Source organism: Panthera onca, chromosome B2, assembly GCF_046562875.1.
Source record: "Panthera onca isolate mPanOnc1 chromosome B2, mPanOnc1 haplotype 2, whole genome shotgun sequence".
Taxonomy (NCBI): Eukaryota; Metazoa; Chordata; class Mammalia; order Carnivora; family Felidae; genus Panthera; species Panthera onca.
Genome location: NC_138343.1, coordinates 110,013,084 through 110,085,172, shown reverse-complemented (window position 1 = coordinate 110,085,172; position 72,089 = coordinate 110,013,084). Strand labels below are relative to the sequence as shown.

The window sequence follows — 72,089 nt, the reverse complement described above, 5'->3', positions numbered from 1 at the left end:
ACTGGCTCTTGATTTTGGCTCAGGTCATGATCTCTAGGTTCCGTTCATGAGATCAAGGCCCACTTTAGACTCTGCGCTGACAGCACAAAGCCTGCTTGGGATTCTCGCTCTCTCACTGTCTCACTCTCTCTCTCTCTCTCTCTCTCTCAAAATAAATAAATAAACATGAAAACAAATTTAAAAAAGAAAAAAAAAAGCCTATGGAATAAGCCCAGCCTTGCTGTGCATGTCTCTTTAAAAAAGACTTCGTCAAGACTATCCATTCTCAAATGAAGGAAGCCTTGTCAAGTAGCAGATTGCTTAAACACACTCCCTCCCTTCCAGGCTGCTTCATTGGGATTGTCAAGGGCACAAAGCGTAGTGGGTGCTTGGTATTTCTGAATCTATCACAATTAGAGCTGCTAAAGGGCTTTATAATTTTTTACCACATTTACATGTCTTATCTCAGTTGAGCAGTTTTATCCTAATTTTAAAGATGGGAAAGCTAGTGTTCAGATTGGTTATGAGCCTAGTCTTAGAACTAGAAAATGGCAGAGTTTGGCCTCAAACATTCTGATTCCTAATCTTTTTTTTTTTTTTCTTTTTCCTGATATGATCAAGGCACTCTTATTCTTTTTATTTATAGCCTGGTCTTTGCTTTATTTGAAATAAGCTTTAAGATCAATATTTTTAACCAGTACCAAAGAATTGTTCTGGATTCACAATCTCATTACTCTTTAGCCCAGTAAATGGGCTATTAATTGTTTCCATAGGTTAAATTAGGATACTCTGGGTTTTACTTTTCACATGCAAAATAATATTCGTGGATTCTAAACAAGAAGCACTCTCCACAAAGAGATATCCAGTGCATTCTCTGTAGGATTCAGCAACAAACTATCAGATTTATTGACCCCCCTGGGTTTTTTTCTCTTTAGCTTCTAGAAATTTATAAAATATAATCAATAGGTTTATTTCAGGGACACTATTCTCTACCATATTATTAAGAAATAAATTGCTTTCTGAGGAAAGTTAATAAAAATTTCTCCAGGTGTTTATTTTCACCCAAGAATTTTTAGAAAGGAGATTATAGAGGAGATAGAAGGCAGACTTAATATGAACTCTAATTGTGACATTTAGAAATTTCATTCTCAACAAATAAAGAAATGTTATGTTAACATAATGTTTTCATATGTATATTTTGGCTGCTTGGTTTTCATATTTGGAATTGTGGAAAGGTTTATATTAGCATTATAATCATAATGAATGCATGCCTAAGTGCCTTCCATGCAAACAGACACACTCATTTGCAGAAATCCAATCTAGATCTATAGATGTCATTTACTATCAGGTGGTTTTATTAATTTTATGGGCTGAATCATTCCATCATTTGTCCATCTGGAAGGCCTGGGCATGTGGAGTAGCCAAGCATGCATATTGGGAAGGAGTTGTTATTGGCACTCAGACATCAGTGCTGACCAAGCACCTGCATGAGCCAACTCCAGTGTCCATCTTCACCCCTCTGCCCTGCTCCCTTTCCCAATCTGTAGGAACTCCTTGTGAGGGGATTACCAAAATGCAGTCACAGACAGCCAGTATCAGGTTTTGTGGTACTCAGTTAAAATGTGAAGCATGCCCCCACCCAAATACAAAATGACCCCACCCACACTGGACTTTTCTATCTTCAGCTCAAACAACCTATTATGTAACTTCTGTAGTGAACTGCCATCAGCTGACTGTGAGATCATAGGACAGGATCTGATAAACTCTTACACAGAAATGTCAATAGATAATACTTGTTATCCTTCCCAGGCCTATATTATGGAATGAAAATACTATGTGTGTGTGTGTGTGTATACATATATATATACACTATACACACACATATATACATATACATATATATACATACATATACATATATATATATATATCCTAGTATGGAATGAAAATATATAATATATACATATATATATGTAATGTTTTGTTCCTAAAGTGTTTTTTCAAGTAACAGAAGTAAGCTGGAGGAATAGATATGATCAGCATCTTTCCAGGGTCATGCCTAAGAACTTTCAAATTGTAATACATTTTATAAAAGGGGGGAAATAAAAGCTCTTGCTGCATTTTCAGGGACAGCTGTCCTAACTGAACATAACACAATAAAAGTAATATCAGCAGCAAGGGGGAATGTTCAAGTCCCAGAGGCAATAACTAGAAGAAGGTATGTCCAGGCACCAAAAAAAAAAAAAAAAAAAAATCATGTTCTTCAGGCAATACAAACAAAAGTTTCAGCATATTTTCTAAATTCAAAGATAGCTTTTACACATGAAAATTTAACTATAAATAAAGCATAACTGCTTTTCCGAGTCACCCTAATTTATTATACTTTTCCTTATTTAATAAACAGTTTTATTAAAGTTTAACACAAATCAAGGACCAAGATGATAAGTCTATGGCTTGATGAATTTTCATAAGATAAATACATTCATGAAACAGGCCCTGAGACTGAGAAACAGAATATTGACAGTACCTCAGAAGACCCCTCATACCCTTTTCAAGTGACTAACTCCCTTCCAGGTACAACTAGAGTGGCCATTCTACCTTCTAACACCACAGAATAGCTTTGTCAGTGCACTTGAAGCAGAAACAACTCTGCTATTTTACACTAGTCATATTATTCCTATTTAGTATTAAGTCAAAAACACAATAATTAGAGATATTTGGTGTTCCTAAGGTATTCTTCAGGGTATCTGTTTTTCTGAAAGTGTATCATCTTGAATTATCAAGATCTGAAAGTGCCAAGTTTGAAAAGATGACTTTTTACTACCAGGACCTAAGACAGAAAAGTAATGATACTGAAGGAAGTCACTATATCAAGTGAGCAAGAGCATCATTACTGCACCATGAAATACAGCAGGGCTTAGGCCATAAATTCAGAGTAAACTTCCTTTATGTGTAACACTTTATTATTTTATTATTATCAAGGAGAAATATAACTTTGCCTTTAGCCATGTTCAAATCTTCTGGGGGAGAAATATTAAATATATAAACAAGTGAGGAATGAACTTCAGCATTGTAATACATTATGAATATATTTGAGGCATAAAATCTATAATAAATGGATGGAACCAGTACTGGTACATTTCATATTTAAGAAGTGGCTGGTAATACTTCATTCTGGCGGAGCAATTTATAGATTGGGTCGTTGTTTTCCTTACTCTTCACTCAAACGGTCCATCAATTTTCATGTTTTTAAAAACTTGGATGATGACTTAATCAGGGCCTGAGTTTCAGGTTTTTAGAAAGTTGGATGATGAGTTCATAGATTTCCTTACTACCAATTTTACTTTTTTTCAAGGCAGAAAGAAAGTAGGAGAAATAAACTGATTTATAAACTCTCATTATCCCTTGGTACTTTATCCCACACACCATGGACCTTGCTAAGCATAGTATGAGAAAAGGGGGAATAGAAATATTGTTGCATGTTTATTAAGCAATTGGGTGGATATAGTTCTTTATTGGTAGCTGGTCATGTAATAAAATATAGCCCTACTTCCTATGAGCTTAAAGTTAAAAATTAAATTATACCAAGCTTTTCTTCGTAGGCAGTCTGTATACACTTCTATAAGAATGAAAGGAAACAGCCACATGGATAGTTCTGAATGGTGGATATTACAAAAGCTTTTATCATTGAACTTATTCTAGTTATAAGTCACAGAACTTCTAACAAAATAATGAAACAATTTTGTAAAGGCCCAACTCATCAAGATGGAGAAAGTAACCCATGTCTATTGGATCCAATCTCAACTTCTCCCTAAATCTCACTTTAAGATGATATATGTAATCACATCTCTGATTGATAAAAAACAAGAACAAAAACAAAAATGTTTCCCTGTCTTTTGCAGCTGTTACTCAAATAAGGAAGACAAAAGTTGTGGCTTCAAATTATTTATTTGATATGGTACAGGAATAGGGTAAATAGATACAGGAGTAAAGCAAAAGGGAAAAAAATATTGATTAAAATAGTTACTAATTCTTAAAAAGAGCTAGATGCCAAAATGTTAACATATTTCATCTCAGGACAATAAGAAGACTGTCAGGTTTATTTTTTTTTTAAGTTTATTTATTTATTTATTTTTGTAATCTCTACACTCAATGTAGCTTGAACTCATGACCCCAAGATCGAGACTCACATGCTTTTCCAACTGAGCCACCCAAGTACCCTGGATTTATTTGAATTAATTAATTAATTAATTAATTTACTATCTCAAAGCCCTGGGAAAAGAGGGAAAACAGAAAAAGAAAGCTCATAGGATGAAAATGGAGTTTCATAAGAGTGATAGTCCAAGCTGAGGTAGAGCCAGAAGCTGAAACAATCCCTTGAACTTGTAGCTAAGGTAGTTTGTTGCTTTGATCTAAGCATGGGTGTCCCGATGGCTTAAATTTACTACAGAAATCAGTAGTTCTCAAAGTGTTGTCCCCAGATCAGCAGCATCAGCATCACCTGGAAACTTGTAAGAAATGCAAATTTCCAGGCTATATCCCCAAATCTACTGAATTAGAAACTCTGGAGGGTACAGCCCTCTGCTTCCAAAGCCTTCCTGGGGCCTCTGATGCAAGGTGAGCTTTGAGAACTACTGGTCTAAAGCAGAAGTCAGCAAACTTTTTCTGTAAAGGGCCAGAGAGTTTTAGATTTTGCAGTTTGTACTCTGCTTGTCACAGATCCGCAATTCTGCTCAGTAGTGAAAAAGCAGCCACAGACAACGTGTAGACTGATGGGCATGGTAGCGTTCCAATAGAATTTTGTTCACAAAAACTGGTCATGGGCCAAATTTGGGCCCCATGGTCATTGATGACTCTTGTATAGAAACCTTTTGGGAGGAGAGGAAGCAGGCAAGTTTGCTCACCACTTCTCCCTTCCCGCCTTTACCCTTTCGTTGTTCCTGACACCTAGTGATGAGTGAAGATGGTACCAAAGTACATTCCAATGTGTGTGCACATCCCTGCTTCTACTTGAGAATAGTGTGTAGGAAGTTCTTTAGCCATTTAGTAATTATGGAAGACATAGTAATTATGAAAAGACAGCAGTAGAAAGGTATGAACATAAATCCACTAATTAGTCAGTAGAACTCCAGAGGTAAGAAAGAAGAGTAGCCTTAAGACTGAAATATAAACTAAAAATAGAACAACCTTATCATCCAGCAATTGCACTATTAGGTATTTACCCAAAGGATACAAAAATACAGATTCAAAGGGGTACGATGGAGTAACACTCAACTGTCAAAAAGAATGAAATCTTGCCATTTGCAATGACGTGGATAGAGCTAGAGTGTATTAGGCTAAACAAAATAAGTCAATCAGAGAAAGACAAATGCCATATGATTTCACTCATATGTGGAATTTAAGAAAACAGATGAACATATGGGAAGGGAGGGGGACAAAAAAGAGAAGAGAGGGAAACAAATCACAAGAAACTCAACAATAGACAATAAACTAAGGGTTAATGGAGGGAAGTGGGAGGGAGATGGGCTAGATGGATGATTATTATTAAGGAGGGTACTTGTTGTAATGAGCACTAGGTATTTTATGTAAGTGATGAATCACTGAATTCTACTCCTGAAACCAATATTGCACTGTATGTTAACTAAAATTTAAATTAAAAAAAAAGAGTGAAATATAAACTCCATAACCATCACTTATTCATGTTTTTCTGTCATTTTCTTTTTTTTTATTTTTTTTAACATTTATTCATTTGTTGATAGAGACAGAGTGTGAGTGGGGGAGGGGCAGAGAGAGAGGGAGATGCAGAATCCAGAGCAAGCTCCAGGCCCTGAACTTACAGCACAGAGCCCGATGCAGGGATCGAACTCACGGACCGTGAGATCATGACCTGATCTGAAGTCGGACGCCCAACCGACTAAGCCACCCAGGTACCCCTTGTGTAATTTTCTTAAAGGAAATGTTCCCTATGACCTATCTTCTCTCCTGAGGAAAGAGAGAGGGGAAAAAAGGCATCCTGACATCTTCATTCACCATTCCCCCCTCCTCCCCCCCAAATACATGCATATGGCTGACCACAGTGAGATTGATAGTAGACTTGCCACTTGGCATGTATCCACATGAACGTCCTTCTGGAACACTCAACAAATCTGAGATGGAAATGATTACCTTATCTCAGAGGCTCTCAAACTCTATCAAACATCACAATCACCTGGATATCTTATTAAAACACATTGCTGTGCCCTACCCCCAGAGTCCCTGATTCAATAGGTTGGGTTAGGGTATCAGAACTTATAGCTCTAACAAGTTTCCAGGTGATGCTGATGATGCCAATCTGGAAAACACACGGTGAGAACCACTACCCACACTGTTCCTTTGCTGTTTCCAGTCTTAATTGGCAAAATCGCCATTTTATATGAGTAACCAAATACATGAGTCATTCTTGACCCATCACTGTCTCTTACCACCACGTTAAGTAACCATCCAGTAAAATCAAGCTTGCCCTTCAGTGTTTTGAAAATCCAGCCCATCTGTACTGTCCTTATTGTCAATGAATTAGTTTAGGTCAGTGTTCCCATATGTTTCTTATAAAAAATAAGTATATCCATAGACTATAGAGGTAAACACATCTAATTGTTATTGGGGACAACAGGCTGGGGATTCCTCTAAACATCCTCAGGGATGAGGGGATCAATCTCCCTGCACAGCTCTTCCCCATTCATTTCATGGAGAAACCTTATTTGAGGTATTTTTAATCACATATCTTGAATATTTTTGTAGCTGTCTAAACATTCTACCTAATTCCAGATTTAGCACTTCAAATACACATTCTACTAGGCAAAGGGATTTTTTTAAGTTATAAGTTAACCAAATACTATAAGACCAAATACTTATCTCTCCTTGTACCTTACACAATGAACATTGAGTTCATTTAGCTTTGCACACACTGTGCATCAGCCATAATTCTAACAGGATACAGATGTCATACTTAAAATAGAATCATTCAAGGAAGGTTTATTTACAAAGGTGAGAGCGTAGAGCAACAATTCTCAAGCATGCAAACATATCAAAGCAGTGATTTTACTCCTGGGGGCATTGGACAATGTCTGCAAACATTATCAAGACTGATGGGATGGTTTGGGTGTGCAGAGGCCCAGGATGCTGCTAAACACCCTACAATGCACAGGATGGTGTTGTGCAACAAAGAAATAGACAATCCAAATGTCAATAGTGCCAAGGTTAAGAAACCATGCCACAGAGTAAGTTCTTTTTTTTTTTTAGTTTAAGCTTATTTATTCATTTTGAGACACAGAAAGAGAGCAGTGGAAGGGCAGAGAGAATCCCAAGCAGGCTCTTTGCTGTCAACACAGAACCAAATGTGGGGCTCAAACCCAGGAACCATGAGATCATAACCTGAGCCGAAACCAAAAGTTGGACACTCAATTACTGAGCCACCCAGGCTCCTCCAGAGTAAGTTCTAATTAAAAATGTTTGTCAAGCTGAGCTAAGCCTGATGTGCAAACACAATTCCCTCGTGCAACTAATTCTGCTTGAGTTAACTGAAAAGGAATTATGAGAGGTGATCTGTGCAGAATGATGGACCCTCCATGTTATATTGGCTCTGATATCTAGTTTAAGTTTACCTTTTTGAAGATAACTGACCTGCTCCATGTAGTAGCTTTTATGTGGCTGAGGGGTTTCCAACTTTCCTGAGAAGAGCCCAGTGTGTCAACATTTTGCTCCAATGAAAATAGGCTGCTGAAGTATCCCATTAATGGAAATAGGCTGTGAAAAAGTCGCATTAATGCATTCATGAAATACTCATTGAGAGCTTACTATATCCAAACACTATTCAAAACAAGCTTGAATGTATAACTTAGGGTAATCTAAAGAAGGTTTGGCTCTAATGTTACAGGTAAATCTTTTTAAAAAAATTTTTTTAATGTCTATTTATTTCTGAGAGAAAGAGAGAGAGAGAGGCAGACTGCAAGCAGGGGAGGGGCAGAGAGACAGAATCTGAAACAGGCTCCAAGCTCTGAGTTATCCTCACAGAGCCCCAGATGCATGGCTGAAACCCACGAACCATGAGGTCATGACCCGAGCTGAAGTCAGATGCTTAACTGACCAAACCACCCAGGCACCCCGCTACAGGTAAATCTTAACTCATAGGTTACAGAATGACATTTGTCCTTATAGACTGCCCCTGCTGAAGGAAAGACAGTGAGGTCTCCATGATGAGTCCAACAAGATAGAAGGGAGTCAGAAGAGGTTTCCTTAGCCTGTTGGCACCACTCTGCATGATACCAAATGAAACCACCTATGGTCTGAATAAGAAAATGTTCTATTTCCAACCACTAGAGAAAATAAAACCAGCATTTGTGTTCTTGATGAATATGGGGGTGGGGGTATATATTTATGAGTTACACCTCAGAAATAATTAATTAATATCTCTCTCATTGAAAGCAGAAGAGTATATATTGTGTCATTTGTGTGTCACATGCCCCAAACACATCCATTTATTATTTTATGCTCAGACAGGTGAAGTAAACACATGGTATAGTTCCCTCTATTCTCTCTCCTTCTGCCACAACAGAAATTAGTAATCAATCATGGCACTCTCTCCTCCTGAGCCTGGGCATGGCCTCAGATTCCTTCTGTATATAACACTTCAGGAGGCTACTATTAATACACAGGAATTGGCACTTCAGGTAAAATCTACCTGCGCTTTCTTGGCAAAGATATTGACCCTGAGTGGGCCTCAGTAACATATAAATATGTACCAGGAAAGAGTAACTCAATGACATTATATCATCTTATTTTGTTTAGTTTGTCTCTTCCTTGGTTCAGAACTGATAAGAGAGAATGTGGAATAATTTAGTTCTGATAAGGGGGCTGGAGCCAAAGTTTGGAGGAAACTATCCAAGGCAATAGGTGATGAATTTATATTATAAACGTTTATCTCCACTCTGGATCTCCTAAATTCCAAATTCATATATCTAACCACCTACTTGACATCTTGTCTTGCATGTTCAACAGACATATCTAAAAATTAAAACACCCTAGGGACTTCTGCTTTGTGCCAGATGAAACAATAGGGATTGGATTTAACCTCCACCAGCAACAGCCCAACGTAATACAACTAGCAAACCAGACATAATATATGACACAGTTTTTAGACATTGGGCAACAGGGAGTGTGGACAGTGATTCCCCAAGAAAAGAGCAACGAACAAGGTGAGCCCCACACTTGCCCCTATTAACTGCCTGAAGAGAGTTTCCAGGCTGTAGAACAATGAGAAGGAACCTAGACAGAGCCCAATAGAGATGAAAAGACAAGAGATTTGAGTTCAGAGAGTCTAAGGCAGCTAAAATTTGTGAAACAGATCCCAGAGAAGAGGGAGCTACATGGAGAGAATTTAAGTCTTATTGGAGCACTGGTGTGAGCATGGATGAAAGGAAACTAAAACTGGAGAAAGAATCTCACGAAAGCAATAGGCAGAACAATTCTAATAGAAAAGGACATGCTGAGTTGAGAATAATTAATACTTCTACCAGCCAAAGGAGAAAGATCTTGTAATATATGGAGCATTGGGTAATATCCTCAGAAGAGTATCACCTTAATGTTGGGACAAATTAGACCCGGACTAAAGGATGCTCTGGACTCATCCTAACAAAGCTTAAGGCAGACCTCGAAACATATCCTATGTAACCTAACTGCATGCCAAAACAATGTCCAGCACTATTTATGAGTTACAACAAAATCTAGCACCCCACAACATAAAATTCAAAATGTTTGCCTTCAGTTTTTTTTAAATAAGCATCAAAGAAGCAGGGTATATGATCTATCACCAGAAGGAAAGTCCATCAGGAGCAACAGATCCATAATTTTCAGAGATGGTGAAATTAGCAAACAATAAATTCCAAACACTGTTACACTTCATATACTCTAGAAGGTGGAAGAAAACATGAATATTATAAGGGAAGAATCAAATGTAATTTGTAGAGCTAGAAGTGTACGTCAGAAATGAAAAATGTGGAAGAAATTAACCACAGGTTATACCTTACAAAAGAAAAGATCAGTCAACTTAAAGGTGTTGAAGTGAACTTAAGGCAATAGGAAATACCCACAATGAAGCACAGAGATAAAGTCTTCAAAAAAAAAAAAAAAAAGAACAACGCATCAATGACCTGTGAGGCAATATAAAACAATCTAACACAGTTTAATTGGAGACCCTGAAAGGAGAAGTGATAGAAAAAGTACTTGAAGAAATTATAACCAAAAATGTTCTAAATTTGATGAAAAATATAGCTCCAAGAAGCTCAAAGAACTCCAAAGAAAAAGAAACATAAAGGAAACCACACATCAAAACAACACAAACTGCACATCAAAAACAAATTGCTGCAAACTGGCAATAAAGAAGATTTAAAAGAAGGTGGGCAAAAAAAAAAAGGTATAATAAATTCAGAGGACAAAGACCAGGATGACAACAGAATTGTCAGAAACTGTGAAACCCAGGGGACAATGGAGTGACTGACTATATTGGAAGGAAAGGTGAGGACTGTCAACCTAGAATTCTATATCCAGTGAAAATAACTTTCAAAAATGAAAGTGAAATAAAGATTGTTTCAGACCAAAAAAAAAAAAAAGGTGAGGGCATTAATCACCAACAGGAGTGCACTAAAAGAAATTTTAAAGGAAGTTTTTCTGATAGAAGGAAAAGTACACCAGAAAGATGCTAACTTGGCTCTATATAAGGGAATGAAGACCATAAGTGGTAGAAATGTAGATAAATATAAAAGTTAAAATATCCCAAACTGAGCTCCTGAATTCTTCCTCAAAATCTGCTTCTTGCTCAGCCTTTCCTTACCACATTTGAATGACAACTCCATCCTTCCAACCTCAGGTCAAAATTTTATAATCAACATCTACTTGTCTTTTTTTGTATTCATGACTTGTATCAAATCATGGCTCTAACTTCAGAACATGTCCAGAATCTTCCCTCCGTAGCTATCTCCTTGGTGCTTACCTCCATCACTTTGCCTCAGCCTTCTAATTGGTTCCTCTACTTCGAGCACTACAATGTATTCACAACTCAGAGGTCACAGGAATCCTGTAAAAACATAAGACACTTCATGTCACACAAAGTTCAAGTGGTTTCCCATCTCATCCAGAGACAAGCCAAACTCTTGCTACAGTCCACAAGCCCCATCGGGCCTTCCCTTCTCCATCTTTTTATGGTTCTGCCCTGTTCCCTATGCCCTCCCTGTCACTCAGCTCAGGGTGCACTGGCCTTCTCAGACCCAGGAAGTACTCTCTCCTCTTGACATTTTTGCATTTCCTCTTCCTAGGTCATTTTTCCCCAGACGCTGTCATGGTCTATTCCCTCGTTTCCTTCAAATCTTTTCTCAGATGTCATATTCACTGAGGCCTTCCCTGAATCTCTATTTAAAGTTGCAACTTTCTGCCCACACACTCCTACCTGCTTCCCTGATTTATTGATCTTCACAGTCCTGTTTTATATATTGTGTCTACTGTCTTTCTCTCCATACTAGGACATAAGTTCCATGAGGGAAGGAATATTGTATTTTATTTTTACTTCTGAAACTCCAGTGTCTAGAGCAATGGCAGGCAGTTAGTAGTAGCCTTCAATACATGTTTGTTGAATGAAAGAATAGAGAAATGTGCTTGGCCTCGTCCTGCAGCTGTAGTACATGCTGTTTGTCAGCAGAGGGCAGCACAAGAGCATTAAGGTTTTAATGACTGAAGCCGGAGGAAACCAAAACCCAGCTCCATACACAGGAGATGAGGAGAGGTTTTACCAAATCTTTTACCAAAGAGTAATCAGGGGAGTTGAATCCACTTCTGTTTTTCAGTGTGTGACTTGGAGCTTCACCTCACTTTCTGGGCCTCAGTTTCCTCATATTTTAATTCAAGACCTATACTGGATTTAACTCTGTTTTGCTTTTGGCCCTAATATCCTAAGATTCTAAATTAAACTGGACCCCTGCTCAACCAATCTACCGTTTTAAATTCATATGCAGGTTAGAAAATAGAGCAATGCATTTCTCATAAAGTTGTATTCAAGCTACTGGGATTTCATTAACTATCCACAAGTTCTATAGAAAGGCCCTTTTGTATGAAGACTGTATGAAGGAGTGAGCTTGATTCAATTTATTTATTCCCTCCTCTATTCTTTTAATGAGACAGAGCAATACTTCTGGAAAGGGAAGAAAGTAGTGCCAATTTGGAGATCCCAGAGCTGTGAAATAGTGTTAATTAAATGCTGTCATTTCTTTCCTTGTTATTAATTTTGGGAAGAAGTTGATATGTACAGCCTCCCAGAAAAAGAGGCCTCCCAGAAAAGAGGCTATTTAAATTTATCCATCAGAGGAAATGACTAAATTATTTTCCTCATGATGGAAGAGTTTGATTTTCTCTGAAAGAAGCAACATTTCTAAAATTGATCAGGGGAGGGCAGTAAAGAGTTACATACAGTTACTAGTTAATAAAGTATCCATACAAGAGAGAATTCTATTTTAAGCTAATTCATTATTGTATGTTTCCCTGCCCCCTAATAAAATTCACTCACCATTTTGTTGGTTTGAAGAAATTAAAGTGTCATCAAAGGGCTTGTACGTATTAGTTCAGTCATTGAGTTAGCATAGCACTTCAGAATAAAAACTCCTGAATTTCATGTTACCATTGAAAACTGAAGCCTGCTACCATAGGCAAGAGAAATCATTTTTTCATGATCAGATATTTAAGTGACTTTAATAAAATCCCCTTTACGGAACTAAATGCATTAATTTCTATTTTACAGTATTTTGTTCTTAGTCCTGGCATTTGACTTATTTCAGAATGTCTAACTCACATTCATATCTCAGAATTTTATTTTCTCATTGGAAAAGGGGGACATGAATAGACACACAGGTTGGCTTCTTAGTCCTGGCTATTATCTTAAAACAAAATCAACCTAGAAGCTGAGGGTTTTTGCCTACCTCCATTGATGTATGTGGGTGTCTTTGGTTGAAAATATATGGGGCTGCTTACGAAACAAGGAAGAAAAAAGTGTTGATGCCATTTATCCAAAGAGCACTAAATACACACGTCTGATTTTGAGTATCAGGTAAGGGTACCTGGAATGAATCAAATCATCCAAGCTCAATCCTGCTATGTTCTCATAATACCTGATTATTTCCTTTGTACCACTTACCAAGCTGTAGTTATCTAATGACTTATATTTTTTATTCTCTATCTTCATCACCTAGAACCGTACTACCTACTACTCTTGCCAAATCTCTCCTCATTCAGGGTTGTATCCCCGGCAATGTGCACAATGCCTGTTCATCTATCAGGGGCTCAACAAATATTTGTGATGGGATAAATAAATTCTTCTCGTTTATCAGCCCCAAGGATAAGAATGGTCTCACAGTCGTCTTCAAATTCCTAGTATTTAGCACATAACAGGGTAGAGCATGCAAATCCAATAAATGTTACTCAGATAAAGCATTGTCTAACTTATCTATTCTCTCTACAGGATGCCACAGTGAACAAAACGAGTTTCAGGTTCTCATAAAAACATTCTAGTAAAAGCTGGAAGAATAGAGGTAACAGACACATATGTGTGAATAATTAAATAAAATACCCAACAGTGATAAATGTACGTAAACTCATATAGCATATCAAGAAAGCCTGCTTTGGGTAACTGGCAATCAAGCTCACAGCTGACGGCACCATCCTCTCAGGAGCACAGAAGGGTCTCTCAGGCAAAGGAATAGTTTGTGCAAAGGCCCTGTGCAGGAGTTTGGCAGATTTGCAAAATCAGTGAGGCCAGAAGGATTTGCTGAATCAAGGCCTGGCCATCCATCCATACTATTCTTGGCAATGGAGACCAGAGAAAAGCATTTCAAAAGGAATGACACAAGGAATGTGGTAACAGGACAATCATCTAATAACAAAGACAAAGGAATCCTGTACTAAGCACTCCAAATCATAATGTTCAATACCCTTAGCATTGGATTTCACAGCATTATATAAAGAATACCCCATGAAAACTTAGGTAAATATTATGTTTATAATGCTGTTTTAAACACCAGGATGCAAAGTTGCCTAGACAGGTAAATTCAACGAGGCAAAGACTATTCAAGGAAATAAAACAATATTCATGCTCATTTATTAAAGTATTACTCAACTTAGTGAGTGCCTTCTAATATCAGACATCATTCTTGGTTCTAGGAATACAACAATGAACAAAACAGAAGAAGCACCTATCCTCATGGAGCTTATACATGTGAGTGAGGGAGAGATAGTCCCTCCCCCAAAAAATTACTCAAAAGAATGAAATTATTTCATCTGTGACAAGCGCTACAAAGGAAACGTGCCAGGATCAACTTGGAAGGTTGGATGCCTTCCCAGGTCTGCTTCACAAATAATCTATCAACCAACCAGTAAGGCAATCAGTAAGAGAGGTTTCCTTTAAGTAGTGGAATGATGGGATAGTTTTCTCCTTTACATTTTCTGCATTTTCTGAAGTTTTTGCAATGAGAATGTTATTTGACTTATGTGATCAAATTAACAGAATGTATTAAATAATACATAGCAATATTCTCATTAACATTTCAGATGTTAACCATAAAGATAGGAGTCTCCCCTGCCCAGGGAGAGGAGACACACATAAAGGAATATTATAAATGAGCTGTATTAAAAGTGACAAAAAGATTTGAGCTCCGTGATTTGGTGCCTCTGCTTTATAACTGTAACAAGTGTTCTCTGAAAAAGTAATCTCTCTCCTCAGAAGTATAAGAAAGCATACTTTATTATTTTTAACACAGATGTTTTCTTCTTTAATTTATGAAGAGTATTATCAGCAGGAACACCATGGTTAGCCTCATGTGATCAAAAAGAGATTTCTGCAATTCTGTCTTAGTTAAGCAGTAAGAAGTACTTTCAGGAGATTGGTGTACAGGTTATGGAGATGTCAGTGGACCTTGGCAGAACAAAACTCCTTATTTTAAAAACCTTCTTAATCAAATGTTCAAACCCAGAGTCAAAATACTGTTGATTGCCACAAAACCAACTGTGGAAATGGGTCATCAGTATCGACTATAATTGTTTCAGTAGGACATGGAGCATATTATTGTTCCATGTATCTGGGAAAGAACTTCAGTGTGATAGTCCTCAAGGGGCAGCATCGGGAAAACCAGTGTGTCACATACATCACACCTCCCTGCACCAGTTTGCGCTATTGATGAGGAATGACACGGGTGCAGGAACAGGACAAGCTCACCTTTTACTTAAATCAGGCAATCTACTGTAAGCAATGTAATATGAGATCTGAAGAGAGATTATACAGAACGTTAAGTAAAGAGGAAGAAACATTCTACTTCATTTGATCAAAACCAAAGCAAACAGAAGTATTATTTTCTTTGTCTCTGCCCTGCTAATGCACAAACACATTTCTAGATAAAAGTTAATATAACCACCAGAACAATGGGGAGGGAGTCATATGGGGGAGGGGTCAATAAAGTACCAAATCAGACAAAGCTGATATAATGGACCCATATTTCACTAGACCGTAAATTGTGTTTTTTCTTAATCTTCTGTCTCCCTTTACTTCCCCCTCCCATTTTAGAACCTCTATGAAAAATATGCATCTATATTGTCACTGTTATAGCGACTAGTATTCAGTGATTCTCAAGGAAAGGCAGGCAAGTCTTGCTCTTTTTCCCAGCCTTTCTTGTATTTCCTTGAAAGACAAAGAAAGAAAGAAAGAAAGAAAGAAGGCAAAGCAACAAGGAGAGACTGTTTGGTGCTGCCCAGTTCCCCATCATGCGATGCTGATGTAACGGGCTGGGGGCGCACTGACTGGCTGCCTGCGAACTGGTCATGCTCTTTTCACACATGGGGAGCAGCAATCAGCTTACAACTAAATCGCATCTGAGCACAAGCTGTCTCCACAAAGGCAACCAAAAAGGCAGCATTCAAAACCTGACAAAGCATCTCAAAAGCAGGAAAGAAAAGGAGACCCTAAAGCTACTGAAGGGAAAGGCTTCCAACACTAATACCCACTCGGTTTGGGCATTGTGCAGACTACAGAGAGGGAATGACGGATGGAATACCATCTGAAGTTCACACATGGAAAACCCTGCGTGTTTAACACCAGGAGTTAGAGGAAAGTGCCAAGATACAGAAGAAACAAATAAATAAGAAGAGGAAAAAGAATAAGAAGGGAAATGCAATGCCGCGTGGTGACACCGGAACTGATGGTGTTTGTTATATCTTGGGCTCCCAGTGAACTCAGTTCATTATTCACAAGCAGGAATTTTGTAAATTGCATATACTTTGCATGTCATTTATTTTCTAATGTAAGCATTAGGAAGAGAGTCTTTTCCTGAAAGTTCAAATGCTTTTTGTTGGAAACACTTTAAGAAATTATACACTGACCAAAGATTATCAAATGATACCTAAAATATCATATCTGCTCCTCCTGGGCAGGGATTGTTAGTTCATGCCCTATAAATTAATTACAGTCAGATCATTAGCCATCTCAGAAATGGGTTATACCAGAAGAAATGTACCAGCTCTGACTTAATCTGGCCCTGAGATCGGAACCAATTCTCCTCACAGGATAGTGCAGGATATCTTACAAGATATCTATCTGCCTTTGTTATCTGCACACTTGTCTGCCTATTCCTACCTATGCATCCCTCTATGCGTCCAACACTCACCAAATGGCTCACATATTGCTTGGCTGTACTTACCTCTTTGTCACCACCTTCCTCTTTTGAAAGTCTTCAGCATTACAAAGTTACATGCTTTTATCATAGACTCTCTCTATTTCTTTTATTTCCTTTTATTTATTTATTTATTTATTTATTTATTTGAGAGTGAGAGAGAGAGAGCAAGAGCACGCACCCACAGTAATTAGAGGAGGGGTAGAGGAAGAGGGAGAGAGAAAGAGAATCCCAGGCAGGCTCCACACTGTCAGTGCAGATCTCAATGCAGGGCTGGAACTCTCCAACCTCAAGATCATGACCTAAACCAAAGTGGGACACTTAACCAACTGAGCTACCCAGGTACCCCCAATCAGACTCTTTCAAAGAGACATTTGGTAAGATCCATATACAGAAACTTGCTTAATTCCAGGTTGATAACATGCAAATGTCAATTTCTTTCTAATTGAGCTAAACAGAATAATCAAGACAAAACACTGAGCCTACTAAAAGAATATGAAAAAAATTGGATGTGTGATATATAAAGTTTTGGAATTAGATGTGGAGCAAAAGAGGAAACTAAGAGATTAGTTTATATGTATGCATAAATTACCTCATATATTTAATAATACTAACTTGCAAAAAATAATGACACTAACTTATAGTTATGTAGTGCTTACCTTTTGTTAAGTGTTTTTCCCAACACTCAATAAATATTATTCCTTTGATACATACAGAAATTTTGTGATATAAATTCTATGGCTAATCATATTTTATTATTAGCTAGCATGAAAAACCAAAGCTCAGAAATTTACTAAGGTCATACAGCTAATAAGTAGCAGAGATGAGATTGGAACCCCAGCAGTTCAGATCTAGAAGCTGAACTCTTAAATTCTCTGCCGCACATCCTTTGTGTTAAAGAATGTATAAGATTTTTTTAATCAGCCCTTTCAAGGAACTTTGACACCTATTTTTTTTAAATTAAAAGTAAATGTAATTTGATTAACTTGCAAAAATAAACGTGGGCATTAAGCAGATCAAACTAGTTATCTGCTTAGCCAGCATGAATTCCAGCTACCTGGGAAGTCAAACCATAAGAAGCATACTGGATAAGAAAGGATTAGAACAAGAGGAATTTGCTATGTGTCTTAGTTCAGACTGCCATAACAACAACAAAAAACATAGACTGTGTGGTTTAAACAACAATTCATTTCCCATAGTTCTGGAGGCTAAGAACTCCAAGATCAAAGTGCCAGCAGATCCAGGGTGAGGGGAAATCTCTCTTCTTGGTTTGCAGATGGCAATCTTCTCATTGTATCCTCACATAGGGAATGAGAGAGAAAACTCTCCTGTCTCTTCCTATAAAGGCACTAATCCCATTCGAGAGGGCTCTACCCTCATGACCTAATTATCTCCCACAGTACCTACCTCCTAATACCATCACGTCGGGAGTTAGGATTCCAACATAGGAATTTTGAGGAGACACAAACATTCAATCCATAATGCTAGTGATTTAAATTTAGAACGGTATCAGATCCTATCAGATCTCCACCAAACATGGGATCAAGCCTTGTATTGAACTGATTTCAGAGCTTTCTAAAAGTTGGCCATGAAGAGTCAAAATTATCCTTTGGTTTGGGATTGGGATATTTCACATACCACCCTTTTTGAAAATATGCACACATCTTCACATGTGCCACATTCTCAGTTGAAGGCCATGATACAACCAAGAAGGCAGGATACACATTTAGGTCTGAGCATGTCAAAAATGAAGATTTTGAGGGGAAAAAAATTAAGAACATACCAGAGTACAGTTTCAAGCAATATGGACTAGAATTTTAAATGTGGTGAAAGTGTAAGAGTAATTTCAACATTGATTCTGTATTAATTGAGACTAGGTTAAGTTATTTTAAAAGACTGTGGTTTTTATTGAAACACCAAGAAAAGTAACAATAGTCAAAATAATGTTACTCCTGATACATAGAAGCTGAAGTTACATGATGATCAACCCTGTGGCAGAGAGTGCCTGCAGTTCTGCATTTGGACTGAATGTGTAACCATGAGGACTGCATTTGAGGAATGGGGAGTGGAGGAAGAGGGTGGCTCAGGATTTAGAATCTACAATCCTTTTATCCATAATCATCAGGTGTGGCCAGTTTTTTAGGTTGTGTATGTAACTGAGATTGAGAGACACTTTGAAAAACATATTCTAGTTCAATCCAGACGAATCCTGCTTAATTTTTTTTCAGAAGTTACTACTCAATATCGAAAGTGATTCATTCAAAGAAATGCATAATAAAATAACACTGTTGGGGCGCCTGGGTGGCTCGGTCGGTTAAGCGTCCAACTCTTGATTTCAGCTCAGGTCATGACCTCACAATCATGAGATGAAGCCCCGTGGGGCTCTGCACTATGAGTGCTTGGGATTCTCTCTCTCCCTCTCTCTCTGCCCCTCCTCAGCTCATGGGCATATGCTCTTTCTCCCTCCCTGTCTCTCTCTCTTTCTCAAATGAACATTAAAAAAAAAAATAACAGTGTCATCACATAGTTGAAAGTCTTTTGAAATGATAATAATCATTCTTTCATAAAGTGTACACTCTGCTTTACTAGTGAGGGTATAAATTAGAATATAAAATCTTATATGGAGAGAAATTGATATCAACAAAATTTTTCATATCATTTGATCCAGTAATTCCATTTCTAGAAACTGATGCTAGGAAAATAATAAAAAATCTACTTGAAGATTGACGTAGAAGAATATCCCCTATTGCATTATTTGTTATGACAAAACATTGGAAACAAGCTAGATCTCTAATATTAAGTAAATGGTTATATTATTGGTTGTGTTATTTGTTTTAACTGCTGTGTCAACAATTACCCATGTTTTAAAGAGCATTAACTACTCTTAAAAACTGAGAACAAACTGAGGGTTGATGAGGGGTGGGAGGGAGGGGGGGGAGGGTGATGGGTATTGAGGAGGGCACCTGTTGGGATGAGCACTGGGTGTTGAATGGAAACCAGTTTGACAATAAATTTCATATATTGAAAAATAAATAAATTAAATAAAGAGCATTAACTACCAAACTCCCTCAAGAGACTGTGGCAAGAGGTTATGTCCCCCGGTTCCATGATAAGTGGGCTGCTCTTAGCTTTGTGATCTGGCTTCATACCCTGTGTGCTGTCTCAGGCCGCTGCCTGTTATCTCCCTTTCCGATTTTCCACAGTCACTCAGCTTTCATCTGTCTCCTCAAAATGTCATGCTATAAAGTCTGGTTCCAATCCCTAAACTCTCAGCTGCTTTCCCCTCCTCCAAACACCTCAAGAGAAAGCAAGGAAGCAAATTTTTCAGTCCTGAATCAGAAAGTTATTGCTACCTGGGAACCCAATTAAGGAGGAAGGCCATGCCATTAGGAATCTATGCCGTATTTGGCTACCCAGAGTCAGACACACCACAGCGGCTGACTTTCTGGGAAATCTCTTTGCTTGGGGCAGAACCCACACTAAGGAACTGAGGAGAAAGGCTGGTTCCAGAGGGATTCAAAGCAGCTGCTTAGAGCTCTGTTTACTTTAGTAATCTGTGTTATTTTTAATAATCTATCAGTATATAGAAAGCAACCACCTGACTTACAAAAGGATTTTTTATCCAGTCGTTAAAGGTATTCACTTTTTAAACATTGTAATATTTCTAAGTGATCTTTTATTTTGGATCTGGAAATTTTTGACACAGTGGTGTCATGAACCATAGAAAGATCCTGGATAGATGAGAACAATACCTTTCTTTGTAAAATGGGAGGAAAGAGGTTCTAAACAAGGCAATGGAAAAGTGCTGGCTTGCTGCTATCATCATAGGTGCTTCCTTAAGTAGATAAATTTTAGAAAGAGTGACCCTGGAAAATGCTTGTCAGCATTATCTGGTATTAACTGTACTCTCTTCAAGCTCTAATGTTGCTATGATCACATAATTCTAGACATAGAATAGGTACTGGGAATTTCAAGTCCTTCCATCTATATTCAGACAAACGAAATGTAATGCTAAACATACAAAAAAAAAAAAAAAAAGTAGAACCATTTCTTGGGCTTTTGGGCAAAGCCCCAACTTCTTATTAGAAATACAAAGAGATCTGTTCATAATTAGCCCCATAGCTAAAGCTTCTTCATTTGCAACAAAAGCCAGATTTTCAAACCTTTCCTCCTGCAAATATAATAGTGCAAACCACTATTTAAGTATAAATTCAAGATGCTTCAAAGAGAAATATAATGAAGGGAAATATGTTTGCAGCTACTTTGATAGTAAAAAAAGACACAGTAAGGCTGATTAAGTCTGTCTTAAAACTCTGCACTGGAAAACAGGTACAACAAAAATCCCCCATTGCTAAATCCCTGTTGTTCTGTCAGTGATAATGACTTAATAGCAGCAGGAAGTATCAAGAAATAAGGAAGATCCCAGGTCACCAATATTATGAAAATACTCTTTACCATAGGGCTGGATAAGTTCTTTCACTATAACCTGCCAGTTTTTATCACTAAAAACTTACAGGTTTGAAAATATAAATTAGTGTATTTGATTGATTTTGCATAAGGCATTAGGTAATCACAGCCCCATACACAGAAGAAAGTCTTATATTTTCCTTCTCTAAGCTTCAAAGGAAAGCATGAGAGAAGCAGTCCCTTTCCCCAGGAAACTGTAGCTCAAGGGCTTATAGCTTCTGGCTACTCATTGCTGAATTAATATATGAGAGAATAATTTTTTCAGGATCATTTTTTAAAAAAATTTTTTAATGTTTATTTTATATTTGAGAGAAAGAGCACAAGTGGAGGACAGGCAGAGAGCAAGGGAGAGACAGAATCTGAAGAAGCTCCAGGCTCCAAGCTGTCAGCACAGAGCCCAACAGGGGCCTGGAACTCATGAACCTCAAGATCATGACCTGTGCCAAGGTCAGACACTTAACCCTTAACTGACTGAGCCACCCAGGCACCCCTCAGGATCATTTAAATAGGGGGATGAAAATGCCTTAAAGAGATGTTGAAAATGGAAAGAAGACACACCAGGAAGGTGATCCATTTTAAAGGCTCAGAAAGAAGCTAAAAATGGCTGTGGGAAAGTAAGAAGCATGGTTTCTACAGATCTTGAACTTGGCCTTTTGGGAAAACAGATAGATTCCACCCTGTGCTTACAGCGTCTAATCCCCATCAACTCCCAGAGAAGAAAGCCTATAATGAAAGCCGATTACCTCACAACATGCCCCTGGAAAGAATGATCCATCTACTTTCTATCGCTTACTGAGTTACAGGGGTTACCATGGTTCAGGCAGCCTCATTACAAGCAATGCTAAACATGCAGTGTGTGAATGGAGATGACATAAAGGCACTGGGAATGCTGCTGTGTGAAATCCAATGGTTCCTTGTTTTGTATCAACAAAGCCATGGGCCTGAATGGTGAGTATAGCAAGAGAGAAAGAAGTTCAAAACAACACAATTAGGTTGCATTCTATGCAAAATTTCATAAGCTACCTAAAGCTGAATAGTTTATGACAGTGAAAAAAAATGAACATTTTAGAGAGTAAGAATGTAAGTAAAACAAACCTCACAATTTTGTCCCTAATCTTTATCACCTGGTTAAAGCATTCTATAATTTCAGTAAGTTTCACTTTTGTTTTGCTTTGGTTTTCAGCTTGGAAGTCTTTCTTGGATTAACGTTTTCATATTTTATTTTACTTTTTAACATTTTATTCTATGCATACATACTTTAGTGTGTGCTAGTATTTTTTTCCCTGACTTATTTGACATTTAGTGCAAACATCATGCCCTTTAAAATACTTCAATGTGCGTTCCAAGAACAAGGACATTTTCTTACATAACTACACATAAATTATCATATTCTGGAGGCTTTACATTAATGCAATATTATACAAAATGCATCTTATTTTCAGTATTCACCAATGATCCCAAAAATATTCTTTTTGGAATTTTTGGTCCCAATCCAAGACTTTACGTTGCATTTACTTATCAGATCTCTTTAGTCTCTTTTCATCTAAAATAATACCTTAGTCTTTTGTTTTCTTTCATGTTTTTTGAAAACTACAGACCAGCTGTTTCATAGAATGTCTGTCCAGTGTGGATTCATCTGATGTTTCCTTGTGTGTACATGCATCTTTGTGTCTCAGTTGGGAGTATTGTGTCATTAGCGCATCGCAACAGGAGACTCAGCTGTTTATTCGTGACTTTAGCTGTGAAGACTTAGTTAAGGTGACATCTGCCAGGTTTCTATACTAGAATGTTACTTTTTTAATTTTTATAATTAACCTGTAATCTGTCAGGAGACACTTTGAGATAATGTGATATACATTCAAACTTTCACCTGATAGTTTTAGCATTTTAGCATCCATCAATGATGTTTGCTGGAAATAATTATTATGTGATGGCTAAAAAACAATTTTATCACCTTTTGAAAAAAACTGTATTAGTAGAAACTAAACAAAAAAAGAGATTTGGATTTTGTCATTTCTTTATGTCTTTAGATGTACAAAGAGATGCCTGTGCAATTTAATCAAACATGCAACTCAACCGACTTCCTAAAACAAATAGAAATATTTCTTTCCTGCTCACATTACCTTTGAGTGGAAAGCCTTTTCTCTCACGAAGGTACCTTAATGTGTGCATAAGTGCATGTGTGTGTGGCAGTTATATTATTTATTGCTTCCTAAGAAAGTCCCGTGGCATAATATATATTGATCTATATCTATATCTATAGACATATATGTTTTCCAATACAATTCCAATTTTTTTCATGTAGTTGTAGGACTTTCCCCCTATGAACAAAGGTATTGGTGGATGGATGTCCAAATGATAAATCTTTTTTTAATACCAGATGCTCTGGGGGGCCCAGAAGCAGGGCAGAAACTTGAAAATCATTCCATAAACTGGAATAATCAGGTATATAGAAATCAATTTTTTAGCTTGCATAAAATGGATGCTCAATAGACTATGTTAAATGGGTAATTGACTGAGCCCCATTAAATATATAATGAGTTATTAAAAAAAGATAAAAGAAAGTTTTCTAGCAATGTATTAAAAGTAACGATGCATTTAATATGTAAAAATTTGAAAAATTTTTTTCAAATTGAAAAAAATCTCATATTTGAAAGGTTACATTTTACCTACTCTGAAGCAATGGAAAAAGGGTAAACTCTTGCACGATTTATAAATTATGTTTCAGTCAGGAGAAAAAGGAAGCCAAGATATAAAATAGAGGGTTTAATTTAATAGAAACAGGTCAAGACAACATCATGCAGTGTTCGTGTTGGTTGTGTTTTCAACTCATCAATAAGCATCGAGTGTTTCTTTATAGAGAGTCATGTAGCATCTGAACAGTCAGTGCTGATTCTGAGTTCCCAGAACAGGCAGAATCTAACATTACAGAGGCAAGAGGCTTACTGAATAAGCACATTTTGAAATACCGATGGGCAATTTTGGAAAAAAAAATCCACTGTCTGACTCAGTTGTGAAACATACAACTAAAATTATTTTAGTAGAAGAGTTTGTTTTCTGTTGTCCTGTGAACTTGATGAATCATGCATAAATGTGGAAAGTCCTGGAAACTACAAACTTGACTAATATAATGGAAATAGTACTGAACTTGGAAGTCAGAAGGCTTGGGTTTGAGTTTCAGTTTCTTTACTTAATTAGGTCTATCCCTTGGGTAGGTTATTCAATCTTTCTGAGTCAACTCTGCCTATAAACAATGTAGAAATGCTTTTGAAATATTAAAGTACTAGGTGAATCATTATTTTGAAGGTCCAGGGAGGAAATATGTGCAAATGGCATACAGTTTTATTTAAAATTTTTAATTTCACTAATGGGTAATTTATGGATATTAAACTAGATGAAACTATTCTATATATGACCCTAAAATTTAAGCTTACTAGATATGCCTGAAGTATGTTAGGTTGGACTTCTGTGGGAAATGACATCTGTCTAGCGGTTTATCATACTGCTGCTCCATAAATTCTTATACAGAATAAAATCAAAAGGCACAACAACAATAATTTAAGCTCCATAATGGTAGGGATATTTTCTCCTATATCCCTAGTGCTTAAAACCGCACCTGGCATGAAGGAGGGATTCCATACATATTTGATGAAAGAATAAATTAATTAAGCAGGACTAGGAGTCATCCTATTGCTAGAATCTGGAAAACATTTGCATTGATAACGACATGAGAAGAACAGTTACTGATCTCTGTGCAATATACCATTAAGCAATGCAAATCTGCTGGCTGGAGACAAGAAAAGAAACTTTTGTCCTTACTCCATTGTCTGCCACTGAATCAGAAGCACAGGTATTTACCAACCAGAAATCAAAGCATATACCTCTCTCCAGCCAGAGTGCAGAAACCTGCATATTGGTTTCCCTCATCCTCAAACTATCTTTTTCTATGAAAAATTAGCCTAAGACCTTCAGAAAATAAGTAGGCAAGAAATAGGGCAGAGAAATATTGTAGAACCCTGGGAGTTGTAGTCCTCATAAAAAAAATTATACATACGTGTATGGAAGTAGGATGACCAACATTACTGAAAAATTACTAGTCGTCCCATAATAATGGTGCTTTAGCATCTCAGACAGCTAAATAATAGACAAAAAATAAGATATCAGTTTAAGTCAAACAGAACTCTATTCTCTATATGCCTGGCATATATTTAAATTAACTTAGGAGGTAAGCAGTAATATGCTATCCAACTTCAGATTAAATAATATATTGACTAAAACTCAATGTTGCACTGTGACTCCTGTTAAATACCCCATCAGACATACTGTGTTATATATGTGTAACTTAGCTTAAACTTAGGCTCCAGGGGCAGTCCATTGCTGTAATTGAAAAGTTCATGTGCTTAAGTGACCAACTTTCCATCAAGAATACAAGGCCTGGAAGTGGTGTGAGTCTTAATTAGGAAGCTGTTACTCTGCTAATTTTCATAGAATTGCAGAACTGGGTTTTTATTGGTGGAAACAATGGCCTGTGAACTGGCATGATGAATGTTGGAAATGAACTCTCAAAGGTTAAATTAAAGATATTCAAAGTATGTCAATTAGCTAACGTGGCATGGCTAGATGGATGGATAGAGAGGTGATGATGATGATGATAGATACATAGATAGGTAGATAATAGATAGATAAGATAGATAGGCATAGACATAGACATACATGCATGTAGTTTTTAAAAAGACACCCATTCTTTGTAACATGCATAAGCAAGGTAGAAGAGCCCAGAAAAGCAGGCCTTACCTTTAGGGATGATGCTTTAGACTAAAATTCTACCCTCTCTGCCCCCAAGAATGAACTCTTGAGGGCTTTGAATGGTGTCCTGCCCAGCCATATTGGAACCTGAGATCACTGCCGTTTTATACACTTACCAAAATGTCCCTCTCATATTTTGAACCAAATGGAAAAAGTTACTAGAATCTTTATAATCAAAAACATGACCATATATAAAATCTTGCATTGGCCTAATGGGATTGGATGCCATTGTCAACCTTTATAAATTGTTATGGAAGGTCCTTGGAAATGACTTGTTTTGTTCCACAGTAATGCAGACACATAAAACAAACAACAGTCTGTATTTTAAATTTTGACATTTTCTTCATAATGAATTATTTCACATTCATTTTTACCTTTTAAAATATTGACTTAAAATATTATTTCTCTGATTACTAAGTTTTTTGGCACCTCCTCAAATTTTGCAGCAAATGCTAGTGCCTCACAGCCCTGATTCTGAGTGTCTGAGGATGTCACAAGACTGAAATGTTTTGTGTATAGAATTTTGGCACTTGGCTCCAACACCTCAAAGAACCTCAATGGAGAGTGAACTATATCTTCTAGAAATTATAAAAAGAGTAGTGTAAAACATTTGTTTTGCCTTATTTTTATTATTTATATGTTATCTTACTAATAAATATTTAGTTTATAAGTATCTCTCTGTGTGGTATAATTTAGCTCAAACTTGCTTTCATTTTTAACCTGACACCCAACAATTTCAGGATGGTAGCCAGTATCTACCAAAAAGAAGCCAAGAGTAATCGACTTAGGTTAGTTCATAACACTCAAGGGTACAATGAATGAAATCAGGGGTAACGTATATTCAATTTTATTTATCTACATTTTTGTAGCACTTATTATGCGTCAGACATTATTTTACATGCTTTACAAAAATTGACTCAAAACAATGTTCTATATGAAGTACTATTAACGTCTCTGTTTTATAGATGAGAAAACTTTCTTCTCGCTCAATAAAATCCAGAACCATGTCGTCTGTAAAAAGTGAAAGTTTGACTTCATCTTTGCCAATTTTGATGCCTTTTATTTCATTTTGTTGTCTGATTGCTGATGCTAGGACTTCTAACACTATGTTAAACAACAGTGGTGAGAGTGGACATCCCTGTCGTGTTCCTGATCTCAAGGGGAAAGCTCTCAGTTTTTCCTCGTTGAGGATGATATTAGCTGTGGGCTTTTCATATATGGCTTTTATGATGTTCAAGTATGTTCCTTCTATCCCAACTAGAAGACATCCAGATGGCCAACAGACACAAGAAAAGATGCTCAATTTCACTCATCATCAGGGAAATACAAATCAAAGCTGCACTGAGATACTGCCTCACACTGGTCAGAGTGGCTAAAATTAACAACTGAGGCAACAACAGATGTTCGTAAGGATGTGGAGAAATGGGAACCCTCTTGCACTGTTGGTGGGAATGAAAACTGGTGCAGCTGCTCTGAAAAACAGTGTGGAGGTTCCTCAAAAAATTAAAAATAGAACTACTCTATGACCCAGGAATAGCACTACTAGGAATTTACCCAAGGGATACAGGAGTGCAGATGCATAGGGACACTTGTACCCCAATGTTTATAGCAGTGCTTTCAATAATAGCCAAATTATGGAAAGAGTCTAAATGTCCATCAACTGATGAATGGATAAAGAAGTTGTGGTTTATGTATACAACGCAGTACTACTTGGCAATGAGAAACAATGAAATCATGCCATTTGCAGCAATGTGAATGGAACTGGAAGGTATTATGCTGAGTGAAATAAGTCAATCAGAAAAGGACAGATATCATATGTTTTCACTCATATGTGGATCTTGAGAAACTTAACAGAAGATCATGGGGGAAGGGAAGGGGAAAAAATAGTTACAAACAGAGAGGGAGGGAGGCAGAGCATGAGACTCTTAAATACAGGGAACAAACTGAGGATGGATGGAGGGGTGGAGGAGAGGGGAAAATCGGTGATGGGCATTGAGGAGGGCACTTGTTGGGATGAGGACTGGGTGTTGTATGAAAGCCAATTTGACAAATTATTTTAAAAAATTAAAAATAAATCAATGAATAAATAAATAAAATGGTAAAAAAAAATTTTAATAAAAAAAAATCCAGAACCAGCTTTACCTCACTTGAAACTGAACGGCAGAAAAAGTCCACATGGATATTATATAAAACTAACAGAGCAAAACAAAACAAAACAAAACAAAACCACAAAACACACTAAATCTTAGGACTCACAGAGGGACTATATTTATAAAACAGTTCATCAAAAGAACAAAAAAATTTAAAACCCTTGTTAAAATCCTCAGTTGAATGCAAAAATGACAATTCCTGATTATGAAAAATCAGGCAAAATGAAATAGCAATCAATAAGATTTACCTGCTACAACAATTTTTTGGAGCATGGAGAAAGTTGTATTAGGTTGAATGTAAATCTTCTTAAAGCCTTCATTAAAAATGTTTCTGTTACACTCTTCGTTCAAATATACTTAAAACTCAGGGCGCCTGGGTGGCTCAGTCAGTTAAGCATCTGCTAAGTCATGATCTTAGCCCCACGTCGGGCTCTGTGCTGACAGCTCAGAGCCTGGAGCCTGCTTTGGATTCTGTGTTTACCTCTCTGTCTCTGCCCCTCTCTCACTCGCTCTCTGTCTGTCTCTCTCTCTCTCTCTCTCTCAAAAATAAATAGACATTAAAAATTTTTTTAAATATATGCTTAAAAGTCAATTGTAGTGCTGATAGACACAAAAATATCATGGTTCAGAAACATGTCTCTAAAGATTGGCATTTAATTCCATCCATTCTCAGATTGCATCATATGAATTCTAAGGGTGGATATAATTTCTGGATTTAGATCCTCTTAGCCCAATAGCCTTTTCCCCCCAACTTTATCGAGATGTAATTGACATGCAACATAGTGTAAGTTTAATGTGTACAACATGTTAATTTGATACATTTATACATTGTGATAGGATTACCACCTTAGCGTTAGCTAACACCTCCATCACTTCACATAATTACCATTTCCTTTTCATGGCAAGTGTAATAATTTTTAATTATTCATTTATGTGTGTGTCTTCTTTTTGTTTCATGAATCAATTACCTTTTTCACCCCCATTCCTAGCATAGGCCCACACAATAGGCATTAAAAAATGTCTGATGAAAAAATGTATAGCAAAAATGAACTACTGGGACCTCATCAAAACAAAAAGCTTCTGCACAGCAAAGGAAACAATCAGCAAAACTAAAAGGCAACTGACAGAATGGGAGAAGATATTTGCAAATGACATATCAGATAAAGGGTTATTATCCAAAATCTATAAAGAACTGATCAAACTCAACACCCAAAAAATAAATAACCCAGTGAAGAAATGGGCAAACGACATGAATAGACACTTCTCCAAGGAAGACATCCAGATGGCCAACCGACACGTGAAAAAATGCTCCACATCACTCATCATCAGGGAAATACAAATCAAAACCACGATGAGATATCACCTCACACCTGTCAGAATGCCTAACATTAACAACTCAGGCAACAACAGATGTTGGCAAGGATGCAGAGAAAGAGGATCTCTTTTGCATTGTTGGTAGGAATGCAAGCTGGTGCAACCACTCTGGAAAACAGTATGGAGGTTCCTCAAAAAACTAAAAATAGAACTATCCTACGACCTAGCAATTGCACTACTAGGCATTTATCCATGGGATACAGGTTTGCTGTTTCTAAGGGACACATGCACCCCCATGTTTATAGCAGTACTATCAACAATAGCCCAAGTATGGAAAGAGCCCAAATGTCCACCAATGGATGAGTGGATAGAGAAGATGTGGTATATATATATACAATGGAGTATTACTCAGCAATCAAAAAGAATGAAATCTTGCCATTTGCAACTACGTGGATGGAACTGGAGGGTATTATGCTAAGTGAAATTAGAGAAAGACAAAAATCATATGACTTCACTCATATGAGGACTTTAAGAGATAAAACAGATGAACATAAGGGAAGGGAAACAAAAATAATATAAAAACAGGGAGGGGGCCAAAACAGAAGAGACTCATAAATATGGAGAACAAACTGAGGGTTACTGGAGGGGGTGTGGGAGGGGGGGACCGGCTAAATGGGTAAGGGGCACTAAGGAGTCTACTGAAATCATTGTTGCACTTTATGCTAACTAATTTGGATATAAATTTTAAAAAATAAAAAAATAAAATTTAAAAAAATAAATAAATGTATAAATCCACTCCTCCCTTTTCCATAAAATGTGTTGAACATATGAATACTTAAATAAACACATTACAAATGAGCTCCCAATTTAATATTCTGTGGCCTATCATTCTCAACCAAAGAAAATGAATAGCATCTTTAAAGTACTCTTATTGAAAAGATCCTCTTTTGTTTCTAAAGTATATCTATACTTTAGATATGAATGAAAGATGTTGGCTCTCTGTGGTGTAGCAAACATATCCATTAAAATATATCAATTAGTGGATGGTATTTTAAAGTTTTTAAGTGACTTTTTTTTTCTCTTCAAAGGATTTTAAGATCCATATATCCTAAAGTCAGTGCTACCAATCCTTCCCAAACAAATACAGGATTATAAGAAACCACACATATTGTAGCTAAAGATTCCAGCTTGATTTTAAGGGGAAAGATGATTAATGAATGTTCAGGTGGATAGACACTACCTTGGCTGCTGTGATGGTGTTCTGATACCACTTGGCAGCAATCTGCAGGCTTAACAGGAAAGGACACTGACAAATGAATGCCGGAGAAGAATACTCTGTGTATGTCTTTTCATTGTTCCAAACATAATTCCATTGCTATCTGAGTGATCTGAGAATAAATGCTTTTCAGACACATACATAAAAAGGGACTGTGTAACTATCTGACAGACACCTCAGTACTGATTGTCAAAATAATAAAATTTACCTGACGGACTAATCAGAAAATTCTGTACTGTGGTAACCATTTCCGTGTTTTGGTAATTACACTGTTTTAGGCAAAGTAATCATTTTAGTAACTTTTTGTTATTCTTCTCAAACATTGAAGACTTCAGTGGACATCTTTGTAGCGTAATTGTCAATGTTTGACACTTGCGCTTTGTTACCTGATAGTCACAGCCCCACACTAATTAGTTCCCTGAGAATGAAGTCCATTGTTAAAAATATTTTTGTTAAATCAGTTTTTAATTTTTCTTACTGTTTAATTTTGAGAGAGACAGACAGAGTGCAAACAGGGGAGGAGCAGAGAAAGGGGGAGACACAGAATCTGAAGCAGGCTCTAGGCTCAGAGCTGTCAGCACAAAGCCTGACATGGGGCTCAAACCTATGAACCGCGAGATCATGACCTAAGCCAAAGTCAGATGCTTAACCGACTGAGCCACTCAGCCACCCCTAAATCAGTTTTAATTATGCATGATATAGTTCAAAGGTAATCAATGTTCTCAGTAAGTTGTACACACACGTATGTCACACTAACACGCATGCTAGCATAAGCTCCACAAAGGCAGAAATCTTTGTTCTATTCGCTGCCGTATCTCTGGCACCTACATAGTGCCTAAAACATTAAAGGAAACCCATACATATTTGTGGAGAGAACTGTGCCATGCAAAACACAATGGCCATGGTTTTATTTGCATATAAACTGAATGTTCCCCAGAGCAACTTTGAAAAGTGTGAGGTTCTATTTTCCCTTAACTTCATTCTCCATTCTCTGTATTACTCCTCCGCATCCCTGTCAAATTCACTGTTTCCTTTGAACACCTGATAGTGTTAAAAATAGTGCTGATACTTATAATTTTTACATAATATAATGCTTCCTATGTCCAGAAACTGAGCTGTGCACTTTACATTTTCATTCAATTCCTACAATAGTTTTACAAACCATGTTATGTTATATAATTCTCCTTTAATAGAGGGATTCAGTCGAGTTACAGAGGGGTTAAGTACTTTGATCACACTTGAAGAGAGGAGGAGCTGGGATCAGATCTCAAATACCTCTAACTAGAAGCCCTAACCTCATCACCTTATCGTAGCACCTCCTCCTGACCCCCTACTCACTACACCGCCTCAGTACCATAACGTGAGAGGACATGCCATCCTTCTTTTCTTATGTATCAAAATCCTCACCTCTCTTCTCAGTTCCCTTTCCTCAACTTGCCAATGCCAGAACCCATCCTCTCTGCCTCAAGAAGAATGAGGATGCTCTCGGGTATGTAGGATGACTGACTAATCAACTCATTACCCTTTAGCATAAATAAGTTTTAGTCAATATATTGCCTAAGCCAAACATTTTCATCTTAAACCTTGAATCTCGGCTCCTCAGTGGTAAGTTTCATCTCTTCATCGAGGAATTCAAGCACTAGTAAGAAATTGAGAAAAACATCTCCAAAGGTAGATACAATTTCATTTGTTCCACACTCTTTACTAGGAAACTTATTTGCCTATTTGTCAAGTACGGTGTTAGGCAATGGGGACATAAAGTTGAGTAAAGCAGAGCCCTTATCCTCTCAGAACTAATGAAAGAGAGAAAAGAAAAGGAGGCATGATAATAGTATTGTTTTTAAATAAGGTGCAATGGTTGCCCCAAGGGGGAAAAATTCATTCTACCTGAAGAGGTTAGATATGTTTTGACAACAAAAGCAATTTTTATGTTGGCTCTTTTAGAAAAAAAAATAATATTGGAAAGAGAAACAAATAGAGGGGGGAGTAGACCGGGAAAAGGAACAATGTGAGCAAAGGTGAAGAAAATGGGTAATTGCATTCGTGTTTAGAAACTGATAGTTTACTTTAATTAGAATACGTTCATAGGCATCTTTCTAAATCACCAGTTTGAGGATACAGAATTTTCAAAAAGGAATGTATTATGCATAGTAGAATGCAAAGAGCTGAATTTTTACAACAAAAGAGAAGGAACTTTTATACTGATTTAATTTTTAAAATCAAAGAACAAATAAATATTGTAGAAAGAGATTCATCTTATTAAAAGGTAAGGATGCTAAGTCGTGATAAAATTTAATGAGGATAATTTTGCAGAACAGGAACTTTAGTTATGTCTTGAAAAACTAAAGTTATAAAATAAATATGATCCATATCTTTTCATTATTTCTTTCAATGTTTCATGGAATGATTGTCTACATTATGCATATGCATATAATTGTTCCAAGAAGGGGATTCTGTAGGATGAGGAAATCTATTCTCTATCAGAAGAATAGATGGCTCATCAATAATTGAATTAATACTATTTTTTCTTTCCATAACTGTCCTCAACATTTGTCTAGAATGGTTTGGGCAATACCACTAGGGAGGCAGACAGATGATACACTTTTATAAGTCAGTCATATTTATTCCTAACTCATTTAAATATTGCAGAAACAATCATACTAGTAGTGTCTAAGTTGGTTTAGCTTCTTTCTTAGGATACTAATTTATTTTTAAAAAGAAACCCTAAAATCCTAAAGAGATGATTGAATAGCAAAATGTCTAATGAATTAAATGAGTTCTTCGGTAGCCTGCATTAGCTGTAACACACAATATTCTCAGTCTGTCGTTCTATCCCCCACACTGTCCCGACCAGCCCTCTCATCTCCTAGAAATCCCAGCTCCCTCACGACACCACTAACTACCAGTTTCTTCAGCCACAAATCTAGGAATCATCCTTTATTTCTCTCTGTACTTCATCTCTTACACCCAAGTCATCAACAAAGGCTGCTGCATCTACTTCTGAAATAGATTACAAAATGGGCTGCTTTTCTCCACAGCCACCACTTCTGCCCACCTTCAGTCCCCCTCTCTAGGAGACTACATCAAACCTTCCCAAAGTCTCCACACTTTCACTATGGATCATTCTCTAAGAAGAGCCAAAATAAATCAGTTTTAAAGGCTAGATTTCTAACCCCCCCTTAGAAAAAGTGAGTATACAGCATATAGTATTTAGCATGTTAAAAAATATAGAGGTATAGAGAAAAAGAGCAAACATCAGGCTAGCCACTGACTGCATTAAGAAATAAAACTTTACCAGTACATTTAAGTCCTCTTACTTATCTCTCCTAAATCAACTTTTCCATTCACTAACCTCCAACACTCCTGTATTTTGATGTTTATTTTACCAGCGTACCTCTTTTTGGTCTACTGCATATATCTCTAAGCAATACTATTTCTTTACTTTTAAAGTTAGGTATAAATGGTATTATGCTGTATGTATCCTTTGGCAACTTGTTTTTTCACTCATTGTTATGCCTGTGACATTTATGAATGTTAATTTTCACTTCTGTATAACATTCTACATTCTGAATAAATAATATTTCATTTATCCATTCTCTTGTTGATATATATGTAAGTGGTTTTCAGGGTTTTTACTGTTACTACAAAAAATGCTTCCATAGATATTTTCATACTCTTACTGTATGTTTTTGAGAGTTTATTCTTAGGTATAATCCTATGACTAAATTGCTAAGCAGTAGAGAATTTCATTTTCAGCTTTACATTGTAGAACCAACCTGATGTAGTTATTTTCAAAAATTCGGTTATTTTGGAAGATAAAATAGCTCCAATACTAAGAGGAAGGTGAATACTATGTTCACCTGCCAAGAGTCTAGAGTAACGGAATTCTCTCAGGAGTCTGAATGCAAGATCAGATGATGTCCTAGGACTAGGCAATACAGGGAGCTCTGCCGAATCCGTTAAGCAGATTCTTCTATTGCATTCATACAAGATGGGGGATGCTTGTTAAGTTTAGCTAACCCACTCATAATATGTGAAGGTATTACTATTATAAATGGGAAGAATGGGTCTTTCTAGTATTGTATATTTAAGCAGATACATTTTGCCCTTATGTCTCTCTACCCACCTTGGGGTGCCTAGGTGGCTCAGTAAGTTAAGCGGCTGATTCTTGGTTTTGGCTCAGGTAATGATCTCATAGTTTCGTGAGTTAGAGCCCCGCATGGGGCTCTGTGCACTGGGCTCTGCGTTTGCAGTCCAGAGCCTGCTTGGGATTCTTTCTCTCTCCCTCGCTCTCCGCTCCTCCCCCACTTGGGCTGTCTCTGTCTCTCTCAAAATAAATAAACGTAAAAGAAAATCTCTCTACCCACCTAAATCCATGGCTTTTATTAACCACTCTCAGGGCACCTGGGTGGCTCAGTGGGTCAAGCATCTGACTTCAGCTGAGGTCATGATCTCAAAGTTTGTGAGTTCAAGCCCACATCAGACTCTGTGTTGACAGCTCAGAGTCTGGAGACTGCTTCGGAATCAGTGACTCCCTCTTTCTCTGCCCCTCCCCCACTCATGCTCTGTCCCTTCTCTCAAAAAATAAATAAATGTTAAAAATAAATTTTAAAAAAGAACTCTCTGCCATTTTCCTCACTTTCATACTCCTCCTTCCTATCAACAAAACTGGTTTCAAAGTAGCAACTTTAAAAATCTAAACAGGATATAGTTTATGAATTTGTCAAAGCACTATCAATAAACAGACAAATCAAGACATTATCATGGGCATTATATATTTATCATATATATTTGCTATTTATTTGAACATGCTCTTGAATCCCAACTTTGGCTACCCATTGCTCTAAATGTCAATACTCAAGAGACAAGTGTTGACTGGAAAGGAATATGAACTTTATTCAAGAGGCAGACCACCTAGAGAAAAGACTCTTGTCCAAAAGCCAACCCCCAGGGGGCCAGTCTCCTGAATAAAGCTGATAATCTTTTCCAGTCAACACTTGTCTCTTGAGTATTGACCTTTCGAGGGACAAGTCGCAGAACTACGGATTCAGTAACAAATGTTGGCAAGCCAGCCAGGAACCAGTGCCCCTGTGGTCAGTTCCCCTGGGGAAACCCAAGAAGAAGCAGTAGGCAGTGGCAGTGCACCAGAGCTTCCTCGTTCATTTCCAAGGCTAATAATTTGGAGGATCGAGGGAGGTTAGCAGCTCAGGGCTAGGTAGGCTCAGGGAGGGAACCTGAGAGACCTGTCCCTGCAGATGCCAACGCTTCTTTTGTTTAGGGGAAATTCTCTGGTGACTCCCAACCAACACTAACTTCCAGTTTTGCTTTTAACTTGAATGGAAAGGAAAAGAACATATGGAGCCAAGTGAGGAGTTTCTGGACCTGGTAGGTTTGTCAGAAGTGCACACAGACATAGTTTCTTTTTTGTGAAGTGCCAGGTGCTTTTGTTTCTATTGTTTGTGCTCTTCTTTTCTGGCAGAGGCACAACATTTGAGAGAAACTAAGAACTTGACTAACTTGAATAACAGTTAATTCCTTCAGGATTTGGGGCAGATCTGTCTTTGGTATGTGTGTGTGTGTTTGTGTTTATCATCTTTTGTGATATGGGAGATTCTATCTCTATCTTGCCAACTACGCTGTTGGGTTGGATTTTAATAAATGGAAAGAGGATAGCTAGGAATCCATGACTAAGAAAAAAGATGATTTTCTATAATAATCCTGCCTGGCTGATGTACCATCTAGAATCAGATGACAGGGTCTCTAAATATTACACCATTTTGCAATTAGAGTTTTTTTGTCAAAGGGCAGGAAAAAATGATGAGATACCCCATGTTCAGGCCTTCATGTCTTTACATCGTAAAGATGCTGCCCAGGAAAACAGTAACTTAATGGCACAGGGACAAAGAGAGAGACCAACTGTGTGTCTTGATGTAAGTGAAAAACAAAGAGAGAATGAAGAATATATGACAAATCTGGCTCTTACTGCACTCTCAGCCAGATTTCTTACCTCTACCTTCTTCTCTTCTGTTTAGGGCTTCGATCCCACCATCCTATAAGATGGGGGCAAGGAAATCCTGGAACAAGATTCTTAACAGATCTTAAAGTCTTTCCCTTTCAGACAGGGCACCCAGTTTGGACAGTGACCATTCCCTGGGGTCCTGGGCAATATCCTTTAAGACAATACTATTAAGGAGCATTAATGCTCAAGGATAGCCTCTCAAGTATTATTGGACATACACTCCTTTTCAAACTTCAGACTTAATGAATTGAAAAAACGCCAATTGCTCTTATAGAGATGACCTTCGAAAGATGGTGGAACTCTTTTTGAGCATTTTTGCAACCCATCAGCTGAGTTGGGCAGATATAAAAGCTATAATGAATATGATGTTAACCACGAGTGAAAGATATCTAGTATTGGTCAAAGCAGATGAAAAAGTCCAGCACGTCTATCATGAGGACCCAGCCCAGGCCCCAGTCCCAGGAATTGCTGTCCCATTGGTTGAGCCCATTTGGGACCCAAATTGAGGAGGTTTATCACAACTTGAGCATTATCAGTAGTGCATCTTGGCACATTTAAGTAAAGGGGTTCCCAAGCAGCATAGTTCGAGCAAGATTCAGGAAGTGAAATAACTGAAAATGCAGCAGCCTGTTTAGAAAGAAATTGTCAAGCCTATTGGAAATATACAGATATCAACCCAGAGGCCCCAGAAAATATCTACATAGTAAACATGACATTTATTGCACAGAGCACCCCTGATATAAAGAGAAAGCTCCAAAAGGAAGAAAGAGCAAGAGGAATGAATGAAGAAGCCCTGGAGCTCCCTACCATCCCGTTGATCATTTCCCCACAGGAGCCCCAGGTGCAACTGACAGTGAGAAACCAACTGACGGGCTTTCTAGTAGATACAGGGGATGCGTAAAGTATCTTTAAAATTTAATTGACACGGAATGCCCAGAAGACAGTCTCTGTGGTTGGGGTCTCAGGTCAAGCACAGCAAAAAAGGGGCTGCATCTATAGAAAATGGCCCATACAATCACCCAGAGTTGCCCTATATGTGCAAAGAATAATCCAAAACACAAGAGGCACCCACCAAGCCAAGGGATACAATACAAAGGGGAATTTCCTTTTGAGGACTAGCAAATACACTTGACCCAAATGCCTAGGACTACTAGGAATTTTAAATATTTACTAGTGTTTGTAGACATCTTTCTGGGATGGGTTGAAGCTTTCCCTCCCCAAACAGAAAAATCTTCCAACATTGTGAGACTCTTGCTAAAGGAAATTGTTCCTAAGTTTGGTTTACCCTACACAATTGAGAATGACAATGGATCTGCCTTTGTATCCAATGTGGTGCAGAAGGTAAGTGCTGCTTTATAGATCATATATGGACATCATATGCTTCATATAGTGAAAAAGACTATGGCCAAAATCTGTCAAGAAACCAACCTGAGCTAGGATAAGGTTCTACCTTTGCCCTGCTCTGTGGTAGGGCTGCCCCCAGAAACAGGCTAAAATTAAGCCCTTTTGAGATTATATATGGGAGACCCTTTCAGACCTTGGCTCTAGGGACATCACCTTTAGACTAAGAAAATGAAAATGGTAGTAAACAATATGTACAACATTTGAGTCAAATACTGATTGTTTTGCACAGGTTTATCCTCTCTTGTCCTCTTTAGGTCATGAGATGAGCCACTGTATCCTGTCCGGCCTGGAGAAAGAGTACCATTAAAGACCTAGAAAATTAAGGACCAATTAGCAGTTGGCTGAGAAATGGGTAAAGCCTTATGAAATCTTATTAACCACTCCTACTTCTCTAAAACTTGCAGGGGTAACACCATGCATGCACCACACCAGAGTGAAGAGGGCCCCACCTACTGACAACAAAGAAGCCACTGAAACCCCCTGCTGAGAAAGCCATCGTATTCAGGATTTAAAATACCCCTTTAGGAAAGGAAATCTATGACAACTATGTCCACTCTGTGATCCATATTGACCATGTCTTCTCTCTCCCTGGATTGGAAAGACTAGTATAGGTAATTCAGACCTTGGTTACAGCTACATGTGCTACTGATTGTTGGATGTGTCATCCAAAAGCCCAATCCATGCTGGACCATGGAGACTCCTTGGTCCATCCCATTCATAACACCTCAGAAATCCCCTAAGGCAATTGGCTTCCAATCACTAAGGCCCAAATAAAAATGTATAGGGTTAGGGGATGCTTGGCTAGCTCAGTCAGTGGTGCATGCGACTGTTGACCTCAGTCAGGGTCATGAGTTCAAGCCCCACGTTGGGTGCAGAGCTTAATTTTTCAAAAAGACTCTTTAAAAATGTATAGGGTGAAAATAGCTAGATTCCCTCAGAATGATCATGAGGCACCCGCATGTCTCATAAGCCCTGTAATTACTGTACTAAAAGAGGTTATTTTCAAAGGACAGAAAATAAGCATGTATTCCCCCCATTAGATATCACATGAAACCATTTCCCAACAGGGACCAGCTCTCTATGTGTAAACAGCAGTCTTTTTTCCTTCCTGGCTATGGACGACATCCAGAGTCAGGTTCAGGTGAGCCAAGATTGGATGGAATGGGTTGCCCTGTTGGTGAGCCAATTCTCACTAAGACCTGAGGAGGACTCCACTTTTCATCTTAAGTGCTCAGGCTGGGTTTGTCTTTATTTGCAGCTTAGATGGAGTCCACTGGCCCACAGACTGTATTACAAATTCTTCTACTCCTTCTGGCCACCCTAGGGATCTCCTTCTCCCTTGACCCTGCTAATGAAACTAAACATTAGGCTAGCTCCCTGAAATTATTTACTAGACTGACTCGTGACTTCCCCGGCAATATCCCTGATGGGGATGAATATTTCTTTGTTTATAAGTTGTTGCCATCATGGGGGGCTGCTGCCTATCAACATGTGCTTTGCAACTGTCCCAAACTCTAACCATCCTAGCTAACGAAACCACCAAATCTCGGGCTAACTTGGAAAAGTCATTAGATTCCCTTGCTAAAGTTGTCCTGGATAACCATATGGCCCTAGACTATACCCTAGCTGAGCAAAGGGGAATTTCTGTTATTGCTAAGTCGTCTTGCTGCACATGTATCAATACTTCCTCAGAAACCGGTATTGATAAAATCAGACAAGCCACTTGGTTGCAGCAGACCCTAGATTGCCACACACCCCTGTTCCAGAGAGGACAGAATTGGTTTACAAATGTTTTCTCCTGGTTACCGTCAGGACTTAGGTCTGTATTAAAAGTCATTCTAAAATTAGGACTCACATTCACGCTATTAGCACTATGTATAGGAATTAAGCTTATTACAATGTGTGTAACAAAACCATGAAAGCAAGTCGCATCAGTTGTGTATAAAGAGATGCTTCAAACCCACATTAACATATTCCATTCCATGGTCCCAACTACGCCCTATATCAGCATGAAGAAGCTACAGACGATGGACCCTGGTCCTTAATCCCATAGATAAGGAATGGTAAAATTGACAGTGGGGTAATTGAGGCCACCTTGATCTTCATAACTAGCATGATGATGTTTAATGGTGTTCTGAAGTTGATATGATTGATTTAATAACCCTCCTTGTGAATCTATAAATCTTACATTCCTTTTTAGAAGAAGAGAAAGCCCACGCCCATCACAGAACAGGAATTAGACCTCTTGCACAACCCTCAGGCAGTGAAAGCTGTAAACAGGCACCATCAAATCTACACAGAATCAGGAAATGTTACATGCCACTGCACCCCTTACTGATTAACCACCCCTTGCCCTTTTAAAACCCTCTTGGCTAGGGAGAAACCTCAGAGTTGGCTTTTGGATAAGTGTCTGCCTTCTCTCCAGGTGGCCAGCCTTCTGAATAAAGCTCATATTCTTTTCCAATCAACATGTGTCTCTTGAGTATTGACCTTTCAAGCAATGGGCAGCTGAATTTGGGATTCAGTAATAGTAATTGGAAATAACCCACAATAAATAGTGGTAAGATGCTCTGATTTCAGAATGGTAAAATTCATTTAATTACTGATAATATCCCTAAATATTACTTGAAACGTCAGATCATTTATTTCTATTTTAAGGTAAAAGTAACCTGAACACAAAAAGGTATCCTTAAAAAGTGTAGGCTGTAGAATAATGTAGAAAGAGTCCTAAATGTTCACTGCCCCAAATCCCAGCAGGTGCAGAAATTTTCTGTCCTGTAATCCTGCAAGTCCAGGCTTGTCCTCTTGCAGAGCTGGGACTCACTGAGTCAGCACACACCATCTTTGGTTTTCACCACTTAAAGTTTTTTTTTTTTCTCATATGGCACAAACCTGTTCTCTTAAAACTTCTGTCCATAAGTATATGAATATAAAAATATAGAATGTACCCATTTGACAACACCAAATTTAAATATAACTGAGGGAAGGGTGATTTCTAAATAATGTGATTATAGGGGTGCCTGGGTGGCTCAGTCGGTTAAGCGTCCGACTTCAGCTCAGGTCACGATCTCACGGGTCCGTGAGCTCGAGCCCCGCGTCGGGCTCTGGGCTGATGGCTCAGAGCCTGGAGCCTGCTTCCGATTCTGTGTCTCCCTCTCTCTCTGCCCCTCCCCCGTTCATGCTCTCTCTCTCTCTCTCTCAAAAATAAACAAACGTTTAAAAATAAATAAATAAATAAATAAATAATGTGATTATAACAATGAAGCTTTGCTTTATTTCCACATTTTCACTTCTAAAAAACAAACTAATTTATCTTTTAAATTTTTTTAAATGCTTATTTATTTTTGAGAGAGAGAGAGAGAGAGAGAGAGAGCATGCAAGCAGGGGAGGGGCAGAGAGAGAGGGAGACACAGAATCCGAAGCAGGCTCCAGGCTCTGAGCTGTCAGCACAGAGCCCGATGTGGGGCTCAAACCCATAAACTGCAATATCATGACTTGAGCCAAAGTCAGACACTCAACTGACTGGGCCACCCAGGCACCCTACCAGTTTATTTTTTTAACTTAAAAATTAAGGAAATGTTTACCTAATGAATATCTATAGTTTCTTAGATGTTATATTTTTATTTTGTAATGTTTGTGTTCTCAGGCCTTTGAAAATCAGAATAACTTAGTTTCATTATGATGAGATCTTACACGTGTAAGTCATTTTTTATTTATTTATTTATTTGTTTGTTTATTTATTTATTTATTTATTTTGAGAGGGAGAGAGACTGCACACAAATGGAGGAGGAGCAGAGAGAGAGAGAGAGAGAGGGAGGAGGATCCCAAGTAGGCTCTGCACGTTAGCACAGAGCCCAAGGCAGGGCTCGATCTCACCACCGTGAGATCATGACCTGAGCCGAAATCAAGAGTCAGACAGTTAACCGAATAAATCACCCAGGCGCCCCTCTTTTTCTTTTTTAAGTGAAGTCCAACCAGTCACAGGATAATGAGTTTCAGTCTCCTTTTTGATTGACCTAAGGTTGGTGATTGCATATCTTCTTCAGCAAGCCAAAGTATTGAGGTTTCCTAAATCCCTAGGCCTCCTCCTCTTCTCTTCTACTTGAATTCTCCCACTTAGCCTGGAAGCAAACAACAGCTTGAGAGAAGCTGTTGAGAGACAGGCAACCATGGGAGAACTCTACACACAATTCCAAAAATAAAAGCTCCTTTTTTATCTTCCCTTAGAATATCGTGGCAAAGAAAATGCCACTGCTGCATCCTAGTGCATTTCTTTGAGAAACAGTCATACCTTTCAATTCACTTCAACAGTTATTTACTAAGTGCCCATCACCAGGGGAGGATCCAGGCCTTATGCTAGTACTGTAGTTACAATAAGCACAACTTGTGACACTCTGTTCCTTAAAAGTTAGCGGTACTCAAGAGGCCTCTCCTTCACTCATAGAACAAAGACAGCTTTGCTCCATTATAGGCAACTCATGTCCTAGGATGTTTCATAAGCCCCAAGTTGGTCTCAACGAGTCCTTGGTGTTTTCCCAACAGTACATAGTGCACGGAAACAGTGTTGGCCTCAGTTTATACATGAGATTTAAACAGTTTCAGCCTCAGTTTACACATGAGTTTTTAACAAAAGTGAATTAAAAGAAAATCATCCTATTAAAAATAATTCATCATGCATGAGAAGTCATTTGCTTTATTTATATAAATGACAGTTGCAACAAGGGTATAAATTAGATATAATTCTATAAACTGGAAGACAGGATACTGACATCCAGACATCATTCTTGTAATGGTCAGTTATATATTCAATATAATAAAAATGTAGAATGTTACAAATATCCACATTTGAGGATTATAAAAAAGAAAGCAAAGATAAGAATTCTGCTGGCCCACTCAGTAACCCACAAGATTTATGTAACAGTTCCCACAAACCGATCTCAGAAACAGAACAATGTTACATTTTCTATGAACACAAACAGTTAAGTACTAGGGATAGTGCTTTATATAATATTGTTTGAGGCAATCTTCATAGGAAATACGATCAAGACTCATAATGGCACAAACGTGATAGGACTTACATTCCCCATTGCAAATTGCACTGCTGTCATAACTCACAAAGAAGTAATTATAGTATTTGATAAACTGCTCACTGTCCAGGACTGCAAATTGCTTAGCTAATGCATACAAACTTTTTGGCTGCAAATCTTCAATGTCATAGGTCTGAGTCAGCATATATTCCAGCTTCCAATCGGATTCTCCCTTTAGATTTGCATCTGTCAGGTTCAAATAATACTGCAACATATCCTATAGCAAAAACAGTCACAAACCCTGGTTCATTCTCTGCCATAAAAAGTACTGCACAGGAAGAAGCGTCCTTATTAGGATATATGTGACATTCTTAATTTAAAGTTGTAGTCATTTAGAAAAAAGTGAGAACTGTTTTGGTTTGCTTTTTTTTTTTTTTTTAAGGAATTCCAGTAGACAAATCTGTATTACTTTTTTTCATTTTAAAAACAATGAAGGAACATATTCTAAACTACACAGAGAGATGTACAAAATACAAAGCTTTGGATTCACACACCTCAGAAGTAACCACTGCTAATAGTTACATATAAATCAGTGTTGTGCTGGAGGTGGCTGGTACCAGCTCACAGAGCCAATTATCAAATTTTTAGGAATCTCGACACTATAATTAAAGTGTTGTTTTTTCCCCCCAGTGAACAACTTGTTAAACATTTATCATCACTCCAGTGTATGTCAAGACATAAGTTGTTCTAGACATTATGTACAAAACAAATATAATTATTTAGAATATGTATACTCTATTTACTATCTCTTGGCTTTTTCAAAAAATTAAGCTATACTATGTATACACTGTTTTGCACTTTTAAAAATAATTAGTGCTATATCAGGGCATCTTTCCATGTCAGTATGTGTATATACATACACACATACATACATATACACATACACACGTATATGTACATGTATACATATATAATATATATATATATGTGTGTGTGCGTGTGTGTGTATGATGCTCAGATCCAAAAATAGGCAACTAATAGTTGTATAAAGAATTCAGTCAATTGTTTTATTTCCTCGTTTAATCAAATGTTTGCAAATTAAATCTGATTTCCCTTGCCTTATTTTCTTCATAAAAACATGCTCTAAGGGACAAGTGAGCTACCTCTTACTAAGTTTATTTAGGGAAAAAAATGCATTTACATCAATAGAGACTTTAATTGAAAATTCTTTTCAAATGATATTAATTAAAAGGGGCAGTACTTATAAGCAAAAAGCCCAGCCCTTCAATGTTAAATTGGTCTAAAATCTAGTCGTGTACAAGCTCCAGAGAACTTTTGTCTCAAAGATAAATGTCCAACTCATTTTTATTTACAAAAAAAACACTGCCAACATGTATTGAGTTCTTACTATAAGCCAAGTATTTTTCTAAGTGCTTTACACATATTTGTTCATGTAATCCTCACAGCAATTCTGTGAAGTCAGTAATACTTAGTTTAATCCTCATTTTAAAGAGGAACAGACTGGAAATACATAAGGAAATTTGATAAAAGAATGCTTGGGGGAGTATGGTTTCGGAGTCTACAGTCACCTTCACAGCTATGTTCTAGAGAAGAGTAATTAATAAATATGGCTTAGTGAAAAGTTTCAGTATGTGTACAAGTCCCCAAATCAGGCCCTGCCCAATGTACTGAACAAATGTCAAGTCCTTAGAAGGACAGAAACAACCTCCCAAAGGCTGATCTCATAATGCCCATACTGAGAAAGTGCTGACCAGCCAAATATAAAAAGAAGACAGACATCATGAGATTTCAACATAGAAACAACGTACATAGTTAAGCTGAAAACATTCAACTAAACTATTGAAAACTATAAAGACATGCATAAATGTGGGGGCAATTCCAAAACTGTGCCAACTTACCAATAGTTTATAATCATGAGGATCATATTGAAATAGTCTGACGCCAGGATTGTTGGTCAGTTTTTCTGCGACACTCTTCACTGGGGTAACAGCAGGAGCCACAAACAAAGAATTTACCGGTCCTCCTGGACAAAACATATGTACATAAACATATTTTTTAATTGAGTTTATCTTTACTAAAAATATAAACAAATGCAAGATTAAGAGATTAACAGACATAACAGCCAAATGATGTATGATCCTTGATGAATCCTGACTTGAAACAACTATAAAGGGACACTTTTGAGAAAATAGAGGAATTTTTATTATGGATTGGTATTAGATGATACTGAAAAATTACTGTTGCTCTTGTTAGGTAGGTAAGTGAATCGTATTAGTATGTAAATTATATAATTAGCCATGTAGTTAATGACAACTGACCAAATGACAATTAAATTATGTGAATTAGCCATATATTTTAGCAATGTATACAGTAGCATGTAGGCTAAAATGGATCTAATGTTTGAGATTTACTTTCAAATACTTGAGAAAAAGAAAAAAGAATAAAGAAGTGAATAGGTAAAGCAAATGTGGCAAAATCCTGATAGATGTTAAATATAAGTGATGGTATGTGGGCGGGGGGGGGGGGGGGGCGTTGTTTAATTATTCTCTTTTAGGTGTATTTGAAAATTTTCATAATAACAAAATCTAAGTTATCACAGGTATACACACACACATACACACAAATACAAAACTAGTTTGTTCTGTACATCTACCTAAAACAATATGCCAATAATTACATAATAAGAACCTGATTGGGGTCACCATGCTTTTATACCTATCTATTACAGGAATGAATTTCTGAGTAAAAAAGCTATCAAATGCTGAAAAATGGTCATTTTTTACCAAGCCTACTTTTTGTAGGTGAAAGAGGTAAAGCATTTTGAAAATTTTCCCCAATTGCTGAAAAAAATAAAAACTGATTTTTTTTTCCTGGCTGACTATTCTAAAATAAGAACGCTTATTTGATTAACTCCCCGTTTCCTGTCCTCGTGAGGAGGTCATCTTTAAAAATAGGTAATCATTGTTTTGTTTGATGCTGAGATTCTCCTATTCTTATCTTTTAATTCTGAGTAGATGACAATGTTGATTATCCCTTAAAATTAAGTGTTTGATCTATTTTAAACCAGTGGTGAATTCTGCTTTTCTCTTCAAATTCTGAGAAGTAAAACAAGTCATATAAAAAGACACTTGAGTCTAGGAAGTAAATAATGAACAGCAGCATTTCTCTAAACTTGAGAATCTAAAAGAAAAGTTGAGTGAGCTAAGGGTTTCAGAGCCTTTTTTGTTGATAGCTATCAAATGCTGGTGGCCCCATGGAGCAAATAGGGAGACACCCAACTGCAGGCCTAAATAGGAAATCGACACTTGCCTTACAAACACAGAAGATATTCAGAAAAATCTGGTGCTGGCAGGTTGATTTAATGAAACTTGTAATTTACTGGTTCAGTAAAAATTACTGGATATTCACTGCTTTGCTCTAGCATCTTGGATTGGGAAGATGCACACAGAACAGCATATTACCTTTTTTATCAGAAAGCACCATAATACTATCTCTGTGAGTGTGTCCATAAAATTGTCCTGCAATGACATTGCTGTATCTTCTAAAAATATCTATCAATTTCTCATTATACAATTCTCTCATTGCTGTGATGTTCCTTGAATGGGGCACATATCCTACTGGGATATGTGCTATGATGTACACCTGGAGAAAGAAACATAATGAGGACTGATGAGAATCTTTTTGCACGTGTATCATAACCAAATGACATTTAGATATCCAAGATTAAAAGTACTGTATATTAATTAAAATTTAGAAAGCAAATATACCATCTCTCCTATTACCAAAAAAAAAAAAAACGATGAAATTATAAAACTATTAGTATCATTCTACTTGCATTTGACTCACTTAAATTACACTGTTGATGATATATAGTAACTGTGATCTTGGTCACAATTTTTTTTTAATCAACAGATGTCAATCAGTCATCAAAGCATTAAAAGCAAAGCAAAATAAAACAAACACAGCAGATTTAATTAAACCATAAGGTGTTTCATGTGAAAACATCTTCAAATTTTAATATCTTTATTAATAGCTGACCCCACTTGAGTTAATAAATACACAAATTTAGCCCCTGTTTATCCCCAGATGATTTTAGTCTCTGGGATCTACCTTCTCCTTATTTTGCTGAGAGGTGTTCAGTGTCTTTTCTAGCCATTCAAACTGATTTGCTGGGTCAGTCTGATTCAGAGTCATGATATTTGGGCCGTAGTACAAGTTTGTGTTTAGACTGATGATCCTAAGGTTCAGATTAGGTGAAACTTTCTGTGAATAAAAGCCACCTACAAAAACAAATTTAAGACACACTCTAGAAAAACACGTACACAGATTCACAGTGACTATGAAAGCAAACTCTTAATTATGGTTTACAAGCCAGTCAGGAAGGTGATACTTATTTCTCATTATTTAGTTTGTACATACATAGGCTGTCATTAAATAAGAATCACTTACTGAAAACCGACTGTGTGCCAGATCCAGTGGTGGGACTTCCACATACTGACCTACCAACAGTTGTATCCGATATTCAGATGAAAATGATATTGGCACTAGGTCATGAGGTGTCAAATTTTAGAAAAGAAACATTAATGCATCAACTCCTACTTTTGCATGTTTGGGGAGTTAAGATGAGAGATATAGTGAAGTACAAAATGCAAAAGTAGGAACACACGTGGACCGTGCCAAAGACTACTATGGGAGAGATGTCAGATAAACCAGACCTGCTACAGTCTTAGTAGCAATGAGACTTAAAGGCAAAATCGCCCTCACACCTGTGAGCCAGCGGTGGTAACACCCAAGGGTCTGCTTCAGTGGTACTTTTGGAGCTAGCACCTGATCTTGGACCTGCTCTCTTTGCCCTGGGCCCACTCACCATCCATGCCTCTCCACAGCTTTCAAACATGACTTACAGCCTCCAAAGAAACGGGCACATCCAGAATGAACACACCCAAGCAAACATTAAAGATCTTAGTCTGAACACATGAATAAAAATAGAGACAAAATAAGGATGAATAAATCTTTCACTTACCTTTCCTTAAAGTATGAATAGCTTCTTCGTCCAACCAGGGCTCCCAGAGATTTGCTACTGCATTGTACACCTTGCTGGTGACTACAGGCAGTTGATCCTGGCCACAAACAATACAATCCACCATTGAAACTTTAAAGATACATAGATTAACTAATTTAAACATTACTTGAGCATTTACTACTATATGAGACATCTGGAGAGGCAAGGATGAGTACTAGATAGGCTTCATCTTCAAGGAATGTATAACTTCGTTAAAGAGACAAAAAAAAATATAATCAATCACCTGTCAGACAATGTGCCAGGTGCCATCATAGAGGTTCTAGCAGGGTAGAAGCATGAACAATCGAGTCCGGCCCAGAGAGTCGGCGGGGGGGGGGGGGGAGTGAAGAAAGCACATCAACCTGCCCTTGAATAATGATTTCATCATGTTGGCAAGAAAGGGCATCAAAATAAAGACAATGGCCCAGACACCAACCCTCACAGTGCTATACACAGAAAAAAGCACTTGTGCCACGTGGTCAGGATATAGGATGGATATGGGAGTGTGCTCATTAAAGAGAAACAGAGGCAGGTGTGAGCCTGAACACACAGGGCCTGGAACAGCACATTGAGAGAATGGAGAAAATTTCATGATTTTAGAATTAAACAAAGTCTTCTGAGATGTTCACACCAGTATAAAGCTTTTGAACTTTCTGAATGAAGACTGACAACCACATGCTTTTGATTTGGAGAAGTCTCTTTATATGAACATGTTTTGATTTTTTGTAAGCAATGTGTACATAAAACATTTTTATTATCATAAAGTATTTTTATCATCCTATTTTATCACATTATAATAAAGGATCTTAGCTCTGCGGGGCACCTGGGTGGCTCAGTCGGTTAAACGTCCAACTTCAGCTCAGGTCATGATCTCACGGTTCGTGAGTTCGAACCCGGTGTCGGGCTCTGTGCTGACAGCCGAGAGCCTGAAGCCTGCTTCGCATTCTGTCTCTCTCTCTCTGTGCCCCTCCCCCCGCTCATGCTCGCAATCTGTCTCTGTCAAAAATAAATAAACTTAAAAAAAATTTTTTTTAAGGATCTTTAAGGAAGAAAAAAATACCCAAAACTTTAAGAAAGTATATACTGAGGGACACCTGGGTGTCTCAGTCAGTTGCGTGAACAAGCCCTGACTTTGATTCAAGTCACGATCTCACAGTTGTGAGACTGAGTCCTGTGTCGGGCTCCATGCCCAGCATGGAGCCTGCTTGGGATTTTCTCTCCCTCTCTCTGCCTCTCTCTCTCTTTCTCTCTCTCGCTATCTCTAATAATAAAAATAAAATAATAATAATAATAATAATAATTTTAAATTTAAAATAAATTTAAAAAAAGAAAGTGCATACTGAATAAAAATCCAAAAATCACTTGTGAAATTAAATAATTATTCCTATTTTCTTGTTTTAAAAATTATATTAATAAACAGAAGCCATTTCCTTCACACTCCTCCTTTTCTTCTGCATATTAGTGACATAGATCTATTTCTTAAAGTAATTTTCCCATCAGCACTAGTTAAAATGCTTAGTTATTTTCCAAGATGACACCCAAGTCACATTAGTTCCTAATACATATGCCTAATACACGATGAAAACAGAAATACATTCAGGGAAAGTAATAACTAAATGACTTGTTCTAACTAGAACTATTAGTATATTTTTAATTTGTGTCAGATATCAGACTCCTCTGTCTGAAAATTATACTGAATACTAAAAATTATGACTTATAGGCCAACCCAGATTCTGATTAAAACTTGGTCACATGATCATCATCAAAAATCTGAAAGTGTTAGCTATGTGTATCCCAAAGTATTGGGACAGATGCCAAAATACTGGAATGGTCATATGAAATCTTAAAATTATATAAAATTACTGTAGAGTTTTCTCTCAATTTTAGTTATGAGAAATGTGAGCATCAGAGAAGTTAGATGATTCATTCAGGGACAGCTGGTCAGTTCCTGGGTTGGTCTAAATTCCAGGTCTTTCCAGTGTCACTCCTATGTCCAATTATTAATTGTACGATGCCATCATCTCAATACTCTTTGGCTGTGACATGTGCAGTGCCGAGAAATGAGGTATAATGGGAAGTGACCCACCCATAAGTTTGGTGGCGCCAATCTTGCCAGTGTAGGAGTAAATGAGGACCCTGGCCCAGACTGCCTCCTTGGGCGGCAACTGGAAGGAGTCCCTAGGCTGCCCACACTAATATCTACTTCTGATGTAATGGGTGGGGACACGCATCTACATATGCATGTTTAGGTAGTTATGTTTATGTGTATGTTTATGAGATTTTAATGGAGAAATAATACTTATTAAAGTATCTGCTTGATTTGTTACTAACAGTTTTGTTACTAACATTCACCAGAATTCCATCTCAGCTAACAGTCTGTAGGAGATTTTGTTGTGGGGCTTTCATGTTACATTGACATTCCTGAAACTGGCGTGGAAGGGTGGAAGCAGAATAATAGAAAGAAGATTTTCAGATATAAAGTTACAAGCTAGAAAGACAAAAAAAATTAACTCTTTAAAGTATACGGGCTGCCCAATTTACCCTAGTTATACATACGATAAGATATATTTTAGAATTTGTATATTATCTATATCTGTGAATCACTATAAGATTTGACTTCACAAAGACAGAAATAAAAGTAAAATAAAACAAATCCCCAAAGGAGTTAGGGAAAACGTATCCCACATGTTGCTGCTTACTGCTCCAATAACTACCACTCCACTTATTGAGGGCATAATATGTACCAGGTAGAAAGCTACGCCCTATTCATGTAATATCACTAATTCTCACGGAAACTTCTGAGGGTGGGTGTTATTGCTCCTATTTACAAATGAGTGACTTATGGGTCAAGGACATTAAGCGAATTATCCAAGTTGGCCAAGCTATCAGGAGCAGGGCAGGATAAGGCTTTACATTCTAGTAAATACAACTCTAAACCCCACATGTTCTCCACTATGTCAATCTGTCTGTCACCTAAAGCATATAAAAAACAATGTGGGTAGCTCCTGGTTTCTAGAGATTGTTCATCCCCAAGCATCTTCCCTGTGTGGTCTCACATCTCAATAGTAACAAAGTTGACCACTGGTTTAGAGGATGACTCACAAAGACTAACACATTGTTCATCTCAAGCCCAGAGGCCAGTGCCAAAAAGTTACTTGAAACAAGTTCATCCTAGAGTACAACGTCTCAAAATCCCTGTATTTAGGTGATCAAAATGCTCACTAAGCATTCTTGTGGCCTGAGATGGAAAAGATATTCTAAGCAAGAAGATAAATCTAGACAGAGAGGCATGAAAGTAAATATTGTGTTCAGGAATACTGAGTATGTTAATCTGGCAAGAACAAGGGATGTATGCAAGAATGTTAGTCTAATTGAACACAAAAGATCCAGGATGTGGGCTCTATCACTACACGATTGTGACCACTTGAACAAGCAACTTGACATTTTGGGGACTCAGTTTTCTCATCCATAAAATGAAGAGCTGATCTAGACTAAGGGTCACCAAACTTTTCCTATACAGGGCCAAATAATAAATATTTTAAGCTTATGGGCCATATGGTCTCTCTTGCCACAATTCTACTCTGCTGTTCTAGTGCAAAATCAGAAATCAGCCACAGGCAATACAGAAAGAATAGCCATGGCTCTGTTCTAATAAAACTTTATTAACAAAAGCAAGTGGTAGGCCAAATTTGGACCACAGGTCATAGTGTGTCAAGTCCTGGACTAAAACACTAAAACTCTGAGATATCTTGAATCTGTCCAAATCTAAGATTCTACACTAGTATAACAGGACCCTCCAGCCAGGGCTAGTATCCGACCGTTATGCACAGGCTATTTAACAAACCGCCACACTGATAGGTTAAGGCCTGAGCTTATCGGTCATCAAATATTCTAAACACAATCTCTGTCTTGAGTGGTATCTTAATTAGATAAACTGGGCCCAAACAGGAACTTCCCTCTTTGGTTCTTATGACAGTTTGTTATGATCAGAGCGTGGGGAGCTTGGTCTGCCTAAGAGAAGTTCTGAAAAATGTAAACATTTGTCAATATCAACCTTCCTTGCCAACCTTTATCATAAAATGTGAATGAACAACACTGTTATTCAAAAGAAAGTAGAAACTGAGGAAGATTATGAGGGAAAACAAGAATCAATAATCCACAAACTAGGCAATTTGCTTCCAAAACTCACTATGGACATATCTTTTTATGGATTAGGGAGAATCACTTTAAAGTCCCCAAATCACTTGTCTTACCTTCTTCAGTGGTTATTAACAGTGCACTCTACCTCCATGAGCCCCACTCCCACGTCTTATCATCAGCTAGTTATTGTCAGAATTTTGACAGTACTAATGGGAAAATTCCTTGAAACACTTTTGGAGTTTACATCAAATTTACCTGTGGCCAATAGTCATGATTACCCAGTGCAGGGAAAACCTGGAGATTTGGAAAGACACTCTGGATGGTGGTTGTCATATTAGCAATCACATTTATGACTGAGTCTGTTGAGAGTTCATGCACAGGAACGTGAGGTGGGCTATCCCTGCAAAGGAGACAGAATCATAGCAAAATCAACTTCTGTAAAAAGTCACTAGACATGCATGATGCCTGGTTGTATTATCATTGCACACTTCCACGATAAAACAACAGATGATTATTAAAAGAGCTGATAAACGACTCTTCATTTATCTTTCTCCCACAGAGTATCCCATTTTAAAAACTGTGTGATACAACAGATAAGCAGGAAATCTCAGCCTATTACACTGCTTGACTGAAGATTTGTGAGAGGCAAATAGTTGAGCAATTAAAAGCACAGATTCCAGAGCTAAAATGCCTGGATTCAAATTCCAGCTTTGCCATTTACTAGCTGTGTACACTTGAACAAGTTACTTAGATGCCCAGCCTTCATTTCTTCATCTGTAAAATGGGGATAATAATATCAAATGCAAATGTTAAATGAGGTATAATTTAAACATTAGTTAAATAGCACCGGTCATTACTGCAGGCATAGGGAATACAAACCTTACCACTCTGTCATCATGACAGACAGAATTAATTAATTATGCCACCAGAAGATAATGTTTACAAAATTGCTATTCTCTACCTCTGCCCTTTGCCCACTTGTGCCCTCTCTCTCTCTCAAAAAAAAAAAAAAAAAACCAGAAACAAAAACAAAACAAAACCTAATTAATTAATATTCGTAGGAATTCAGCATTCTAATGAAGCTTAGGTCACTGTAGATAAATATTGAGCAACTAACAGTATTTATATACTCACTTACCCTGTCCATATCATGAAAGATGCTTCTTGTCCTGAATTTTTAATGAAATCAAATGCTGACAAAATAAGGTGATATGGAGAATCACACAGAACATCTCCAAAAGGACCAGGATTGGAGGCATTTACGCCTTTAGATGAAGCACACACTTTGGTGCGGTCATCTGTGATGTGGTAAGTAGGGTCTAAGTGTAAATCAGTCACATGCCAAAACTGTCCTGTTGATTAGAAAAGAAATGGTGTTAAATCTACTTCCCTTTAGGTATTCCCATACACATATTTACAGTAAGACTGGAGACAGTTACTCCTCCCTGTGATGGAGTAAAACCCTAGTAATTTAAATGTTCATTTGCTCTGAAAGTAAATACAATACTTTCCTGTCAGTAGATGAGGATCCCAAAGATAGTGGGAAGAATTTACTAAAATTTACTATTTACATGGGTCAGAACTGATGAGCTCACTGACGGCGTGCCTACGTAAAAAAGACTATGTAACAAACGTAAACTGCATAATGAAATACAGGGAGACATACTTCAGATGGGTCAATAATAATATTGTGTATTAATAGTATGTTTCCTTCCTTGCAGAATTTATGGTTTTAGAATTTATTTATGTGCTTCTTGTGGAAAAACTAACATAGAAACATGATGTGGTCTGTTTGGGTTACAGAGTGGATAGATTGCAAAACCAGAAACTAAATCTCACTCCTAATTTCTTGTAAAACCTGGCCTCTCAACATTAATGGAAAAAGAGTATAAATGTTTAATACTAGCTTTAAACCAAAAGTAGGAATTTCCAGAGGCTCTTAAAAGCTACTAAATATAGGAACATCTTCTAGCATACACTTGTATCAAATGTTGATAATATTAAGGAAAGCATTTGTTAAAGAGGATGCTTCCATTCGGTTTTCAGTGAGAAACCTGGAACCCATTGGATACCATGGGAAAGATTCTTTAATTAAAGGAAATAGTAGTACTAATATTCAGAGTAGTGTCTCTCTTTATTAAGCATTTGTGCCAGGCATTATAATAAAGAAACTAAATATACTATGCCATTTTATTCTCGAAACCACTCTCTTGAAGTAGGAATCACTGTTCTCATTTTAGAGGGGAGAAATGAAAGCTGGGTCCATTAGGAAATCTGCTCAGGTATACACAGCTAACAAACAGCACAGTCAGAATCTGAGCCCCACTTCGAAAGGCCCTCCAGCTTGTGTATACATAAGTTACATATATCTTCTATGATTTTGCTGCCTTCTCATATGCAATTAATAAATTATTTTAGTATTGAGGCTTTTCACACTTTGAATTTGGAGTTTACTCTGATTATGACTAGTTTATATCAGAAATGACATAGCAGCACATACTACAACAGAAACATGGAGCAAACAAGTAGAATGCAAACTTTTATCTACCTATACAAAGATGATAAAAGCTTATGTATGTATATGAGCAAACACCTGAATAGGACCCAAAGCTGGGATAAGAAAGTAAAAAACTGAAAACCGTTAATTTGTTAGGGTGGAAACGTTAAGTTATATTTGGGTTGTTTTTTCTCCACAACATTATTATGATTTTACAACATATTTAAGTTCACAGCTAAGACATGGTAGACAAGAGATCCAGAAGAAAGTAGACATAAAACAGTCTTTATGATCAATTACTTTGTATCTTATCCCCATTTGAAAATACATGCCAAGAGTAATTTATTTTCTTCTTTAATGCAGAAAATACTCCAGCTTCCATTTCTAGCCCAGACTTACTGTATCCAACACACAAAGTGAGGTTGACAAATAGCTCAGAATCATCCTGGAGGCTGTCCTTCCTTGAGGTATAAATATATAGTGCATCTCAATTTTATTTAAACATGTTTTTAATGATTTGTAGAATATTAAGGTATAATAAGCTATACACAGAACAGTATAGTGTTATGGTTAAGATGGGGAACTCCAGAGTCAGACTACCTGACTTCAAATCCAAGCTCTATTTATTAATCTAGCTGTGTGATCCTGGCTTGTTTTATCTGCAAAATGGAAAGAATATTACTGCCTTCTGTATGAAGGTTAAGTGACTTGGTAGAAGTAAAGCTCTTAGAACATACCTGGCATCTAGTAACCTCAGTGTTAGTTATACTGTTAATATTTTGACGGGGCACCTGGGTGGCTCAGTCAGTTAAGTGTCTGACTTCAGCTCAGGTCATGATCTCATGGTTCGTGAGTTCAAGCCCCACGTTGGGCTCTGTGCCGACAGCTCAGAGCCTGAAGCCTGCTTCAGATTCTGTGTCTCCCTCTCTCTCTCTCTCTCTCTCTCTCTCTCTCTCTCTCTCTCTCTCTCTGTCCCTCCCCTGCTCACGCTCTCTCTCTCACAAAAATAAATAAACATTTAAAAAAAAAAGTTATACTGTTTTTATTTTGTAACCCTAAGCCTGAATTTGAGATTGAACTTCTTCATTTCCAAGTAACACTTAAAATTTATCAGGTACTTACTGTAAGTTTATTGCCTTTTTTAATGTTTTACATGTATTAACTCATCATTATTTTCATTTTAAAGATAAGGACACAGAGATTAAGTCCAAGTCACATGTGTCATACACAACAGAGTCAAGATAGAGATTCAGGAAGTCTGATTCCGGATTCCATGTTGCTCTTAACCACTGTATCACTTGCCTCTATGTGTGCTCACATTCAACTGTCCTTCCGTGTCACTCGCCTCACATAAAATACATAACACCTACATGAGATACTGTGACAATTAAGGGACATGAGATAATAAGTATACTAAAATTTTATAAACCAAAACTGGAAACACATTAAGAATACATCTCCAGTACCTAGATTTGTATGTCCTCAGCATCTAGAACATGACCTATAGTAGGCCCTCAGTAAACATTCCTTAATGAGGCACAGGCAGATTTCAGGATTTCCTCAAGATCACATGGTGACTCATTAATGAGAGCTGAACTAGAACCAGTCCCTCCAGACTCCCAGTCTAGCACTCTTTCCACTACACTGCACCACCAGACAGATAAGTGAGGAGGTAATTATTTAGATGCACTGAAGAAAGTCTTTAAATAGAAGCCAAGAGTTCTGACAGGTTCTTAACCTGGGATTTATGAATAATGAACCTCTGGAGGCCTTACCTTCCACTTCTAATTAAATTATATATAAAGTGCTCTCTGTGTGTGTGTGTGTGTGTGTGTGTGTGTGTGTGTGTGTGTGTCTAAGGCCACAGACCTGGCCTTTGGCCAAGCCCTACTCCACTACAGATTCTTTGATTTGTGGTCCAAAGTTCATTTCACCACACAATGATTTCTTTCTTGTTCTGCAGATAACCTTTAAGAAGATTTCCACAAATGTATGTGTGTATACATGTGTGTGTTGTTAATATACCTAGATAAATGCTCAACATTATATACCAAAAAACTTATGGTTTAGCTAAAAAAAATTGTAATCTATCCTAAAAAAAAACTAGTAAACAATAATTCAGATGTTTGGACACATCTGAATTGTTTAAAATAGGTATTTTTGGTTTTTTGTTTATAAGGTCAGTTCCTACCAAATACCTCAGCAGGCCTTGACCTACTAACTCTAATCAGAGATGTGGACAAACACACCCAGGTGAAGTCTCCTGGGTTGTTGTCCTCTGACCACTGAGACTTGACAGAACAGAAAGTTGAGACTGGGAATTTACACACACACACACACACACACACACACACACACACACACCAATTAAGCACAGGCCAGTTATGGTGAGTGTTATAAAGGAAGCATTTCCGGATGGGGTCAGGTGAAGAGAGAGAGTATCACATCAAGTAGAAAACATGTAAAATAATATAGCCAATGCGAAACTGCTGAGTCAACACTTCAGCAAGTCTCTGAACCCCATCCCTTCCTCCTCCCTAAGTGACTCAGCCTTCTAGTTTCCATATGAAAACGGGGAGGTGTAAGTGGAGCTGCCCTAGACACCACAAAGTTGTTGCTGAGGACTTAAGCAATCAGATCCTTAAAACCAAACAGTAAATTTGCCAATGGGTATTCCCAATGGGTAGCAACCTGGGACATTTTATTTCAAAATCCTGAACAGTCACCTAACTAAAGAAAAACAACACAAGCTTCAATAAAAGCAGAAACCAACATACATAAGTATTTGGGGATGATTTCTCGTTATGACCGACAGTTAAGAAACCAGATTCACAGTTCTTGCTTTCAACCTGACAGCTGAGTCACGAGAACTTGGCTCTCACGCAAAGAGGAGGTATTTTTTTCAGAGCATTTCCAGAGCCTTGTGAGAAAGCAAAAGCGTCAGAGAACAGCACCAAGCACTGTGCTAAGTTTCAGAGGCGGCTAAGTCCCCAAACACAGAACAGAATTCCACCTATCAAAATTCCCCCCCTCTAAAGAACAGAACAATTCTTTTCAAAGGGTGTCAGGCAGGTGGGGTTACCTTGACCTTTGAAAGGGAAGGCTCAAAAGGCACCCTAAAATCTAAAATTTGTTTAACAAGTTGTTGGGTCCCAATTCTGAGTTTCATATTCCATAGGTCTGGAGTGGGCTGAAAACCTGCATTTCTAAGAAGTTTGGGTGACGCTGATGCCGCTGGTCCCAGGCGGACCACAAAAGGGATTGCATTAAACTTGTTAAGTATGATTAAAATTGATCCCGCCCACAGACAGTCCGGTAACATCCAGGTAAAGTGAAATAAAGGCCCCACGAGTTCTAACGTAGACTAAGAGGTGAGTAGCACCGAAACTCTGGCAGGAGGAGTAAGAAGAAAAGGCCAACAAACCCGGCGGGCAGGACAGAAGATACTAGAAGTCCCACTGAAATGTACACCCCTATGGGGAAAAGGAAGCTCCGTACTCCCTGTGCTCTGGGCAGATTCGGGGCCCGTGGGAATGAGGGACATCCAACTTCTAGCTTCGGTTCTGCTTGAGACGTGCACATTTCCTTCCTCCCGCCCCCGGAACAAACGCGCAGAGGAACCTAGTCTCCCGCAGCTCCTTGCAGCGCCCCCACTGGCCAAGGGTACTTTCTCCAGCCACCGGGACCTTCCGCTGGTCGCCTGGCGCTCTCCTCCCGCAGTTGCCCTCGCCCTCCCCGCGCCCGGCGCGTCTGGCTCCACTCCCCTCCACTCCCCGGAGCCTCGGCCGCGGCGCACTGCTGCCCCCACGCACTTTTCCAGTCGCGCGGGCGCTTTGGCCCGTTGTTCTCGGGCAGCTCCCGGGAGGGAAGGGGTCGCGGACTCACCCACAGCCGGAGCTGAACTCTCGGGCGCCAGGGGCAGGCCGAACCCGGGACTGCCACGCCAGGCGAGCAACAGGCAGCAGACAAGCGCGCCCAGCAGAGCCATCACGGGTCAAAGCCACCGGCCTGGGAGACTGAGGCTGTCTGGCTTGGGGGTGGAGAGAAGGCAGAAGAAGGGTGAGGGTGTAGACGCCCTGCAGTCACGTGCGAGGGCAGATTCCGCAAAAGGTCAGCTCGTTTGACCTTCAGCAACTGTCTAGCGATGATCTGCCCTCTTATGCCTTCCATCAATGACTGGCCAGGGAAGGAATGTGCTTGGGCACACACTTCAAGCAGATCATCTTCCCTAAATGCTGCCTGGCCTTAAACAGATGGGGCTCTGCTGCAGAAGACATGCAGAGAACCTTGAAGCATGAGAATTTGGAGGAGGGCAGCAGAAGTTTTGGATAGCACAGCTATCTCAAAGGGCGGTCCCTGGACTAGAAGCATCAGCACTACCTGGGAATTTTAGTAAGAAATGAAAATTTTTAGGTCGTATTCCAGACCAATTATATCAAAAACTCAGGAAGGAGTGTAAAAATGGTCCAGTAATTTGTGTTTTTAATAGCCCTCCAGGTGATGCTAAAGTGATGGGGATGTTTGAGAACCACTGCTCAAAGACACAGGATTTTAGGGGCTTTTGGGTGGCTCAGTCGGTTGAGTGTCTGACTTCCACTCAGGTCATGATCTCAGGGTTGGTGGGTTTGAGCTGGCAGAGCGCTCTGTGCTGACAGCTCAGAGCCTAGAGCCTGTTGTGGATTCTGTGGCTCCCTCTCTCTCTGCCCCTCCCCTGCTCACACTCTGCCCCTCTCTCCCTCTCTCTCAAAAATAAAAAAACATTTAAAAATTAAAAAAAAAGACACAGGGTCTTGGTTTTTAGTTTGTTTAGGGGGTTTGTTTGTTTGTTTGTTTACACCTGAGTTAGAACGTCTCAGAACTGTGGTTTATGCAGTCCAGAGACACATGACAAGCATAAGTAGAGCCAGTTGCTTTTACTCTCCTAAAGAATTTTTAAAGTTACTTAGTCTGACAATGGGGCCAAGATCCCCAAATTGTTTCAGGTTCTGTGTTTCTTCTCTAACCATTTATGAGGGTGCTGGTCTCTTTAAGATAAAGATGTGGAATTCCTTGGGAGAAAAAAATATCCTGCAGGATGACTAACTTCATAAAAGAGGTCATAAAATGTATTTGTTTCCCATCAGAGGAAACCTTATATTGTATCCTGTGTAATTTAATGGGAAAGTGCCACATGAAAGAGGCTTTGAAATAGTAATCAAGGTGCCTCCATTTTGTTTCATGTACTGCCAGAGTGGTTAAGTCCTGCCTCAGTTTTAGGATAATTGAAAAGCCTTTCTAGAACCAAAATGTTTTCCAATGGTGGACAGAATGGTGTTTGGAATTTCTCAGTCTACAACTTCAAAAGTATGGAGGAAAATGGGCAGGGGGAAAAATGACAGATGAGAGAGAATAACTTTAAGGACAACAAAATAACTTGTGTGTTTCTAACCCAAACATTTTGAATACTAGGAAAATGATTTTTTAAAGTGTAAAAATAGCAATTTTAGCTCTTCTCCCCCAATTTCCAATAAGCTTTACTGGAAGTGAATTGATTGTGAAACAGTCTTCAATAAGTAAGCATAAACTACCTCCAGCACCTTTTGAAACCTAAAAAATGCTTGAATTCCTTAAAAGACAATGGATAGGAACATATTCTCCCTTCTACTCCCTCTGCTTTGTTTTCCTTTATACCTACTCTCTCTAGTGCAAAGCTATAGTGCCTCAACATCTGTGGGTTTTCATCTTAACCTTGGACATGAATTTATAGGTCCTCATGGTCCAGATGGAGGAGTCATTTGTTGTGAGGGTGTGTATCTGGGTGAGAGAACACATATGACAGGATGGAAACTGCTCCTTACTCATCATCAGGGGTGCAAGTGTGGATTTCACAAGACCACTTTTAGTCAAGTTCGCAACTTTAAGACCTTGGGATTTCACAAACATTTCTCCAGGGCCTGTTGGTCAAATTGCCTTTGGGCTTGGGAATTTTCCCTTTTCTATTAACTATGTTAAAAACAAAAACAAAAAGGACAAACCAGAAAAGTTAGTACTATTGGTAGGTCAGTATATGAGCTAGAATACTGCTCGAAGAAAAATGATTTGCAACTACCTTGTAAAGATTTAGGAAGCAAAAAATATTTGTTAATTATCTTCCCAGAAAAATATATTTGGTACACCACTGCAACCTTTGATCTTTGTGATTGTCATTGTAATTGTAATTGTTTCTCATTTAGGCCACCCAAAACCCTTCCCATTCTTCACTTGGAGGGCAGTTGTTATGGAAATAAATGCCAGCAGGATGTTATTTGGCCTAATAATAGTCAACTGAAGGTGAATCCCTATCCATGGCCTTGTATTCTTAAGAGCAGAGAGGCCAGAACCCTTGCTTCTACAAGCAGAGGCTGGAATCATCAAGAGAAAGCATTCTTCCAACAGAAGCAAAGATGAAGTCTGCCTGAACAATTGGGAGCAAACACTCTCAGTGTTCTGTTTCATGCTTTTTAAGACAAAGGTAGACTCTCTAGTTTTAGGAATGGTCATCTCAGCCAACCTTATCCTGGCATTCAGTACTAATTGTATTCAAATGTTAAATCCTGTAGCTGCACTTTAGTTTCCTCTACTCTTCATTATAGTAATAAAGTAATCCTAAATCCAATAGTCAGATAATAGTTTCATTATGGTGAATTTTGTAAGTTAAAGTAAGTTCCCTCATGCTTATATCTGTAAGTTAATTGGGCGTTGAATTATAGAAATTAACTGAAATCACCTGGTTGATTAAAAATGAATACTACCGGGCGCCTGGGCAGCTCAGTGGTTAAGCGTCCGACTTCAGCTCAGGTCATGATCTCGCGGTCTGTGGATTCGAGCCCCGTGTCAGGCTTGGTGCTGACAGCTCGGAGCCTGGAGCCTGTTTCGGATTCTGTGTCTCCCTCTCTCTCTGACCCTCCCCCGTTCATGCTCTGTCTCTGTCTCAAAAATAAATAAACGTTAAAAAAATGAATACTACGTATTTTTTCCTGAAAAAATATTTACCCTATTTGCCTCGCAGAGGCTAACAGAGGAACGATTTCCTAAGTAGTGATCAGGGAAACTAAAATCTTGTGCTTTTTTGACAATAAATGAAAGGGAAAATCACAAGGTTTGCAGTTCTCAGTATTATTCACTAATCATGAGAACATGGACAGGTAAATCTGATATTCAATTTCCTCATCAGTAAAGTAAAAATAGCAGTATCTGCTTTACCTGCTTCACATTGTTGGTTTGGGAAAATGGATAAAATGCATTTAATAAATGATGAAATATAAAATAACATTTGTTTGTTTCTACTTACAAAGGCAAACCCTAGCCAGTTACAAATAGGTATTTACTTTCCCTTGGGTAACTCAGTTTCAACAACTGCAACACACACACACACACACACACACACACACACACACACACACACACAAAGGGAATTCGGGGGCACCTGGGTGGCTCAGTCAGTTGGGCAGCTGACTTTGGCTCAGGTCATGATCTCACAGCTTGTGAGTTCAAGCCCCACAGGCCCCACGTAGGGCTCTGTGCTGATTTAGAGCCTGGATCCTGCTTCGGATTCTGTCTCCCTCTCTCTCTGCCCCTTCCCATTCACACTCTGTCTCTCTCTCTCTGTCTCAAAAATAAATAAATATTAAAACAAAAATTAACATCCAGATGGCCAACTGATGATGATAAAATGCTCAACATCACTCATCATCAGGGAAATACAAATAAAAAACACAATGAGATACCACCTTACACCTGTCAGAACGGCTAACAGTAACAACTCAGGCAACAACAGATGTTGGCAAGGATGCGGAGAAAGAGGATTTGTTTTGCGTCGTTGGTGGGAATGCAAGCTGGTGCAACCACTCTGGAAGCAAAGTATGGAGGTTCCTCAAAAAACTAAAAATGGAACTACCCTACAACCCAGCAATTGCACTACTAGGCATTTATCCAAGGGATACAGGTGTGCTGTTTCGAAGAGATACATGCACACTCATGTTTATAGCAGCACTATCAACAATAGCCAAAGTATGGAAAGAGCCCAAATGTCCACCAATGGATGAATGGATAAAGAAGGTGTGGTATGTATATACAATGGAGTATTACTCAGCAGTCAGAAAGAATGAAATCTTGCCATTTACAACTATGTGGATAGAACTGGAGGGTATTCTGCTAAGTGAAATTAGTCAGAGAAAGACAAAAATTATATGACTTCACTCATATGAGGACTTTAAGAGATAAAACAGATGAACATAAGGGAAGGGAAACAAAAATAATACGAAAACAGGGAGAGGGACAAAACAGAAGAGACTCATAAATATAGAGAACAAACTGAGGGTTGCTGGAGGGGTTGTGGGAGGGGGGATGGGCTAAATGGGTAAGGGGCACTAAGGAGTCTACTCCTGAAATCATTGTTGCCCTATATGCTAACTAATTTGGATGAAATTTTACGAAGTAAAAAATAAAACAAGTTAGAAAAATAAAATAAAGTTAGTTTTCTCTACTAAAAAAAAATTTTTTTTAAAGGGAATTTGGAAGCCTTAATACACATTCTATGCACTCCATTTTAGCACTTTTGTTGACTTAGTTCAGCTCAAAGTATTTGTCTGGAAACACATCCAGGGTAAAATTCATTTTATTTTCCTGTTTACTTTTCAATAAGAAACTTGAATATATGACATTTTGATTGTGTGATATTTTGACTATTTTTAATAAGACATTTTTGTGTATATCATTTTGCTTCATCTGCCTGCCTGTTTCTGATTGCCACAGGTTCTCTATGGAAGTCCCAACCAAAACTGTGGCATTTCCACTTTTCCCCAGGCTTCTGCTGATTTCTTTTTAATTAATATTTTAAACAAAGTTAGCACTTTGTTAGTAATATTTTTTAAAAGTTAGCACTTTTCCAGCTTTATTTTATACAGTAAGAAAGGCTATTTTGTCTAAAACCTCCTGATTAGTGATATTAATCAGATTAATATCTAATATTAAAAATTTAATATCTAATATCTAATATTAAAACCACCAGATTAGTGACATTAAAAATAACAACAAAATTTCTCATGGGTATACAATTTTTATTTGAATCTAATTTACTTTTCAATGGAAATTATAAAATGTATTTACTTCTTTATTTTAAAAATGTGACTTAACATCTTAATGTGAATTATAAAACATGATAAATCTGCAGATCAAAATTGAGCTATTTGCAGTAAAAAGTTTTAAAACAAGTTTTTAAAGCACCATTTTCCACCTCCACAACAAAGATAACCTTTTAATTCGTGATCACCCATGCTGTAATAGCAGGATAACACTGAGACTTGAGTAAATAGAAAAATTGTAGAGCTTTTCGAACCCCAGATCAGGAACCTTTCTATGCCTTCTCATAGTGGCGAACAGCAACCACATCACCAAAAGTGAGAGTCTGAAAGATGCAAAAAGAATCAAGTCTTTTTATACAAGAATATCAGTAGCTGAACTTTCTAAAGATGATCATATATAATTTACATATTATGCAAACAAATAATGTCATTGACAAACATTAAATGCTACATAAGCTCTTCCTTTCTTAAAATAAAAAGAAAAGAAACTTTATTTACTGAGTGAATAATAACATGTATATATAGTTTATGTCTCTAAAAGGAAAATGAAGCAAAAAAACTGACATTAACTAAATAGATTCAGGTCAAAAGAATTCCTTTTCCCTTAAATTATCAGGGTAATCAAATTAGCTGTCTGCTTTGAAAGTGAATGGAATTTATAATAGGTTTTCATCTCATAAATTGTGAAGAATTTTTAGAAAATCCAAATCATTTGGGGAAATGGTATTTGGAATGACTTGTGTCAAAGTCATCAGGAAAAGTAAATGTACAAATGTTCTTATTGCTTTGGTTGTCATATTTCAGCTGACGTGAGCCTACGTGCCTGGGTGGGTGTAACGTGGAACATGGACTTTTACGTCAAATTGGACTGGAAGAATTTCTATAAAATCTCTTTACAAAATCTAGGAGTTTTTTTAGGGTTTGTTATTTACATGGATTGACATGATTTTCAAGAGCATAGCATGCCCTTGTCATTCATTGTTTTAATCTCCTTTTTTTGAACTCAGTCTTGCCTGATCAGTCAGTTATAAGCTATCCACTTTTCCGTCTTCGGGGTGGGGGGTGGGAAATGGAGATAAAAGCATAAAGGAGAAGCTCAGACTGAATCTTTTATAAACAAATCCTTTCTTTTGATGATCACTGCAGAAATATGTGGGCAAATATTCATTACCATAAGAGGAACACTGCCCCTCTCTTCCCGTCCCATGGAAAGAAGTATGAATAACGTAAGCCCTGTGTCTCAATCTAGAACAGCCCTGATTGCAACAGTTAAAGGGAAGAGAAAAAACAGCAGTCAATTTCCTTAAGTCACAAAAACAAAAAAGCCCTTTCTTCTATTATCTTAGAAGGAATAGGTAAAGCAATACCCACCCACCCCCAAAAAACCCCAAAATGATATATTGACTATTTCAATGTCATCAAAATACCATTACCCAGTTCACAAAAATGTGTCTAGAATGTTAGATTAATGCATAACATTTTCCCCAGTTTATGATGCTACTACATCATTAGAGATTTTAATTTTATATTTTTATAGTTTTTACATGACTACTGGTATTGAATGGAAATATTTACAAGGCACGATGCATCAAAAGAAAGACTAGAAGGAAGTAACATCAAAATGGTTCCCTCTAAGGAGAAACTACACTTTTCTGTTATATTCTAAATTATCTGCACTGAGCTTATGGAACCTGCATAAACTAAAATATAAAAAGTGTCAAGATCTCTTATTTATTACAGTAGCTGTAAAGTAATTTTTTGGATATTCAGTCAACTTGATACTCATAGTAATTTATCAGTCTTATTCATATGTTTTCATGAATATTTTTATATTTAGATTTCATTTGAGGTTTAGACATTCACAGTAATACTACACAAATTCTTTCTTTGACAGTTTTAGCTAAATCGATGGAAACTTCTGAAAACCACGCTTGCATAGAATTTTTCTTTTTTTTCTATAATTAAAGAAGCATAGCTGATGATACAATTCACCAGGACATTTTTATGTCTTCTGTTTTACACATGATCAAAGAAGCTTGCTGGAGACTTACTGTTATTAAAGAAGGGTGGGAGAGAGAGAAGGGGATGGGAACTAGGAGAGGAGTGAAAAGCAAGAAGAAACAAAGGGAGAACTGCCTTTACTTACCATAACCATTTTGCCATCCTTAATTTCTCTTACAAAATTTGTTTCTTTGCCATCCCATTTCTGTACATGAACAAGTTTGTCTCCATCCAGGCTAACAACAGACTGAGACCAACAACAAAATGCAGAACATAGCAAAAGGTACAGATTAAATTTCTGAGATGAAAGTCAAGTGAAGTGGTTTTTGAAGGAATTATAGAATTGAATGAATGGTGATCAACTAATTATCATATTAGTACCATATCTTCTGTGGCTTCTAGAGTCATTATGATAGTAAACTAATAATTCATAATTTCATTGAAGTGTGTACATCTAGATGCAAAAATTTCATATGTTAGAAATAAAAGTCCTGAACAAGTACTCTCAGACTAGTCACTCTACTCTTGTAAACAAAGCCTTCAGATGAGGCAAACAGTTTCATTAATATGAGGCAATCAGCGACATTAAACAAAATACAATCTTTATTTTAAATGAACACTCTTACTTTCTGAAATACAAATATGAAAAGAAAAATGTAGAGTAAGAGACAGATAGATTTGAGATTTGAGCTATAGCCAGTACCCACATATGTGCACTAGAATGCAAAATTAATCCTGGTGGTGTCCTCTCTGAACTGAAATACTGAGAACTTTCTCTACTCCCATCATCTAAACACGAGAAACATCAGGGATCTCTTTTTATTCCCTCCTCCCCATCCCCACCCCAGAGAAGGAGCGGTCCTTACCTTACAGTTTCTGTCATCAGCAGTGGTTTCATCAAACTCTTCTCCCAGATGGAAACTAATCTCTGTGTTTTTGAATGTGCTTTGTGTCCTGATCACCACTTTGTCCCCCTCCTGACTGACGATCACTGTTGGTTTAGTCACATTTCCCACCTGCCTAGTGGCAAAGCCCACACCTAAAAAAGCAATGCAGTTAGCAGCGACTTCCAAAATAACTCACATAGCAGGAATCTGCTTTCCTATCCTGGAATCCAGGCCCTCGAGTGTAAGTTTCATCAGGACATGTTTAGTCCGTTAATTATGCAGTATGACTACTGATGAGCTATAATACGCGGATGCTTAATTGGATGCACAAATGATAAGTGGATGCTGAAAACAAAAAGGCACAGAAGCTTCACATCCTCCCCCAGACTACCAAATGCACTGTTATTTAGCCCTGGGCAAGAAAGCAGGCAAACGCCACATTAAAAATCCCTTCAGTGGGAAATGCATAGCCTAGGATTCAGTTATGACAACATGATCTTTCTTTGTCGCTTGGCAATCTAATAGGAGAAAAAAAGGAATTGGCACTACTGAAGCTTCAGGTTAAGGAGAGAACAGCACATCTTATTTTTACCTACCTAGAGCCTTCATGTACTCATCAAAGTTCTGGCTGTCCGTCAGCTTCCAGGTAGCACAGAAAGCCTCCACCATCCTTGCCCTTTCCTTTTGCTTTGAAGACAGATAAAAGAGACAGGAGGGAGGATCTCTGGATCTTATTGCCACTGCAGTTCTGAAGACCCCTTTGCACCTCACAGCAGCTCCTGCCTTCTTATTTGGAAAAGATGCAGGCAGAAAGCCAAGGATTTGAATTGCAAACACACCCTTCCAGTGTCCCCCCTTTACTGGAGGCTGTTGCCAGGGGGAGGGGGTGGGAAGGGGGGCTCAAATGAGGTTCCAATCCGCTTTGTGATTGGCTCAGGCCACTGGGTTAGCAGAGTAGGTCGAGTTCCTCCTTATCCACTCTGCAGCCCTTCTCCCTGAGAAAGCTGTGCTAGGAGTCAATGGGGCTGGAGGCAGGGAACGGGGAAAATGAGAGAGGGTCTTTCAGGTTCAGCTCGAAAACTTGGCAAAGACAAGTTCAGACTGTGAGGAAAGAAAAAAGATGCACAATAGGACATTCAGATTGATTTCCGTTAATGGCAAAGCTGGTTACAAATGAGGGCCCCCTTTAAAGAAAACCACTGAACTGCCAGACTTTTCAGACAAAGGAGGCTGAATAGTGTCTTTTATTTTCTCTCATATTTACAGGGAGAGCAAAACACAAGCCAGAATGTTCCAAACTAGGAAAAGAAGAGGAGGAGGAGGTGTGAATGCCTTCCCTAGATTGTACAACTAGAAGGCTACTCCAACTGAGTATCAATGGGACGCTAACTAATTTTGGCCTCTTCCCAGCACAAACTGAGTGAATTTAAAGATCCATTGTCCTTTCTAAGAATCTGAGAACCAGACTGAGATGGAAAAGGGGTCTAAGGCAGAGTATGGTTAGGATTCACTAATGAGGTATAAAAATAAAGAAAAAAATGCTCTTTTCCCCCTTCTTCAACAGATTATAGAATCCATGAGGAAAAACGGAACATAAGGTCATTTAGTAAGATTTGGAATGACCTGCACTGTAGGACCTTTTGATTTCCTGAGGCCACATCCACTATACAATCTGTGTATAAATTGGGGATCAGCAATGGGAGTAGGATAGGAATTGGAGGAACCATAGAAATCAGACGATCTTGAGCTTACTTGTTCCAATTCAGGGTACCCCCCAAATAGCAAAATACCTCAAGAGTTCTGAGTATTTAAAGAAGGTCTCTGAAACTCCCCTTCCTCCAGAAGTTCTTCCTGCTTTCCTTAGTGTAGACCACCTATGACAGTCTCCCTCCCTTTCATGGGGACAGAACAGGGGAATCTGATTTAGCAATCCCTGCTCTTCTCTTTCTCCCTGCATTTAAACCTCAGCCCACTGCCACTGAGCTTCTGCCCACACCAAACACAAGAGACAAGGCTTAGGACACATTTTGCTCCACTGCCAGCTCCCAGAGTCTACTTTGAGGTCTCAGAAATACCTCAAAAGTGCTCATTTAACATATATTTAATCTTTACCCATACCTGGTCTTTCTCCAGTTTTCACCACGTTTGTGAATGGCACCACTGGCCACCCTACTGCACAAGCCAGAAAATCTGGAATCATTTCTAACACTTGATTCTCTAAAATCAAAACCAGCGTCAAGGCCTATCTATTTTGCTCCCTGAATATTTGTCCAACTGTCATCCACTCCCTGTCTCTACAACTACTATCTTAATTCAAGTAGCTGCTGTCTTTTACTAGTCCTATAGCAACAACCTCTTAACTGTTCTTCCTGCCAACCTGATCTCCAGTTCTTTCCCTACTGGAACCTGAGTGACATTTTAAAATATAAATCTGCATCTTCCTAGTGACAAATGATGTTGAGACCCTTTTCCTGCGCTTCTCTGCTATTTGTATATCTTCTTTTGTGCAGTGACTGTTCAAATCTTTTGTCCCATTTTTTTTCTTAATCATTTTATTATTTTTTTCAATGTAATTTATTTTCAAATCGGCTAACCTATAGTGTGTACAGTATGCTCTTGGTTTTGGGGGGTCTTTTGTCCCATTTTTAATTGGGTTGTTTGTCTTGTAGTTACTGAATTGTAGAGTCCTATATATTCCAAGTAAAAGTCATTTGTGGGTTTTTTCATTTTCTTTGTTTTTTTTTAATTGTGATTTCATTGGCATGTCAAATGGATCAGGTGTATACATTTAAATAGGTGCAGTTGATTCTATACTGCTTATAGCACGGCAATGCCATTTAAAAAAATCTAAATCCTATCCTGTTCCTTTCCTGCCTAAATTCCTTCAAATGACTTCCTCCTGCTCTCAGGTTGAAGAACAAAATTTCTAACATTGCCTATACCTGGCCTGCCCCTAACGTTTGAAGGACTCAGAGTAAGAACTCAAAGGGAGGCTGATATGCCATTATGTCTAAACAATAAAAGTTATGGATTTAACAATGCACATAGCCAGACCAGCATCCCAGACAGGACTCAAAGCCTGGCCTTCCCCCCTTTCCCAATAGGTCACTCTGTGGCTTTCTGCAGAGCTGGTGGGGTGGGTGGACAGGAGCTGGTCTGGAATTCCCTAAATCTGGGATGGAGACTAACTTGGATTTGGTGTTGTGCTGACATGACTAAAGATGCCAGAGACCACCATGAAAAGCCTGAAATGAAACCAACCCAGAGAAAGCAAAGTATACTCAGTTAGACCCTTCTGACATCAATTGAGCCTTTGAACCAAGTCCCTAAACTGGCCCCATCTATGATCTTTTCATAAATTCTCTTTCTTAGATGAATATCATATGACTTCACTCATAGGAGGAATTTAAGATACAAAACAGATGAACATAAGGGAAGGGAAGCAAAAATAATATAAAAACAGAGAGGGGAGCAAAACATAAGAGACTCTTAAATACAGAAAACAAACTGAGGGTTGCTGGAGGGGTTGTGGGTGGGGGATGGGCTAAAAGGGTAAGGGGCATTAGGGAGGACACTCGTTGGGATGAACACTGGGTGTTATACATACAGGATGAAACACTGGAATCAACTCCTAGAATCATTATAGCACTACATGCCAACTAACTTGGATAGAAATTAAAAAATAAATAAATAAATAATTTTAAAAAGTAAATAATAACTAAATAACTAAATAACTAAATAAATCTCCACATGGACCATCCCCTGAGAGCAACAACAACAACAGCAACAACAAAAATTCTCTTTCCTTGCTTAATCTAGATGATTAATTAATCCATCATGGAAACCATCCTCTATGGTAGAAGTTCTTAAACCAATTTATTTTGCAACATCAAAATATTCTTATGTGTTGCATCTAATAAAACATGTTAAAACTGATAAAATGTTTTTTATTCTAAAATTTAGTAAATTATCTTTTTTTGTAGTCTAAGACTGTAAGATCATTGAAATTAGGGCCCATGTATTCTTTAGATTCCCTTAGCTCCCTATAGATTATGGTGCTGACATTATTTGTCCATTTTTATTAATTTCTTCCACTTTTTACATAAGGATATAAGTTAAAGATCTATAAATTCTAACTTAAAGGATATATTTTGTAATTCTTATGATTTCCTCTTATATAAAACATAAAAGCCCAGCAATTTAGAGATCATTTTTTGATTGTATATTAATTTAGTGCTAAGCAGAAGAGAATATTGTTATACACATGTCTATAGCAGAAATTTAAGGAAAAGCCACTCGACAATTTTATAATTCTCTAAACTGACACATGTAACCCTACTATTTTTAATTATTTAAGATATAATAGATTTATACATTAGAATGTTTGCTTTCAGATAATAGGTTATTTGCTCTTATTTCTGTGGATTTTAATAGAAGAGAAAGTGGAAGAATAGAGAAGAGACTTTGTTGTGATAAGCATAATGCAACTAATAGATATTTTTTTCCAATTTTTCTGAACCTGAGAGCAATTTGTGACTTTGCTATGGCTTTTATAATGCAAATGCATCCACAGGTTTTGAAAAGGACATACTGTGAGAGATTGAACACTCTTTCAGGGCTATTTCCTTTATGAATTAACTAATGACCATAAGGACTCTAAAGAATCTATGACAAAGGTTTTTTTAGGAGCACCTGGGTGGCTCAGCCAGTTCAGCATCTGACTTTGGCACAGGTCATGATCTCAGGGTTTGAGTTCAAGCCCTGAATGGTGCTCTCTGCTGTCAGAACAGAGCTGGCTTCAGATCCTCTGTCCTCCTCTTTCTGCCCCTCCCCACTCATGCTTTCTCTCTTTCAAAAATAAATAAACATTTTTTCAAAAGAGTTTTTAGTAGTGAAATAAAAGGAACAAAGAAAAAAAGTTGCTTTGGGAGACTTTTTTTTTTATGTTTATTTGAAAGAGAGACAGAGAGAGAGACAGAGCGTGAGTTGGGGAGGGGCAAAGAGAGGAGACACAGAATCTGAAGCAGGCTCCAGGCTGTCAGCATAGAGCCTGACGTGGGGCTCAAACCTACAAACCATGAGATCATGACGTGACCGAAGTTGGGCGCTCAACCAACTGAGCCACCCAGGAGCCCCTGCTTTAGGAGATCTTGGCAAAATTTCCACATGGAGTCAAATCTGGCGCTTGCTTTATGGCAATTTTTTCTT

The 72,089-nt window shown here is 37.9% G+C and overlaps 2 protein-coding genes across 2 annotated transcripts; both read right to left on the bottom strand.

The window, feature by feature from the left end:
• Positions 1-42,818: 42,818 nt before the first annotated feature.
• On the bottom strand, positions 42,819-59,016 carry SMPDL3A (sphingomyelin phosphodiesterase acid like 3A). The gene is made up of 8 exons (XM_060616551.3): positions 58,778-59,016; positions 53,534-53,747; positions 52,651-52,795; positions 48,217-48,313; positions 47,304-47,473; positions 46,655-46,835; positions 45,092-45,216; positions 42,819-43,449 (listed from the first exon to the last, which is right to left on the bottom strand). Exons 1-8 carry the CDS (start codon positions 58,878-58,880, stop codon positions 43,132-43,134), a joined length of 1,353 nt encoding a protein of 450 aa, XP_060472534.3. The 5' UTR covers positions 58,881-59,016; the 3' UTR covers positions 42,819-43,131.
• A 4,932-nt stretch (positions 59,017-63,948) lies between these two features.
• FABP7 (fatty acid binding protein 7) lies at positions 63,949-67,752 on the bottom strand. The gene is made up of 4 exons (XM_060616550.3): positions 67,478-67,752; positions 66,861-67,033; positions 66,140-66,241; positions 63,949-64,316 (listed from the first exon to the last, which is right to left on the bottom strand). The coding sequence occupies exons 1-4, from the start codon at positions 67,548-67,550 to the stop codon at positions 64,266-64,268; spliced, it is 399 nt and encodes a 132-aa protein (XP_060472533.1). The 5' UTR covers positions 67,551-67,752; the 3' UTR covers positions 63,949-64,265.
• Positions 67,753-72,089: the final 4,337 nt, after the last annotated feature.

Excerpts from the sequence above, each read along its gene's own strand:
- SMPDL3A (XM_060616551.3), bottom strand. The coding sequence starts at position 58,880 with ATGGCTCTGCTGGGCGCGCTTGTCTGCTGCCTGTTGCTCGCCTGGCGT. Across the intron at positions 52,796-53,533 it reads TCTTTCATGATATGGACAGG|GGATAGCCCACCTCACGTTC; the intron begins GTAAGTGAGTAT and ends TCTCCTTTGCAG. Across the intron at positions 45,217-46,654 it reads GGTGCTTTCTGATAAAAAAG|GAGGACCGGTAAATTCTTTG; the intron begins GTAATATGCTGT and ends TGTTTTGTCCAG.
- FABP7 (XM_060616550.3), bottom strand. The coding sequence starts at position 67,550 with ATGGTGGAGGCTTTCTGTGCTACCTGGAAGCTGACGGACAGCCAGAAC. Across the intron at positions 67,034-67,477 it reads TGAGTACATGAAGGCTCTAG|GTGTGGGCTTTGCCACTAGG; the intron begins GTAGGTAAAAAT and ends TTGCTTTTTTAG. Across the intron at positions 66,242-66,860 it reads CTGATGACAGAAACTGTAAG|TCTGTTGTTAGCCTGGATGG; the intron begins GTAAGGACCGCT and ends TGTTGGTCTCAG.